Genomic DNA, 72,089 nt, shown 5'->3' on the forward strand with positions numbered 1-72,089 from the left:
ACATTCCTTAAGTCTCACACAATTTGTCACATTAACAATCTCTCTCACATGTAATGTTTATACAATATTGGAAATATTTTTTGTTAGTTAATATTATGATTATTTGCTAGGTTTTTTTTTTTTAAGAAACAATTAGAACGTATTAGGTAAATTTTTGTTCTTTTGTTTGTTAGTGGAAATATTGTGATTATTTGTTAGTATACTGTGATTAGTTTATTTGTTAGTATATTGTGATTAATTGCTAGTTTTTAAAAAAAAATTAATATTATGATTAATTATTGGGAATATTTTTTTTTGTTAGTGTAAATACTATGATTAAATTATTTGCTAAGTTAAAAAAAAAATTAATATTGTGATTAATTATTGGGAATATTTATTTATTTTTTGTTAGTGTAAATATCGTGATTAAATTATTTGCTAAGTTTTTTTAAAAAATTAATATTGTGGTTAATTATTGAGAATATTTGTTTATTTTTTGTTAGTGTAAATATTGTGATTAAATTATTTGCTAGGTTTAAAAAAAAATTAATATTGTGAATAATTATTGAGAATATTTAGTATTGGGGGAATATTTAGTACCAAATATTGTTATTAATTATGTTATTACAACATATTGGGAATTTGTTTTTGTTAGTGTAAATATAGTGATTAATAATATGCTAGGTTTTAAAAAAAAAATCATATTGTGATTAAATATTGGGAATATTTAGTACTAAATATTGTGATCAATTGTTAGGAATATTTAGTACTTTTAGGTTTTTGTCATTGGTATGAAATGGATTATGAGTTTGGTACCTAAGACACCTATTTGTAGTCTTTTTAGCATATATTGTTTCAAGATATATTTGTTTAAGATTTGTAACAGAGATTTCAATGGGTAACTGGTTGGTATAATATTTTTGTTCATCATAGCTTATTTGAATGGGTTTTCAAAGTCATGCTCCTAAAATGATTTGGATGTAAGTATATGCAAATTTGGTTGAGGTTAGTATTGTTGGCATGTCATACGCAAAGTTTTGTGATTGATGTTGATTGTGAGTTATAAATTTGTCACTAACACAATTACACTTGATGATTTATAGGTTGATAATGATCCATATAAATATATACGGCGGTGGACCCCTTAGCAATGCCAACCCTTATGACAGATTTCCATTTCAAGGTCCGGGTATCCAGTGATGTTATATGATGATACGCCATAAGTCAAAGACCCTGAGTGATTTGAAGATAAAAATTATGTAAGAGCTGCAACTGAATCATGCTTTGCATGACATACATATTACTTTCCATTCTCCACATGAAGTCCTCAATTAATGCATTAATTACAGATATATGGCGATAATAGAAGACAAACATGTGAAGATCATGTTTAACAAGATGCGTAAATGGGAACAAGTAGCAAATTTTGAGTTGTTCGTCACTTTGGAGCCTTGTGCGTAAGTCGGCGTAGAGGAAATTGTACAAACAACTACATCTTTACAGTTTGCAGTCCTAGATGATCAATGCACCACATTGGGAGGTTATACACCCTCTTTTCAAGAGACACCAACAATAGTTGAGAGCGAACCTGCCAATAGATATAAAGATCAATTTTGTACACATCGAGGTGAATCCTCTACACTTCCAGTAGTTAAAGATAAAGACGAGCACTGTGTTAGGAAAGATCTTGACGATAGAGATGAGTACGAAGAGAGGGCTGAGCGAGGCCACTTTGACAGGGGTGTTGATGACCATGAAATTACTCTCAATCCTCATGTTGATGATATGGATGAATGTGATGAAGATGATGTGGACACTATTGTTAGAGTTCAGCATGTTACAAATACGACCCCCGTTTATGAACCTCCCACCTCATCATTTTATGCAAATACTTGAGAAAATATGGTTGATCCTGAAATTGTTGAGCAAGCATTTGCTTTTTCTTGGAATGCGGACATGAATTTTTGTATAGGGTTGATTTTTGCGAATAAAGAAGCGGTGAAACGTGCATTAACAATTTATACTGTAAAGCATAACAGAAACTTTTTGACTAGTAAGTCGACCAAAAGTAGACTGTTTGTGAAGTGCATGGATGGGTCATGCAAGTGGTACGTTGGGGCAGTCATGAAGCCTATACATGGAATATGAATGGCCACATCTTATAGGGGTCCTCATAGTTGTATGACCCTTGGCATGGCCTTTGATGGTAGAATGATGAATTGTAATTTTCTTGCAGCAGAATTTGTTCCAATGTTGCAAAAAAATCACATGGAAACAATTGATCACCTTAGAGATTTCATCAAAGCGAAGTATTATGAACATAAGCTTTTTTACTATAAGATATAAGATGCGAAACAAAAGGCTATTGCAAAGATATTCGGGGATTGGGAAGAGTCTTATGAAAGGTTGAAAAAGTTGTTGTTGGCATACTTGGATTAAGAAACTGGCACCCGGTACTAGTATCACACTGAACCGAGGAAGGAGTGCGGTGATACAATATTGCGCTATGTATTTTGGGCTTTTGCTCCATGCAATGAAGGATTTAGACATTGTAATCGCTTATCAAGTTATGATCAATCTCTCTAGATGGGGTCCTATACAACCCCTCTAATCCAATTCTCTTGACAATGTCGAGGACGCGATCATCCACCATCGGGCTTCGTTTTCTGAACTCCTCATTACGACCATGACATTTCAATACCCCCGGATCCTGCACATGATAGAACCATGGTGATGAGATGCAATATGCCATAACCTTTGTATAAATGATTGTAGCTATTGTCTACAAAATATCCCATAAACTTTAATTGGAATTGAAGTGAGTTTATGACAACTTATTTAACGAAGCGTTTGTAGTCTCCTTCTTTTTTTTTATACAAAAACCAAAAATATAGAAGCTATATATCAAGATTAAGGTTCTGCTCAAGAAGAATTACATCAACAAAATCAAGAGTATAGCTTAAAAGGAAAATACTAGAGGTAGATAATTATTAAGAGACCATTTTGCAAGAACATAAGCAATCTAACTCAATCCAACTAATGGGAATGACTATGCATTCAAAGCTAGTAATACCATTGACAAACTTAGAATTTTAGAACTGAAAAAAAAAATCAACATAATGTAAAAGGATAAGAAGATAATATAGAAATTCAGTAGGTCGTCGGTTTTAATTTTACCTTGCCTTCCTAAACAGTGGACGATCGATGTTCTTTTAGAAACCTCAACACCGAACGATCCCTAGGACCAGGACCGAAATCATCAACCACCTCAGCAGCAACGACAACCATTCTACACGAAGGTTAGGGAGTCAAGAGTAATATAAGCACATATTCAAGATAAATTGGGAAAGATCTCAATCTATAGCCTAATTTCTTGCACAAACAATAAGTAAAGCAACTACAGGGAATAAAGATACATATAAAAATTCAATATACTATCAACAATTGTAAAAGCAAAGCTTTATGTTAAGGGGTTGGTGATCAAAACCAAGTATACAAAGTAATTCAAAGGAAACTGTAAAGTAATTCAAATGTGCCAATTTTACGGGTTTGAATTACTGTGATCGAAACCAACTAACAATCACTCCAAAATTATGGCAATTCATGAAGTAAGTCGTAAGTGCATTTGGCTTAGATTGGTAATTCAACATGTTTGATAAAATTGTGGATTATCCTTAATCAAAGATAGCCCCTATAATAGTATACAAATGCAATGTTGCTTGTATCACTCATATTAGAGGGAGCTATATAAAATGTAAACAAAACCAAACATATTTCTCCAAATACCACAATGCACAAAAGCTCCATAAGAGATAATATTTACGTCAATAAGATAGAATCAACTGAATAGAAAAACTATCTAAATAGAAGACATCAACTTATTACTACTAGGTAAGTTCGGGTGACATTGCAAGGAGAAAATTGGCATATAACACCCATCTTTAAACATATTCGTTAGTTAACATCGTTTTCAAACTAATTAGCAAACTAACATCTTGAGTTTCTTAGACACGATTTCACTGTAGCAACTCGAGTCTCACTTGAAACAATTGATCACTTGATTGTTGTACTGTTCATTAATAATTATTTTCAAATCTAACCCCTATGGAAAAGAGATACACAAAAGAATCAAGTAAATTGCCTCACCTACACAAAACCTTTTACCAAGTTTCTGTTATTCTCCTCTAATGTGATGCATAGAATTGAAAACGCTACCAAGTCATAGAAGCCATTCATAGGGTACATATTTTAGTAAGTAAATTGAAGGAGAGAAATGAGGTCCATCATTAGGGCTGTCCACGGGTCGGGCTGGGTTGGTTTTGGGCCCAAACCGAACTTGACTTGATTGGTTCGGGTTATTGAATTTCAAACCCGTATTTGACCGAATATTCGGGTCGGACCCAACATTTCGGGTAATCGGTGGTATGGGTTGGAGTTATCAGATTGACGAGTCTGGGCCTCAAATTGGGCCGAAATTTTTAACATTATTAAAATTTTGGTAATTTCATTTTTGGGGGCCTTTTTAGCCCAAACTACTCAGTTTGGCAATTGGAATTCGCTATATATATATTTCAAATTGAGCCTATTTTTACTAAATTTATTTTAAAATAGGGCTTCAAGCTTAACTACACTAGACCAATTGGCTTCAATTAGGACATATCTAAAAGGCCCAAAAAATGCCTATTCTTTTTATCACCTGTGATCAACACAACACACCAAATTTTTTTTTTTATTTTTTTTTATCACCTGTGATTTGAAACAAGAAGCACCTATCAATCCCATACATAATTTCCCACATTAACCACAAAAAATAAACACAACAAATAATATAAGTACCTAGGCAGTAAGCTAGTAGCTCAACACTTACAAAACCTGCCAACCACAACAAATAATATTTCTAGCAACAAATAAACCCCAATACTACTATAGAGGCAGTTACTGCTAGTTTTTGGGCAGTAACCCATAAAGCAGAAAGCTTGGTAGTTATACAATGTTCCAAGCAATATAATTAGTTACAACAATCAAATATCATAGGTATTTCCAAAAAATAGCTTTTCCAAAGCATTGAATGACTATTCTAAAGTTTATAAGTCTATACTAATAGAAAAGAAAACCTATGAAATAAGATTTCTTTTCTATATGCATTGACAGTTGAGTATCGTTACAAGTTAGAAAAGTGACATGTCCAAAAAAGCTTCCAAAATATTTCCAAAAAGCTGCATTTTTTACAAAATAAATTATCATCCTCCTACAATAGACAGAAAAATTATTTAAGAAACAATACATTAGTACCAAATACAAGACCAACTAGTAAGGAAACCAAGTTTATAATAGTAGGGGGCTAAAGGCAGAATCATACCAAGTCAGCGATTAATCATCAATGCTAATTAAGGGTCGTTTGCCTAAAGTGGAACCCTTGGTATTTGCTGTTGCACTTGCTGTTGGTTGTTCATTTAAAACTAAAAAAGAATAGGAAATAAACACAATAGATTAAATTTTGCTTGAATACATAAGACTTTCAATAAAATTAATAGACTAAATTTCAGAATTTAAACATATTACCTAAGTCAAGTAACTCCTCCTCCAATGCCTCTACATCATCCTTGACTTGCGATGAGAAATTGGAACTGTGGCTTGAAGCCAATTTTGTGAACATACAAGGTTTTGAACCATGAGAGGAGATAGTGAACTTCGAAATGGATTAATAATTCGACCTTCAGTGCTGAATGCAGACTTAAATACAACAGTAGAAACTGGTACAGCCAGCGCATCCTTAGCAACTTTAGACAACACTTGGTACCTACTACAATTGTCCCTCCACCACTCCAATATCTCAAAATTCACATCATTTCTCCCATCACAGTTTTCAGCCAAATACTTCTCAAGCTCATTACTACAACCTGCAGATTGCTCAACTTCCAAAAAACGTTCATATCGCGAGTGAACTATCACATATGGATCATTATCATCACTTTCCAATTCTGACCTCTCGCTTCCACTTTGTTCTTGCAAATTTGGTGAATGAATAGAAGAGTAAAAATTATACAACTTATACAAAAGATCTTTTACCTTATCAACCATCACTTTTGCAACTAAATTCCCATAAATTTCAGAAAAAGATAACTTCAAAAATCTCAATTTTTTTTCATGGATCAATAACCACAACCACATACAAAAGATCATTAATTTTCTCCCCTTCCCCCCAATACTTCTCAAATTTAGTCTGCCTGTTTGTGGCTGTGTTTTTTAAGAGAGTGTTTTGGGATTTAACTAAATTGGAAATACTCTCTTGAATAACAAAGATCTCATCATAGAAGGCATTTGAAGTAACGTACAAAGAACCAGAGAATTTCTTCGTTGCATTATAAAAAAGCCTTAAGAAAGTCACAAATGACCTACAATTTTAGAAATCAGTCATACATGGAGATCCCAAACCACCACTATCTTCCTTGGTCTTAAAGTACGACGAATAACCATCATCTTTAAAATTCATTTTAAGGAACACTGTCTCAAACTTTTCAGCATTTTCTAACATGATATAGGTCGAGTTCCACCTAGTAGGTACATCTAGACTAAGAAGACTCTTGGACTTCATACCTAACCTCTCCATAAAACTCCTAAAAATTTGACTTCTATTGGGTGAGGACTTCACATACCTCATAGCTTCACGCACCTTAGCAACAAAACATCAATATCTTTCAAACCCTCCCCCACAATGAGATTTAGGATATGAGCACAACACCTCATGTGCATGTACTCCTTTCCTAAAACTGTTCCATTCCAATCTTTAGTCACCCTTTGCAAAAATTTAATTTTTGTTAAATTTGAGCTAGCATTATCCACTGTCAAGGTGAATATCCCATCAATACCCCATTCACGCAATGACATTTCAATTTTTCTACCTATAGGCTCCCCCTTGTGGTCTTCAATTTGACAAAAATTTAAAATTCTCTTATGCAATTTCCAAGCATCATCAATAAAGTGACATGTGAGACACATATAATTTAAATTTTGAACAGAAGACCATGTGTCCGTAGTGAGACACACCGTACAACCCTTCAAGGATTTCCTTAGCTTCTCTCCATCACTATTATAAATGCCAATCACATCTCTAGCCACAGTTTAACGAGATGGGATATCCTTTAATCGTAGCTTAGGTTGTAAGGTAGTTACATACTTCTTAAACCCATATCCCTCGACATACCTAAAAGGAAACTCATCAATTACAATCATTTCGGCCAATGCCTTTCTAGAAGCCTCAACAGAAAAGGTTGTTGACACAAGGTGGAATCCGTCTTCTCCATCCTTTTTAGGTTCAAAAGCTAATGTTTTCTGCCCTTTAACTAGATAATCTCTATTAGGGTTCTTGGGACATATTGGCACATAAGCTAACAAATTACTAGTACCACAACTCTTACTATCAGCATTATACGATTTTTGGCAAAAATTACAAATAGCCTTAGTTTTACTAATATCACCCTCGCCTCAAAATAAGCCCAAGCAAGTGACTTTTTCCTACCACTACAAGTACCACTAACAGGAGCCGTCATACTCACTTGGCATGGTGGAATTAGGAGCAACTCAGCAGCAGCAGCTGCTTCAGCTTGGGTAGCAGCTGGTGTTTGGACATAGGGTTCATCAGCGAAGGTTTCCATGACCTAAAAAAACAAAGATACGCATTAGAAAACTAGAGTAACAAGTATAATTCATAGCTTTAATAGTAATAATAATAAATGATAACCACACAAACCAAAATTAGGAATAGTCACATTATAATAATCTTCTCATATAATCAACTTCTTGGTGTTAAATGTGTTAAAAACAAAGCAAGGTAAACTAAAACTTCCATAAGATGCTATAACTAAAATGTTAAATAAACCTTGTCTAATTTGGGCAATAGAGAACATACAAAGCTACAAACTAATAGAAAAGCAAAATCAAAAGCATCTGCAAGCCACATTAATGCATCAAAAAAATACTCTATCAGTTAGACTAGTTTACAAAAAAGCTAGCCAAAGTGAAAGTTCCCAAGGTTTTTTTTATAAGTAATGAATCTTTATTAAATGATTATCAAAAAAATAAAGGCTCTCAAGCAAGGTGCGAAGCATTACTGATTTCAATTGATCCAAGTTTTTCAGTGTCCATAAAGGTACAAGAGGTTCCTTCCACACTAAGCACAAAATAAAACCATTTCAAATCTTAACATGCATGTCAGTAGTAGCGTCTCACAATCAGCAAGAGCAACATATGCCCAAAAACTTCAGCAATAATAGATGCTCAAAATTTACTCAAAAAAAAAAAAATCATACACTCCCTCCATCTCAAATTTTTTGTCCACCTTAAAAATCTCAACTTTTTAAAGGTGACTTGCAATAGAAAGTTACCAGTTCACAACATTAAACTCCATGATTTGAACTCAAATAAACCAAATAAAAAAATGGGTATTAACTGCTCAAATAAAGAAAATGATAAGTTCGGAAAAAAAAAATGTCTAATGTTAACAATTCATTTAGGAAACTCGAAAAGGGAATAATAACCAAACAATATATTGTAACACTCATTGGATTTAAGCTAAGAGCACCAAAATTGGGTATCACTACAATTTACAAGCATCACATAATTAACAAACCATACCTTAAAGCCGTGGGTGTGTGGGTTCAAACTTGAGGGCAGAAAATAATACTTGGAGTCAGCTTTCAATCCTGAATAAATTAAAACAGGATCAAAATTGATTAAAGAAAAGAACAAAGAACAAATGTAAAATAGTTAGGGTTTCTAAGTTTTTTTTAGTTAGAGTTTCATAGTATGAATCTATGGGTTTATTTGATTTTAACATTTGATTTCCATAACAAACCAACGAGACTAACAAAAAAGAAACAGAGAACAATTACCTTACTGACTCAGTGAAGAGAGTGTGAGACGGTTTAGACTTTAGATTTGGAGAAACAATTTAGCCTTTAGAGTGTGTGAGATTGTGAGAGTTTGAGAGAGCTTGAGAGAGCCATGTAAAGAACTGAGAGTCTGAGACTAAAGAAGTGAAGACTGAAGAGGTGAGGAAGAGTGAAAAGGGGAGGAGGCGTGAATGGGAAGCTAAAGCCATGACCGATTTGTCTCTGAAGTCTGAAGTGAAAATTGATGAAGAGACTTGTGAGAGGAATAGAGAGATATCAGATCTTTCCCATTTAACTCCCACCATTAGATTGGCTCTTTATCTTTGATTTTAACCGTTGATTTAGAATGGGTTATTGTGCCACTGTGTAATGCCTTATCAATCATATCATGCTCAGTTGGTCTCTCATCAACAGCATTGATTTTAAATTTCAATTTGAGATGGATGGTTGATATGGATGTTGGGATGGTGTGTGAGAAAAAGGTACTTTGAGACTCGGGCTGGGCATTGCTGGGCTGCCTGAGTATGGGTTGTTCCTGGCAGGTGCTGTCAAATCTTATAAAGTTTTTTTTTATTATAAATAATTCGGTCGGTTTGGGTTTTACGGGTGAAATTTTTTGAAATCCGAATCCAATCAGAAATATTCAGTTTTTTCTTTTGGCAACTCGTGAGCGACCATTGGCTGATTCGGAGCCACCCGTGGACCTTCGGTTCTGGTGGGTTCAAGCGGGCAGGTCGGTTGCTCCAGGTCAGTGGACACCCCTATCCATCACTAAGAGAAATAGATGAGGTCCATCACTCCATTAAGCAAGCTTAGTGTCCGTTTGGCATTAGCTTTTTCCCTCAGTTTTTAGTTTTTAGCTTTTATGTAAAACTTTTTAAAACCTCAATCTTTCTAACGCAATTGCATAGTGCAAGTATATTTTAGCACATTTTCAGAAAAAAGCTAAAATAAGCTAATGCAAAACACATACTTAATATCAAACCCAACAAGAAACTCCCAAGATAGCTTTGATAGTTAATAAGCTATCATCTTTACTCCCTTCCAACAATGTGGGCCTTTGGCCATGGAATCTGAAAGTTTTCGTTTTTTGTTAAGCAATTTGGAGAAGAATGTATGAGACCCATCAAGCATAATACCAAGCTCACCTAAAAACTCTCAAGGTAATTTAGGTACTTATTAAACCGCCATCATTACTCTCTCCTTAGCTGTGTGGGGATATCCATAGGGTGATTGAATTTGAGTTTTCATCCCAAACCAAATAAGTTAAAAATAAGCCACAAGTATTTAACAGTTGATTTCTAAAAATCAGGGACAGTTTCACTTAGTAATATGTAGATCATTACAATGTCAAGGACCACAAAAAGGCAACTTCAAAATTTTAATATTCTCATGCAAAAGCAATAAAATTTCACAAATAAAAAAAACCAAAGTTTTGGTAAAATGGGTCACCAGGATAACTGTTGCTGAACAAAGTACCAACATCTTTTAACTAGTGAGCTAAAAAATTACAGGATCCATAGCTAGTGCCCACTAAAATGCTATCCTTTTTAGCCATAACTGGCCTCCTGGTTGGCCTAAAGAGGGTGATAAATCAGTTCTGCATTTTTCTTACATTTTCATTTTATTGATAACTCGTATTAATAACTCAATCAAAATAAGTACATTAATTTCAAGTTTCAAACTCATATTCGGGGATCAATTAAAATAAATTAAAAAACAACAAACAATCATATGGGTCATAATCACAAATAAAAAATAAATCAAACCATGGCATAACTGTTACAAAAGCAGAAACAATAATTATCAGAGGACTTTATCTCATAAAGAATAAAAATTATCACTTGGTCAGAGTGAGAGTGAGAGGGAAGAGTGAGATTGAGATTGAGAGTGAGATGGGGTGAGTGTTTGAATTTGAGTGATTTGTACAAAACCCTTTAAAAAAAAAACAAAAGCAAGGAACTTAGTGATAGAATCAATTACTTGAGAGTGAAAGAGAGACGGTGAATGACCCAACAAGGCTTGAAAAGATGCTGGGCTTGCAGAGATGGCGGGTCAGAGAGATGGTCAATATAAAGGGAGATTTCGATGAGGAGAGGAGCCAACGACGACAGAGACAGAGAGAGAGAGAGAGGACAGGTCTCGTGCTTGAGTGGGTTTGAGCGTGAGAGTGAGAGACCATGAGGGAGACAGTGTGAGACTGAGTGAGTGTTTAAATTTGAGTGATTTTGAGAGTGAGAGTGAGTGTGATCTGTGGTTTTGAGAGTGAGAGACTGAGTGTGAGAGGTGTTTGAGAGTGTTTTGGTGAGAGTGATCTGTGATTTTTAGTGATTTGGGACATGTGGACGGCCAAACAGAAATCGAGTCCAATAGACTCGAGTTCTTAAAATGACTCCAATGCACTCGAGTTTCATATCTACGTGGACACATTGTCCACCTTAGCTGGTGCCACGATGGGAAAATCGAGTACTCGATTTATAAGCCCAAAATCGAGTTTTTTAGACTCGATTTGTTAGAAACCAAATTAGTTTGAAACGTTGGCTAACTAATAATATTGTTTGGATTTTATAGATATTTAAAAAAAAAAAAAAAATTCCTAAGACCATCAAAGGGTTTAAAAGGGGGCAAAAAAGTAATTAATTCAATTAATACCCCCCATAAACCTCTCAGCCTCTGCTTCTTCTTCTTCAACAACAACAGCAACAGCACTTTCGGCTGCACTGCCCAAATGCAATAACAATGCAGTTCATCTTCCGCCCAAAACCACACTCTCAAATTCAAATTCAAATTCAGTACCAGCAGCAGCGCCGAACCTTGGTGGTGGAAACCACAGCCAAATGGGTCAGAGACCGAGGCCTCGACCACGCTGTGGAGAAGGAGAAGCACTTGAAACCCCTTCTCAACCTCAAGAACTTGCTCATGTCCGAGCCTTCAAAGTCTGCACCCATCTCCATCATCACCCAGCAACGTGACTCCCTCCAAATCCCATTCCGCCCCATTGATTTCATCCGCAAGTACCCTTCCGTTTTCGACGAATTCCTCCCCGGCGGCGTCGGAGTTTTGCCTCACGTCCGCCTCACCGGCGAGGCGTTAAACCTCGACGCCGAACAACACTTGGTTTACCAGAGCGATACTTATAAGAAGCAGACTGCCGACCGCCTTTTGAAGCTCTTGATGATATCAAAAACCAACAAAATCCCACTTAGCATCATTGATTGCTTGAAATGGGACTTGGGTCTTCCTCATAATTACGAAAAAACCATAGTTCCGGAGTTCCCGGACTGTTTTCGAGTCGTGGGTGGCGGAGACAGAGACGAAGAAGATGGTGTTTTGGAGCTGGTTTGTTGGAGTGATGAGCTTGCGGTTTCGGTTATGGAAAAGAAGGGTTCTATTGCATTCCCTATGCAATTCTCGAGAGGTTTTGAGATGGATAAGAAGTTGAAGAAGTGGGAAGATGAGTGGCAGAAGTTGCCTTACATTTCTCCATACGAGGATGCTTCGCATCTTCTGCCAAAGAGTGATGAATCAGATAAGTGGGCGGTGGCGGTTTTGCATGAGCTGCTTCATATTCTTGTGCCAAAGAAGACTGAGAGGGATAATTTGCTGTTGCTTGGAGAGTATTTGGGGCTTCGGTCGAGGTTTAAGAGAGCATTGCTTCAGCATCCGGGTATATTTTATATGTCCACTAAGATTGGAACCTACACTGTGGTTTTGAAGGAGGGTTACAAGAGGGGTTTGCTAGTTGAGGATCATCCATGGATGCAAATGAGGAATCGGTATATTCACCTCATGAACATGGTGAAGGAAGATGGTAAACCGGTTAGTGTGCCTGGTGGAAGTAATGAAAAGGAAAAGCAGACAGTTATTGATGAAAAGGAGAGAGCAGAGGAAGATGAAAGTGGGGAAGAATATGAAGGGGAATTGTCTGATTCATCTGATGCTGAGGTCGAGGATGCTAGTGACGATGAGTGTGATGATGATGAGGGTGAATACAAGAGTCACAGAGGTGTTCGAAAAAATGTTGCAGAGAACAGAGGAAGAAAAGTTAGGAAAATGAATTTAAATGTGAAGGGGCCTTCTAGAAAATCTGAGTATGATGATGATGAAGATGGAAGCAAGAGTCAGAGAGGTGTTCGAAGAAATGTTGCTGATAATAGAGGAAGAAAAGCTAGGCAAATGAATTTGGATGTGAGGGGGGCTTACAGAAAATCTGAGTTCAATGATGATGAAGATGGAAACAGGAGTCAGAGAGGTTTTCGAAAAAATGTTGCAGATAACAGAGGAAGAAAAGGTTGGAAAATGAATTTGGATGCGAGGGGGCCTTCTAGAAGATCTGAGTACAATGATGATGAAGATGGAAACAAGAGTCAGAGAGGTGTTCAAAAAAATTTTGCGGATAATAGAGAAAGAAAAGATTGGAAAATGAATTTGGATGTGAAGGGCCATTCTAGAAAATCTGAAATCGAAAGGGAAGCTGGAAAAAGACCTCGAAAGACGAAGGAAGAAGTCCCATCAAGAACAAAGATGCATGATGGGAATAATGCCTTGGCGAGTTTGCGTGAGAGATCAAGTGTACCTAAACGCAGAGGGAGGTCATTGCCAGACAAGAGGACTTCTACATAGTGATGATTCTGACTGCTTGCTGCAACAACATGTAAGTAGGTTTGCTTCATGTTAACATTCGTCTTTATTTTGATTTTGCAAATTTAGTTTACTTGCTTAGAATGTTTTGATATTGTGATTGAATTAGTTAATTGATTAAATCTATAGTAGAGCTTCTATAAAGATACATACCTACAAACATAGTGGAAATAAAATATGATACAGTCAAATCTAAATATCAAACATAAAGATAAGTAAAAAGCAAGAGCAAAGATCCTATGGAAACCATCAACTTGAAAACCTTTTCTCTTATCTGGTTCCCAACACATCTTATCATCCCCACTCCCCCTTGATTGTGGCACCATAAATAGTATCCATGAAGTTCGACAAAGGCTCTAATTCCCAATCTTGCTTAGCCCTTATAAAATTGACATCCCAATGGAGAAAACCATTGGTCAACTTTAATATATCAGCTACACTATTTTAATTACTTATCAAAAAATAAATAGTAAGCTACACTCTCCTCCTTCTCACGGCTAATTGTAAATAATTTTGGAAAACATCTTGCAATAGAATTCTCCCCACATTACTGATCATGCCAAAACTTCACCTTAGATCCATCCCTATCCTCAACTTGAATGTAACGTGTGAAAGTGGGCCAACCCTGTCTAACATTCTTCCACAAACTTACTCCATAAGGGCCAGGAGTTGGTTTGGAGCACCAAACCACCCCCCCCCCCCCCTCCAATTCATAACTATACTTCACTTCTATCACTTTCCTTCAAAGTGAATCCCTCTCGATTCCAAACCTCCTCAACCACTTTCCTAGCAAAACTTCATTGAAATGCCTCAAAATTCTGATAGCCAATCCACCTGCTGAAAGAGGAGCATAAACCTGATCCCAATTAACCAAATGAAATTTCGACTCATCCCCCAAACCACTCCATAAGAAATTTCATTGAAGCTGTTCAATCTGGTTAGCCACCTTATTAGTAGGAATGGGAAATAAAGAGAGGAAATAGGTCAGCAAATTAGATGGAATACTTTTAATTAAAGTGACTTTACCTCCCTTGGATAAGTAAACCCGTTTCCATCCCGCCGGTCTTCTTTTTACCTTCTCTAATATAGGGTTCCATATCGTCTTCTCTCTAAATTTCCCACCAAAGACTTCGACTACCGTTTACATGGTCCTGCAACACAGTCATTGATTGTCATGACTTGTAATTCACAATTTCCAACAATTTTTTATAATAAGAAAACTGCATATCATACAACAAACAGTCAAATTACATTAGAGGCATCCTCATTTAGTACAGAAAAAAGGAAGCACGGGTCTTCCTCTATCCAAGTTCTGAAATCAGACAGTCCCTTAGTGTGCTGTGCTAGCAAGTGGGCTGCCTTATTGCCTTTCCTTCTGGTGTGTGAGATTGCAGACCCGTGAAAAGTATGCCTCAACAACTCAACTCCTTGAAGGACATTGGAGATACTTGCTGGATAGCTCCCATTGCTAGATAAAGCATTGATAATGATTTGTGAATCACTTTCTAGAATAATATCACTTATGCCCATGTCTCTCGCGAAGATGACAGCTTCCTCCAAAGCTTTTGCCTCAATACCAAGAGCTCCCAACGGTGCTTCAATTTTCTTGCTGAGGGCAGCAACCACCCTTCCCAATTCATCCCTAATTATCATTCCCACATCAGCCTCTTTTTGAGCAGCAAACACAGCGCCATTGACATTTATCTTGTACCATCCTTGTGTTGGTGCCCTCCATTTCACTTCTGCATTGTTTGAGGGAGTAAGCTGCTTGGGATTTGCAGCCTTAAATTCCTCCAACAAATCAGTTTCCCCCTTTACTAAATCTGAGCCTTTTCTTCGAGGTCCTCCGTGCCTTACCTCATTCCTGTTTGACCAGATTTTCCATGCCACCATCATGATCAGCTCAATCCTTTCATCGTCTGAAGAAGAGTCTTGGCAGACCCTCCAAAACACATCAATGAAGTAAGCAGTAACTGTGCACATTAATTTTCCCAAATGGCAGTAGTTCCAAGCTTCCTTAGCTCTTTCACAAAGGCACAGTACACGCCCTGTCGATTCCTGAGCTGATCCACATTCCTGACAAATGTCATTAGGTGCAAGTTGTCTTCTAAATAGGCTGAGTTTTGTGGGGAGGATGTTTTTACAAGCTCTCTACATTAAGTTTTTCACTTTCCCTGGCACCTCAGCTTTCCAAATCCTATTCCACGAAGTTTTCATGTTTGAATTGTTTGAGCTTTCCCCCTTGCTGATGGCATTTCTTTCAAGAGCCAGCTTATACACACTCCTAACTGTGAATTTACTATCAATTGTGTTTGCCCAAATCATGCCATCTCAGGGAGCAAAGGGCTAAGGGGAATGCCCAAGATTGTTTCCGCTTCAAAGCTCAGAAAGGTTCTATTCACTAAGCTCCGGTTCCATGCGCCCCTTTCCTCGTTAATTAATTCACTAACCTTTGCATCCGGGTCAAGGACAGATTGGGGGGAGACCACTCTAAATGTGGCACAATTTCCGACAATTTAAACATTTAGAGTCAAAGTCATTTGAGATCAACATCACAACGTGTGAAGTCTTCTAATAAACCAAAATTCCCTTCGGGAAGAAAGGAGTAGAAAATCAACACCATTGGCTTTTCCCCCATTCCATCGTTTGTGTTAGAACCATTTCAAATGAAAATTTAGAAGTCTGGTCTAGCAAAAAGTCTTCTTGAAAGATTTTGTGTTCTCCATTTTAAAGATCAAAAAAAAAATCATTTTTTCTTTTGTGTGTGTTATTCAATTTAAAATTAGAGTAGTATTTGCAAAATTTTATGGGACCATTCAACTTTTTCTAAAGATAAGAAGTTAAATGTGTTCCACCAGCAAACCAATTATATAAAAGTTTTTAACAACTTAATAAGAACATACTTGCAACAAACTAACAATTACGACATAATTAACCAAGCAACTACCTGGTTCCAGCCAAGAGGGTTAAGGTTTGCATCCGAAAGATCATGAGGTAAGCATGGTATGACATCTGAATAGCGATTTTTGCTCAAATCAACACTGTCAAGAGCCACAGTACATCTTCTCCTTATCTGAGATGGTGTTATTCTATTGGCCTAGAATCACACATGACAAAACTTAGTACTGTAATTGAAAGAAACATTATTAAAAGTTAAAGCAAATAACTATTTGGACAATTACCCCCCATCTTTCTGTCTCTGTGAACAGACAGTCAGACACCCAATATCCAACCTAGTTGTGTAACTAAAGCCTTCACGCCCATCAATAGGAAGTCTGGTTTAATATTCTCTACTTTGTGCCTCTACCTTGCAAATGCAGAAGACAATTATACACAAATATGTTCTTTCCTAGATTACATTTTAAAAAATAAATAAAAGGACCCTCTTCCCAACTTCCAGACTTTCCTTAAACCAATTCTATCACAAGAACGCAGTAACCAGCTGGATATTAAGTCAGCAGCCAAATTTCAGTATGATTTGTGCAATGAATTAATAACATATGTTAAGAGAATTTGATTCAAACTTAACAATCTGTATTGCAGCTAACATGCAGATTTGCCCATGGTTCCTACTTCTTAGCCTCAACATTCATTAGCAATGAAGACATCATGTAAGATTTATCTACCCTCAAGAAATGCAATTTTATTATGTGAAAATCACCACAAGGGCTTTGAATGTACAAGCCAAGACATATTATCATTTAAATACTCCTCCCCAAGCAAATTGGCCTACATTTCTAATATTCATTACCTCCATTTTAAGGGATTAAAAGGATAATACAGCATAAAAACTTATTTCAAATTCACCCCAATCAAAATGTTCTGCACTATACTTGTTGCATCAGCTCCACAACCCTAACAACTAGAGGTAAGATGCAATCACCAATTGGGCCAGCCACCAACTGCTACCTTAGTGCCTTTCACCAGTTCTTCCTTCAAATCTGATCGTTTTACAATAAGTTGAGAAGTCCCTTGCCCATTATTTTCCCTTGGAAATGTGTTTGGAAGGTTAAGGTTCCTCGGTGTGTTTCCTTCTTTGTGTGGACTGCTGTATGGGATAGGATCCTTATAGGTGACAATTTGAGAGGTAGAGGGTTGGATTTTGTTGACTGGTGCATCATGTGCCGATGCAATGGGGAGACGGTGGATCATTTGTTTCTTCATTGTGGCAAGGCTTATCGGTTGTGGAGTTTGGTATTCAGATCTTTTGGGATCTCTTGGGTCTTGCCAAGATGGTTGCGAATACTCTTTTTGGGTGGTGGAATTGGCCTGGAAAGCATTTGTCTAGTATCTGGAATTTATCTCCATTGTGCTTAATGTAATGCCTTTGGAGGGAGCGAAATAGGAGGACTTTTGAGAACATGGATAGCTCGGATGACCAGCTATTGGCTTCTTTTAGTGGCTCTATGTTTGACTGGTCTAGGGCTTGGGGATTCACCTCTAGTGATTCTTTCCCTATGTTCCTTAGCTCGCTCCTGTATAATTAGTATCTTTTTCTTTCTTTTTTCCTTCTTCTCTCTCTTATCCCTTTGTAATTTTCTCTCTGCCCTATGTTTTTTTATGCATAAGGTAGTGTTCTTAAATATATACCATTATTACTTATAAAAAAAAAAAAAAAAGCAGTCTTTCACTGTTTCAAGTGGTTAACAATATAATAAAATTTAAAACCTTTGAAAAGTGGTCTAAATCCCACGAATTTATAAAAAAATAAAAAAATGCAAGCATGAAATCAGAAAAAGAAGTCTGATTTTTGTGTACATACATGGTGAGTGATAATTAGGGGTGGCAAATGGACTTTGACTCATCCCGCTAAAAGAGGAGCATAAACCTGATTCCAATTAACCCAATGAACTTTCGACTCATCCCCCAAACCACTCCATAAGAAATTTCATTGGAGCTGTTCAATCTGGTTAGCCACCTTATTAGTAGGAATGGGAAATAAAGAGAGGAAATAGGTCAGCAAATTAGATAGAATACTTTTAATTAAAGTGACTTTACCTCCCTTGGATAAGTAAATCCATTTCCATCCCGCCAATCTCCTTTTCACCTTCTCTAATATAGGGTTCATATCGTCTTCTCTCTAAATTTGGCAACTAGAAGTATATCTAAATATTTCATTGGGAGCGAACCCTACTTGCAACCTAAAACATCCACCAACATCTCAATATTAGAAGAAAATTATATTTGTCTAAAGGTGGGAGGGTTACCCTTCTATACGTTTTACATTCTTTTGGTCATAAAATACGGTGTAGTGGGAAGGGATAAAAGTCTGTAGGTAGGATATATATGATAAATTTAAGTAACATTTAGTAAATTGGAATATGGCATGTACAATTATTCAGTCTACAGGTATGGGCATAAGAAAGTTGAGCACTTTAATGAAGCTTAGTAGGTGAAATTGTTGTGGCTATGCTGAGAGTAGCAGAGCCATCTTTTGAGACATACTACTGGCGTGGAATATAGGGAAACCTGAGGAAGTGTTCATCTGTAATGGTGAGATGGCCACTTGGTTTATGTTTGTGGAAAGCCATTAGCTGTGGTTGGGAGTTGTTTTTAGGATTTGTTCAGTATGTAGTGGGGGAAAGTAGCTGGAATCATCTTTGGTATGACGTGCAATTCTGTTCTTGGTTTTATTTCTAGTATTATATACTTATGCTGAGGTTCAACTTTACAGACACTCTCCCTCCCTTGTCACCATTAATTTGCTTGACATGATCCTCAAAAAAAAAAAAAAAATTGCTTGACATGTATTTGGATACGAAGAAATCTTTGATGGAGGTACAGAATGCAATAATTCTTAATTTCTGGAGGCCTAATTCTGCATATTACAATTGTTCTGTGTCTTGATAGTGTATAGTGTATGTTCATTAGTCTCCATTTATAGATAATAGAGGCTGTTATAACCAAATTATTTATACTATCCTTTAGTGAGTGTAATCAAGCAGAGCACTGTCTTAAATATGGGGTTATGGAGTGTGGTCCATCTCAGTTCAAGTTAATGGACTTTACTATTTGCATTTTCTTTGGTTACTGGTTTAGTCTTTTGTTTTTGGTTGCTCTGGTTCTTGGTTTTTGGGTTTTAGTTTGACATTAATATAATAAAGAAAGGCCATTGGAGAGTGCCAGTGAAACTTAAATTTTTTTTTTGATAAGTAACAAAGAAATTTTATTTAAAACACACAGCCCAGTACATAGGAAATGTACAAAAAGGCAAAAACATCAAGAAACCAAATTACAAAGATCTAGCAACACAGGAAGGGAAATATAGGAAAAATATGATGAGGACATCAAGATGCGCCAAGATTTTTCTCAAAAAAAAAATAAAATGCACCAAGCTTAGTGGTAATTTATTATGTCAGTTATCTTGATTGAGGATTTGGTGGAGTATGTTTTAATTACTTTCCTTTTATGTACTCTTTGAAAGCCTATTTATTTTGGCCCCAATAAACTTGTAAAGGAACTTGGATGAATAAAATTTTGAATTGGAAAATTTCCAATTGTTGCTTAGGTGCTGACTCCTGAGTTTCTTTACTTGGTGCTGATGCCAGGCAGCCCTAGGTGCTGATTCTAAGGGTTTTATCTTCATTTGATATTGTTCGGCATCATCTTGGTATTAGAGCGTTAGATCCCCTCCACCCACAGTTACCCCCCCCCCCCCCCCCCCACAAAAAAAAAAAAAGATTTCCCAGCCAAACAGTTTCCCCAACAGCCCAAGACAGCCACCGCCATTGTACCACCTTGAATCCACCCATCTCAAGCTATCATTCACAGCCCAGCCACTGCAGGGCCAGCATTTGTTTGAGAAACATCAAGCCCATCAGGATCCAGTCACAAATCAATATAAGCATAAGCCCAGTCCAAACGCCGCAGGTACTGTCCAAATCTGTGATACTTCCAGTGTAGGTAAAACAAAAATATAGTCTGGTGGATTTAAATTTTCCATTTAAATATCATCAGTATAATTACTTGTTAGGCTAAAATTACTGGCAAAACCCTTATCATATAAGCACCTTTGTTTTGAGTTTGACTTTATTGTTGACATATTGACTGCTGGTTTGATAAGTTAGTCATAAGTTATTTCTTGCCCACCCATTGTTCAAAAAAAAAAAGAAAAAACCAATTTTTCTTTGACCACTTTGAACCAAACAAAAAAAAAAAATGAAGAAAAGAAAGAAAGTTCCAGTAAATCCTTCATAAGTAGTTAAGCCTTGTTATGAATTGTGCAGTTTGTCCTAATAACTGGAAATTGGTTTCTTGGTTTACCTTCAATACCTTGAGTATAAGTACTACTTAACTGCAGTTTAGCTTATTGAATTATTGACTGATTTTCCTATTCTAAAGGGTAGCCTTTGTTGAGCATCAAATTTTTGGAAGTTTTGTTTACTTATCTCAGTTGCCTTCACAACTAGAAGTCAGCATTACCTGTGCATGCATTTAATGAACATTAGTCAAGTTCTGTGTCTAGGTTGTCCATAACCCAGAGAACTCAATGAAATCTATGCAAGACATGTCCGCAGATATGAAACAAATGCATGCCCAACTTGATTCAATTGAGTCATCCCAAAGAGTAACCAATAACCATGAGGGAGAAGCATTCCATTCAGAAGGAAATAATGCACAACCCTTTAGGCATGACCATAGGACAGGGCCTGGCCACCATAATCATCGTGACGCTAGGGACCTTAGGGATTATGATGATAGGATGTCCAAAGTGAAAATAGAAGCACCCACCTTTGATGGTAGTCTAGACCCATGGGTTTTCACTGACTGGTTGCGTCAGATGGAACAATTTTTTGACTGGTACTATTGGGCTGAAAATAAGAAGGTTAGGTTTGCAAAAATGAAGCTTACAGGTTGGGCCAACCTTTTTTGGGAGGACCTTGAGTATACCCTCGTACTGAATCAACAACCCCTCATTACTGATTGGCCAGAGATGAAGGTTATTCTCTTAAAGAATTACCTTCCCCCAACTTATAAGAGTTCCCTTCTCAATGAATGGGATTGCCTAAAGCAAGGCACTAGTTCTGTGATGGACCACATAGAACGGTTTAAGGAATACAAGAGGCGTTGTCAAATAGTCGAAGAGGAAGTTATAACACTTAATAGGTTTAAGAAAGGCCTAAATCCTGACCTTATGAAAGAATTAATCATCAGAGGAGTCACCTCCTTAGACCATGCCTATGAACTCACTAGAAATTATGAATTAGCAACCAAATCCCTCTTTGTGCAACGTTCTGAGCCTTGTAGGGCCTATTCTAATCCTCACTAATCAAATAGCAAAGGACTAGCAGTTCCACCGAACTCTAGTATTGTGTCAACTAATGGAAAAGGAAAAGGGATAGCCGTGACCCCCTCACCTTGAATTCTTGGGTGAAATGCTTTGTCAAGGCTTTGGACATGTTGCTGCCAAATTCCCCACTAGGCCCTTGCCATGTTTGAACAAAAGAAGGAAGGTGATGAGGATGACTTAGAAGATGAAGTCTATGAACCCAACCTTACCCTTGATGACATTGATGATATAGAGTGTGAGGGAGACACTCGACTTGGTTGCATTCAAATGATACCACCTCGTAACAAATCCCTTGAGAGTAGTCTTGAGAAGGCAAAGAGTGAGAACTCCATTTCCCATGTCACCTAGCTTGCATATGATAGTCCCATCACTAGAGGCAAAAGTCCATTTGGGTCAAGCCTAGGCAGCCTTTAGGTACACTTCCTTTTTCATACCAAGATATAACACTTGAATCCATAGGATCACATAAGCATCCATAGGTTGGTAGACAATCTCAAGCAAGTAATAATCCAGATAAGACCCAGGCTAATTCAAATTATAAGAAATTTCAAGTTGGGGATTATGTCATGGTTCCAATAAGGCACTGCAAGCCTATAGTACTAGACCATTCAAAGTGTCAAAAGGGGTTGGACGAAACACATATCTTAATAATTTTCCAACTGATTACAAAGGTAGCTCCACCTCTAATACTGAGAATTTGGTTACTTATAAAGGTCCAGCAGTCGATCACTTTCCCCATGACCTTGATAAAGCTCCTTTGACTCATTTAACACCACAAAACATCTTGCCTGATGATGCTATTTTGGATGAGCAAATCATTCCTGATTTGTTGGAAGGGGAGACCAGAATTGGACTATACCTGGATAACTAGAGAAGAGTTGCAGCAACTAGACTTTGATCTCTTCAAGTATTATGCAAAGCTATACTCACCAGGGTCGAGTCTTTCCCACCCCAGGAGAGTTGATAAGGACATCAAGATGCACCAAGATTAGTGCTAATTTAAATTTCAAATTTTGAAATTTCATTTATTTTAGTTATCTTGATTGAGGATTTGGTGGAGTATGTTTTTATGTTTTAATTACTTCCTTTTATGTACTCTTTGAAAGCCTATTTATTTTGGCTCCAATAAACTTGTAAGGGAACTTGGATGAATAAAATTTTGAATTGGAAATTTTCCAATTGTTGCTTAGGTGCTGATTCCTAAGTGTCTTTGCTTGGTGCTGATGCCAAGCAATCCTAGGTGCTGATTCCTAGGGCTTTATCTCAATTTCCCCCCGTTTATTCTTCATTTGATATTGTATGGCATCAAAATATTTTTTCCATCTAAAAATGTCCCCTCAAGACTGTTTATGCATGCATTTTTGGTCTTATACTTTTGGATTAAAATGGTCTTTAAATGCCTCGTTTCTCACTCTAATTCCCAAGAAAAATAATGCTATTAATGTTAAGGATTATCGACCTATTAGTTTGGTTGGGAGTGTGTACAAGCTGTTGTCTAAGGTGTTGGCAAATAGATTGAGGGTTGTGCTTGATAGTCTCATCTCTGAGTCTCAAAATGCTTTTGTTGGCGGGAGACAAATTTTGGATTCAGTGCTTATTGCTAATGAGTGCCTAGACAGCAGAATGAAGAGTCATGTTCCCGGGGTGGTTTGCAAATTGGACATCGAGAAAGCCTATGACCGTGTGAATTGGGATGCTTTGTTTTATCTGTTGGATAGGATGGGTTTTGGGGTGAGATGGAGAGGGTGGATTAAGGCTTGTATAACTACTGTTCGCTTCTCTATTATTGTGAATGGATCTCCGGTGGGCTTTTTTGGAAGCTCTCATGGGTTGAGGCAAGGTGATCCGCTGTCCCCTCTTCTTTTCCTTCTTATCATGGAAATCCTAAGTAGGATGCTAAAGAAAACTGAGGATTGTGGTATGCTTCGTGGCTTTCTAGTGGGGCCTACTAACTCTTTAGGGGTGCGTATTTCACACTTGCTATTTGCGGATGATACCAATTTGTTTTGTGATGCGTCTAGAGATCAGTTGTTGTCCATTAAGTTGGCATTGACTTGCTTCCAAGCATTTACTAGTTTGAAAGTTAATGCAGGGAAGAGTGAGATCGTTTCGGTAGGGGAGGTTGGTAATATAGAGGCGTTGGCTATCATTCTTGGATGTAGGGTGGGTAGTCTGCCTATGAAATACCTGGGTATGCCGTTGGGCACCCCTTACAAAACAACTTCTATGTGGAATCCTATTTTGGAGAGGATGGAGAAGAAACTCTCAGGTTGGAAGTGTCTTTACTTATCAAAGGGGGGTAGACTTACCCTGGTGAAGAGTACTCTTTCTAGCCTTCCTACATACTATCTATCATTATTTGTCCTTCCTGTTGCTGTGGCTGATAGATTGGAGCGTATTCAGAGGAAGTTTTTATGGGGATCTTAAGAGGAGTGTTTTAAATATCCATTGGTGGCTTGGGAGAAGGTGTGTTTACCCATAGATTTGGTGGTTTGGGGATCAGGAAGTTAGTGCATTTTAATAAAGCCTTGTTAGGGAAATGGTTATGGAGGTTTGGGCGGGAAGGCACTCACCTTTGGAGGAGGGTTATTGCATCTAAATATGGTGAGGGTCAAGGGAGGTGGACTACTAAAATATGTAGAAGGGCCCACGGATGTGGTCCGTGGCGTGGTATTCATGATGGGTGTGAGAGTTTCTCCAACCATGTGGCCCTAGTGGTGGGGGATGGCACTCGTATTCTCTTTTGGCATGATAAGTGGGTTGGAGACAACTCGCTTAAAATGCTCTACCCTCAGTTGTATGTGTGTTCTAATGACAAGGAAGCTTGCATTTCTGATGTTTTATGCTATCAAGAGGGTGGTAACGATAGAATATGGAATTTGAGATTTCAGAGGGATTTTCATGAAAGGGAATTAGGGGCTGCCTTCTCTTTCCTTGAGCTCATTCAATCCCGAATCCCTAGGGGTGGCAGGAGTGACTCTTCTCATTGGGGTCTCAAAGGGAATGACAAGTTTGATATCCGGTCCTATTACAATATCATTAGGGGTGCAGCTGCCTTCAACTTTCCGTGGAAGGGTGTTTGGAAAGCTAAGATCCCTAGGAGGGTGGCATTTTTTGTGTGGACAGCGGTTCATGGGCAGATTTTTACATTGGATAATCTTAAGCTTAAGGGGTGCATTTTGGCGAATAGGTGTTGTATGTGCCATCGGAATGAGGAAACTGTGGATCATCTTCTCCTCCACTGTCCGGTTGCTCATTCTCTGTGGGTTTATATGTTTCAAATCTTTGGGACACAATGGGTCATGCCAGGCAATGTGGAAAGCTTAATGTATTGTTGTAGTTTTTGGCTGGGAAAATTTAATTCAAACTTATGGAAATTGGTTCCTGGTTGTTTGATGTGGATTTTCTGGAAGGAAAGAAATCGGCGCTCTTTTGAGGACACCGAGAAATCCTTGGTTTAATTACAAGCTCTATGCCAAAAGACTTTATTTGATTGGTCTAGGTGTTGGGGCTTCTCGGATTTCTCTTCTATCGTCGAGTTTATTTCTTCTCTTAGTTTTACACTTTAAGTTTTTTCTTGTTCTTTGTTATTATTTGTTTGTTTGTTGCTTCTCCTTATGTTCACCATCATGAACACCTTGTATTGGCTCTCTTTTGTTTTCAGTTTGTTTTAATAATATTCTTATTACCTATCAAAAAAAAAAAAAAAAAATTGTGTACCACTACTTAATCATAGGCTGCCCCCCAAAGATAGAAATCATTTCAATGTCCTTGATGCCAAGTAATTCGCTTTTTGTGCAAAATTTCAAGCTAGAAATATACAACAATAAAGCGTTAGTCCCAAATTTTTTGGACTAAATTTTTGTAGTCACTTGTGTTCCACTGTAGTTCACCCTTTTCTCTATCTAAAGAAGGAATGTTATTTTGATCCCTCAATTTGGAATACACGTCTAACAGCACATACCAAAAGAAAACCCAATGAAATATAAAATTATTCACACTCATTTAAAATAATTGGAACCTGGCTACTCCTGGTCTTGGGTGCTCCTTCTGTATTGCTTTTTAGTAATTTTGCTGATTGTAAATATCAGCTTCTAGTGGAGAACTTCATATCTTAGTGATAGGATACCTATATATCTTAAGCTAAGGCTCAAGGACCGAAGAGAAGAAACAGAAGTTTTATGGTTTGCTTTGAATTGTCATGATTACTCTTGAACATGCTATGACCAATTTTTAATTGGAAATGAACTTTAGACTTGTAAATTCTGTGGTGAGGTTGAAATTATGTTGGTTGATTGACTGATCTGCAGGTTTGATCTTTTCTTATTATTAAGATTTGGTTTGAAAAGTAATTTTGAAATTCATTGATTGTTTTTGTTGTGACAATATTGACATGTGCTGATATAAAACAGTTATAGACATTTCTAATTGAGTAAAAGTATTGGCTTGGGTTTTTTTACTATTATTAAGAAACCTTGGTATATCATGTGTAGGTGATTTTATTGCCCAATGTTGACATCTTATAGTATGTACTTGATTTTGTTATAACCAATGTGGTTTAAACATTAATTTACTTTTGAATAAGCGTTAAAAGTAATAATTTAGAAGTTAAACTACTTGCACATAATGGATTTTTATTTTTTATTTTTAGGTTATGGTTGGTGGTGATCACTTAGGTCATTGTTAGGTGTTGGCTTTCTTGGCAAATGTGGACTGATGCATGATGCAGCTTGAAATAGAGGGTGGTCAGATCAGGCAGTTACTGGTATGGTTATCTTGAAGAAGGGGAGCCAGTTCCCATATTTGAATTTCAATTTTGGTGACTTCACCGAAGCAAGCAGATCAGAGGATTATGCTATCTCAGAGAAGCCATCTTTTGGGAAAAGACTTGCTGAAATTCCACAAGTATTGATGGATGCTAGGGCTGTTTTGCATGATCTTAGTGATGAAAAGCATGGCAACTAGGAAGTCAATACAATTATGGAGGGCATCTTGCAGGTTTTGGATTTTTTAAGAAGTTATGAATTTTGTAAATTTTCCTAGAATGGTTGAGATTCTAGCTCGTGAGGCAGCTAGAGCTTCTTATGTTTTTCAGACAATACATTGTTGTAAGAAGTAGAGCTTTTAAATGTGGAGCTTTAGTAGTAGAGCTATTACGGTATAGAGTTTAAACTAAAAATCTATTTAGCATTTTCAGTGTTTAACAAATTACAGTGAATATTGATTTAAAATATTGGATTTTGTAGTGTTTCATAGTAAAAGGTCCAAATTTCATCTTTTGCCATAAGTGCTTGTTTGGTACTGTTGCGTGAAGTAGAGCTTGAACTCTAGAGGTTTAGTAGCATTTAGGATATAGAGTCTTAATTGATAAACTCTTTAATGTTCATAGTGTTTGGAAAATTATAGTGAATAGTGCTTTAAAGTTTTAGATTTATAAAGTATAAACGGTGAATTATGAAGCTTTTTCTATAAAACTCCAAATTTCAGCCTTAGCTGCTTGAAAACTGTTTTGTACTTTAAGGATCTCTTAAAGTATTTTTCAGCACCAAAAAAAAAAAAAAGTAAAGAAATTACCAAATGCTTGGCAGTTTATGCTTTAAAGAACTTTTAAAGTACTTTTCTAGTAATGCTTACACAGACCATCTAGAAATTGTTCTTGTAAAGCTTGTGTTATGCCAGGTGAGGGATGCAAGTATATAATTTAATGCGATGGGGGATGCTTCTCCATAATATTATATGTTGAAAAATGCGTGGAGCTTATTTGTTTTTCTCTTTGGTTTTATGTTGAAAAATTATACAATTATTTCATAAGAAAGAAATTAGTCAAATTACAAAAGTAGATATAAAAAGATGAAGAGAGAACCACATAGGTCGATGCTCTGGAACAACTAGCTTGCATCCAGTAATTTCCTGACCTATAAACAGTTCATATGGATATATGTTTCTGCCCAATCATTTTGCAAACTAACTGGTGGCAGTTTACCTTTGAAATGGTAGGAGTTTTAAAATGTGTTTCCAACACTTCAAAATAAAGAAACTTCTTTGCCTAATTGTTTTTGAAAACTCATCTTAAAAATCATGTCTTAAAAGTTATAAAAAAAAAAACTTCTCCCTGTCATCAACAATGAATACTTTTTCTTAGTGAATAAGTAATAGACTTCCTTTTCGCACCAAGAAAATCCAAACCAAATCAAATTAGGATTTTAAGGTAATATCTAACAAATCTCCACATTGACTCAAATTCCACAAAGAGTCATAAATTGAGATAAACTCTATAACAATTCTCCACCTTGGCTAGAGAGCACCATAGTTCATCAAATTTCTCTTGGCATGAATCGAGCCACCAAATACAAATCCCCAGCTTGATGAGACTTCTCTCAAGCCACAAATGTGTCAAGTGCTAAAACCATATAAGAGCCTAGAAAAAATACAAAGTGCAAATCACCCCAAACTACCTCTAAATGCACCAACAGACACCAAAGCACTTGAAGATGGTGCCAAATCCAAATTAGAGCCTAACAAAATGTATTTAACTTCAAGCAAACTCCAAATCTATTGGAAGATGGTGCCAAAAGTCTGTCTATTAATCCTCTCTCAATCTTTCTTTAACATATTTCTCCACAGTAATCAAATCCACAAACCAATAAGCAAAATCTCCAAAAAGAACAAATCTAAACATCTAGCTAGTGAACCTTGGCTTTGATACTGGTTTAGTAGAAGCTCATATAATAATATTGATTGTGAAAAATATTATTAATTTTAGAAATATCTTCAAAACAAATAATAGGAATAAAGGAAAAAAGAGAACACTGATGATTTATGTGGTTCAATAATAGTCTACATCTACAAGTAACAACGAAGAGAATATTTCACTTAACAAATTGGGAGAATACAAATATGATATAGAGGTAATCCCACATAACCCTCTACCCTTATACTCCCAAAAGGCACTCATTCACAAATATAAAGATTAGGGATTGCAACTAATGCTTCGTTTATTTCGAAGTAAAATATTTTACATGTAAAACATTTTCAGTAAAATATTTTCAAGTTTTTGGTGTGATATGTAAAATTTTTCAAACAAAAACTAGCAGCTCAACCATTAGATCCATCGGTGCTAGAGGAGACCAAATTGTTGTTTTGACTGTCGGACCAATGGGTCCAGCAATCAAACTGCTGGCACCCACCGTTGGAGCAGCGGCTTCAATGACTAGACTGCTGCCATCGACTGTCCAGCGTACTGGACCAATGACTTATTATGTGATTTTGTAAAATGTTTTATCAAGTTTTTAAAGGTAAAATGTTTTACAACTTTTTACAAAAGATTTTACGATTAACAAAAAAAATATTTTACAAATTTGATCACATTTTACATGCAAACAAATACTTGAAAATAGAAAAATATTTTATAGAAAATAGTTTATATAGCATAAAACAAAGAGAAATTCTCTACATTACACAACAGCCTCAAAGAGATTTCTCTCCAAAACCAATAAACTAAAGCCAAATACAAAATACCAAACTACAGTATCACACACAAACCAATATTCTACTGCCTAAACCAAATAACAAACTGTAGCACCAAATAACAAATTTCCCAACAAATACAAATTGCAAGTTTGCAACGCCACCTAGAGACAGCTTTTCAGTTTTCACAGACTAATCCAAAGTCTATCCATGAGGAAGGACCTTTATTCCAAAGCCACATAATCTAATATGTTCTTTTGTTTGTTTGTTTTTGTTTTTTCTTCTAATGTGGATTTTTCCATTAAGATGTTAATATGGCCTCTCTTTAAAAAAAAAAAAAAAAAAAAATTCAATTTTCAAATTATATTTTAGTGACAAATAAATATTCTATTGGCCACATCATCAAATTTTGTTAAAGTGACAATAACAAGAACTAAAGTGAAACATTATCCAAAAACTCAAGGATGAAAATAAAAGATATGAATACACAAAGGATCAAAATGAAACTTCCCCTTTAGGGTACAGTCCTTAGAGATAATCATAGGAGAGGATATTTACGAAAATTCCCAAAATGCATAATTTTTTTAATGAATGAAAGGAGTGTATAGTCCTATAGAGACATAAAAGAACCATATCCCTGTCTGCGGAGCCCATACTCGGACAACAACTTTCGAGATATGAATAAATTGAAAACATGGGATCTTTCTTTTAATTTACAAACATGTGAAAGTTTTTTTTACTGTTTTTTTTTTTTTTGTTCTGCTTGAAGATATATCATGAAAGTTACAACTTGAAGTTGAGGCTTTCAGGTTCATTGGTAAAACATAAAGTAGGGCACAATTTTATTATTGGAATTTGTTGCTTTAAAGTATAATTGGTTAATAAAACTTTGGTATCATTGAAGCCAAATCTGCCAATCATAGAAATAGAATCCCAAAAATTGCCTTTATGTTGGGCCTTTTATAGGCCTAACCCACGTGACCTAAGATCTCCTATCAAAGGTAAAATCCCCAACCCCCCAACCAAAATAAAAGCACCACGTAGAAGCAAAGGACGCATTATACATCAAATCAATGGCAACTCATAGGAACAAAAAATTGACCTCTCTTCTTGTCTTCTTATACTTGAAGCCCCTACATGTATGTGATGGGGACTTTTCTTTTTCGTCTTCTTTATTTATTTACATAATTATCACATCATCATTGACATTTACTTTTATTTTGATAATACGATTCATTAAATGGTAAATAAGTTACTCAAATCTTAAATATATAATGCAATTAAAAATATATTTGCATGGATATAATGATCATTTGCATGGTGAATTGAAATAATTTTCTTCTGAACCAAATACAAGAAAAAATTCTATCAATTAAATTTTACACAAATTAATGTAATTGTCCTAATCAAAATAAGGATTGAAGCGTACAAAAATTAGTAATTTTATAATATGTCTTCAATTTGTAAGTTCAAAGATTTTTGGGCTAGTCCACTTATGAGATGAGATGGAAATTGGTTCTTAATTCTTATATCATTTGGCAGAAAAATGAGGATGGAAATTTGGGATCTTTGCCACAATTTTTAGTTTTACTATTCAACAACCTATAGATCAAATCTTAGAGCTTTTAACTAGACCAATGATTGAAGCTTGTATCTTTCTTTATACGTTGGGAGCTATAGTTGGTGCTCAAATGTACTGTTGTTTAAAAGGAAAAATATATAAGTTTATAATTTTTTTTTTTTGGTCTTTTAAGAAATAAACACACACCGACATAAGCCTTAAGTACATGATCCAAACACATATATTAAAGATTAGGTGGAATTCCTAAAATAACCCCAAAACTTATCATTAGTGACAAATTAAACCTTAAATCTTTTAAGTTTGTCATTTTAATCACCAAACTTTTTTTTATTTATTTTTTATTTTAAAGAATCAACACCACCAAACTTTATAAGTCATGTGACAATCTAAACACTTTATCCATATCAAGGAAGTCAATACCGTACCGGAGGCTGTACCGGTTTAGCTAGTGGTACGATATATTTCGGGTACCGGTCAATACCGGTGTACCGTTTCGGATTTACCGCTATTTTTTACTATTTTATACAATATATAAAATTATAATGATTTTTTTTTTACAAACATTTAGTTATAAATATTATTTTATTGGTATGTTTAATGTTTTATAGATATCCTAATATAAATCACATTATTATATATTATTATTATTATTATTATTAATTGTGGTGTACTGTGTAAAGAATATTCAATCACCGGAACAAAAGTTGTAAAACTAATATACCTTATTATACTATACCTTATTATAATAATAATAAAATAAAGAAAGATAAAACTTAGTCTAGAAGTTTACAGCTGTACAACACTTTTTTTTAAAATTTTTTTTTTTATCTTATGGGTAAACCAAACAGCTGTACAACACTTCAGCTGTACAACGCTTCAACCCTTAGTCTAGAAGTTTACTAGTACCCATTTTGCATTCTCTGTGAAAAGAGCCGCCGCCATCTCCAGCTCTCTCAACTTTCAAAGAAGTTTACTAGTTCGGTCAAAGTGAACTACTTCACAGCAGTGTTGAGCAGTTCTTAAGTCTTAACCAGTGTAGAGCAAGAGAGAAAGAGGTGTATTGGCCATGGCAGAGTGGCAAGAGAGATAGAGGCGTACCAGTGTTGCCGCCGAGGAGTGGCGTTACAGACTCCTAGCAAGAACACTGGTAGCGTGGTTAACTAGCCATGGCAAGCGGCGCAATTGGGACGGTACCAATGTCGCTGCCGAGGAGTGTTTTTTTTTTTTGAGTTTATATATGTTGTAAATTTGGAATTTATATATGTTCACTGGTTACCTTTTGCATTTTTTTTTTCATTTTTCTCCTTCTTTCTGCTGGGTTTTCTTGGCTTACTCAGATTTGTATTTCGTGTTTCGGCCCGGTATCCATTTACCGGCCGAAACAGCCGGATTTCGCCGGTACGGCCGGTACGACCGGTATTTTTTTCGGTACGAAACAGGGGGTGTACTGTACTGGTTCATTGGCCGGTACGATATATACCGGCCGTACCGGCCGGTACGGTACGGTATCACCCACACTGATCCATATATATCTACTAATTAAAATTCATTAAATATAATTGTCACCCTTTCTTTCTTTATTCTTTTTATTGATAAGACTTTGTCACTCTTTCTTACATGTGTTTAAAAGTCTCTCTCTCTCTCTCTCTCTCTCTCTCTCTCTCTCTCTCAATAAAACAACACTGTTTTGATGTCCACTCTCTCTAATTTGGAGAAGAAGATAATCACCCACAGCAGGACATGACTTTTTTGGATGTGATAACTGCTAATTAGAATTTCCCTTCCGCTAAATTAAGGGTGGCAATTCATGTTTGCAAGTTGGGTTTGTGTCGTGTTGAGTCATGAGTATTTGACTATATGGATTAACTTGAACCCAACTTGTTTTGTAAACGTGTCAAGGAACCTCAACCTCAACTCAACCTATTTATTAAACAGGTTGACTCGACACAATACATTTAACCCATTAAATTAACAAATCATGTAAAAGTCAATACAAATAACTCGTATGATAAATAGGTTATATCTAACTTGAATAACCTATTATCAATTCCCATATATCTAAAATTAAAATACAATTTGTATTAAAAAAATTAATAATACAATTATTACCATAAATATAGTAATAAACATGTAATTAGAACAAAAAATAAAGCAATAATAACAAAAACTAATACTTTTATAATCTAAACGGGTCAGACAAGTTCACATGTTGAACACGAACATGACCCATTTATTAAACAGGTTAGCCATGTCGATCCAAATATGGCTCGAACCTGTTTAGCATCAACTTACAATTTGTATATAAACGGGTTAATCGTGTCAAGTTCGCAGGTCGTGTCAGATTTCACCACCCTTACACTAAATAAGGACTTTCGTTTGTGATTTTTAACAAATATGGACAAGGTATTTAAATTGTCATAATTTATAAAATTTAGGATTTAAGATGACAAAAATAAAAAGTCAACATTAAATTTGTCACCCCGGATATAAATTTAGGGTTTTTTTTTTTGGGGGGGACTTTACCCATAAAATTATTCAGTATTGATCCCACATAAAAATTAGGGATTTATTATGGGATGAAATTCTATAAAATGTTTAGATTCTTATATTATTTTGTTTAGCAGAACAATAAGAACCGAGGCACGGCTATGTTATAAGGCTGTCGCAAATTCTAATATTATTTTGTTACCATTCAACAACTTATAGATAAAATGATATACTGTTGAACTGACCAAAATTTGCATTTTTCGTAGAACTTTTGGAACTAATTTGGCAAATCAAAGAAAGTTGGCTGCTGTGCCTCGTTGATGAAAATATATTGTAAATGTAGTCTCAAACACTAGAGGGTGACTTGGATCGGTCTTAAAATTCATCATTTTGCATAAAAGTAGCTTTTCTAAAGACTCAACCCTCAAACTTATTCTTGACATCCCGAATATTTTACCATTGTAGCATGAATTGTCTCCCTGCTATAAACTGTAAAATTATGATTTGATATCGGGTCACTCTTACATAATTTGATAATTTCAGCTAGCAACCACTTCATTCATGCATCTGCACATCCTCAAGTAAGTGGAGGTGGTGACTTGAACTGTTCACCTCATAATAATAACATTGCGGCTATATGTTTTTCATTATCATTGGATATCTCACGTTTGTAATTGCATTGCTGGCACCAGAAGCCGTATGGCTTATCTAGATGTCAATGTAGCATCTCAGAATTAACATCAGTACTAGGTGTCTTGCTGTGTTATATATTACTAGATATTCCTTAATTACACTGTAACTTTTGATGCCACCAAACAATCTTCACACATGTTGAGAGCTGTATGAAAAATTCTAGCATTACTAACATTGCTGGATGTTCAATGATCTAACTAACCCTAAAAGAAAAGCTATTTCTCTTTGTATATATTGCCAATTTCCGTTTCTATACCGTCTTAATATTATCTCATTTCATTTACTAATTACGTTAAATTATTGCTAAAAGGAAAACATACATGTTCTAACAATAAAAAGACCCCAACGATTTTTTAAAATTTGTGTTTATTAATCAGCATGACCATGCAACAGGGAACTGAGGCTGCAAATATGCTCAAATTGGAGGCATGGATTCGAAAAAAAAAAAAAAGAAGCTATATTATTGAAATTATATTTAGTTTTATATTCTGAGATAAGATTAAAAAAAAATTTCACTTATTAAAAGAAAAATTACAACTCTTTTCTTCTTTTTGATGGTTTTGTTTAATTGAAAAAAAAAAAGGAACAAAACAAAACATATCACATTCAGTCGTTTCATTTTGAAAACCAGATGCTCAAAGATATTTCATTCTCCAAGATGGGACATTGAAAAGAAAATCATTTGGAATTGAAAATTCAAGGCAAAATGGTTTATCTAACTTGTGCTTTGAGAGCACTAACCAGCCAAGATGTCTTTCATCAACAAAAACAAAACAAAAACAAAAAAACAAAAAAAGCCACACAATCTGAGATGTCATAGTCCAGGTGCTGCATAAAGTGATTTATTTTTAATTTTTCCTGCTGGACAGTTCTTGCATAAAGTTACTTCAATGTGGATCATCCCCATCCATTGCTTTAATTTTTTTGGAGTGTAAAGAGCCCACTTCACCAATGATCAGTGCTAATAATGCCCAACATGAATATCTTTGCGATTGTTTAGCTGTTGAAACTTGAAACATCAAAAAGAACGTCAGTTCTAAGCTTTTGATTGATTGACGTATAAAAGTACCAATAGGACAATTGTTGACAGAGTAGCACCCTATCAATCTCCATAAATCGACATTCCATTGCACATACCGGACCTGCCGCGTGTGGTGGTGGTGGTGTGGCAGCGTTAGGTGGAGTAAGGTTGTTTTTTAAATTGGAAAAATTACATTTTATTATTCAAATCCATACTCTTTTGTACTTGATCCTTAAACTATGAACGTTGACACTTCTCCCCCTTAAACTACTACCATGTAACACTATAAGTTTGGAAAATAAATGTACATTCTCATAGTTTATATAGGATAAGTGTAAAAGATGTGTAGTTTAAGGAAGTAAAATGTATATTCTCATAGTTTAGAGGGTAGATATAAAATAATATAGTTTAAGTGAGATAAAATGTGCATTCTCATAATTTAAGGACTAAAAGTTTGTTTGGATATCGTTTATTTTGCTAAAACTGAAAACTTATTGTTGAAAGTACTGTAGATAAAGATAAAAGTTAGTTGAAATAGTATAATGGCGCTCATGAATAGTACTAAAAAGTGCAGTGGGCCCATGAATAGTAGCAAAAATAAGCTGAATAGTGAAATGATTTATTATTTTCATTGCTTCCCAATTGCATACTAAAGCTTGGTTTGGATAGCTGAATGCGTCTAGCGTTCAACGTTTCCAGCCTCCTTTTTTTTTTTTTCCTTCCTGCACAGGTTTCAACCAGCGACAAGAGCACTATTCATCACTGTGCTGTACTGTTCATGCACTGTTCATAAACAGTACCAGCACTTTTCAGTTTTTTTTTTTTTTATATTTAAAATGGGACTTGTTGTACTATTCACACATTTAAAAATTATTTTGCTACAGTGTTTTCAGTTTTCAGTTTTCAGCTGTATCCAAACAGACCCTAAGTGTCTATTTGGCTAGCTTATTTTTTGCCAACTTAATTTACTATTCAACTTATTTTTGCTACTATTCATGGGTCTCATTGTACTATTTCAACTAACATTTACCTTTATCTACTGTACTTTCAGTAAAAAAAAATTTCAATTTCAACAAAATAAACGGATCCCAAACAAACCCTAAGTGTAAAAGGGGTATAGTTTAGGATGAAAAGTGTAATTTTCCCTTATAATTTTAATAAAAATGATATATTATGTGTAAATTACTAAATTTTACTGATGATCCTATAATGAAAAAAAAAAACTCGACTTTATTATGTTTATATATGTATATATAAAAGAAATAAAAAAAACTCATTTAAAAATTTATGGTTTCATTTTTTCTTTTAAATATTTTCCTTTTTTCTGTATATAACTCATTAATTTTAGGAGTATTTAAAAAATTTTTTTCCAAAAAAATTTAAGTAAATCTTCTTGCTAAAAACTTTTTAAATTTTAAAACTTCAAACACATTCCATTTTGCATTTAGAAAAGTTAGGGATATTTGAATGCATGGATATATATATATATTCATTAGAAGAAAAAATGTTACGACTTTTATGGTTAAGAATTAATTTGGAACATGTTCTACTTTGTCCCATAAATAATTAAATAAAAAGTTTTTCGTTGAGTTTTGTCACTATTATATTTCTCTTATGTATATACTATATGTTCAAACATTTAAAGTGATATTTATTATTTAATTCATCTAAAGTTAATTGATTTATATACATGAGTTTTCTAAACTATTGCCATACTCCAATATGTCATATATAATTATTTAAAAAATATTGATTTAAAATGTTTAAAAATATCTAATTGTGATTAATATAATTTAAAGGATAATTGCACATGCACAGTGAAAGAAAATATTTGTTTTGAATTATATAAAATTGAGTTTATGAAATTTTGTTATGTACAAAAAATATATATTATAAATAATAAAAGGATTAAGTATGTACATATGTATATATGTATGTGTGATTTGGATTTAAAAATTATATATATATATATATATATACACAAACACTAGCTAGTTTAAGATATTCAGTTGGTTATGTATTTTTTAACAATTTGTGCCAACTTTTAAACCTCACAAGCATCAACACTCTTTTTTCCCCTTAAAGGAAAAAGAAAAGGCTAAATCATTCAATTTTTCTGTTAAGAAAAATGTTGAAAACTTGTTCAAATTTGTTTTTTTTTTTTTGAGTAAGACCTTCCTTTTGTTTTAACCAAGAGAAAAAGTTAATGGATGAATGCATAGGTTTAAGAAATATTCTTAGAAAATTTTTATGTTAAAAAAATTATTTATTTATTTTATAACTTTTTATATTTTTCATAAAAATTATATCAAAACTTTCAAAAATTTGTCTAATAACAAGTACTCTCAGATCACTTGTGAACTATACCCACTAACTAATATCCCAGGAGTCCTTTTATTTTTCTTACTTTCATTTCATTTTTACTCTGAATGCATATCTTTTAGTGGAGCAGATGCAATCGGAAAAGCCACGTTTAATAATAGTAGTCTTTATGTCATCAATTCGTTGAGGTATGGTTTGATACCCACACCACACTGTTCTGTAGGCCACTTGGTAGAGCCAAGTTTAGGCACAAATGAACCATCTTTTGTCATCAATGTACCAAAGTTTAAATTTCTGCTTTATTGTTTTTTATTTTATTTTATTTATCATTATCCCTTTTTTGGCTAGCCAAGAACATTATATTACCAAGGTAGTCCCCGATCAAATTATATATATATATATATATATATATATATATATATATATATATATAAAAGTAGAGATTTAAACATTGAAACACAGTCAAGTACTAACGAATAGAGTTACAGGACTCTTTAACAATTTTAATAACACTACATTTCAACATGGATTAAGAGCTATATTTCCCTCTTTGATGCAAAATGACCTTAAGATATTCATAAGCAAATGCATTTCTTAGACGGCTATTGTAAATAAATAATTTCCTTTTTACTCAGTTTGGTAGCATCTAAAGGGATTTTGTGGGCTATAAATCGTCATTCAATATTGTCAAAGTAGGCTTCTGTTAAGAGTGGTGTGAATACGGTTCACCTTGAGTTATTTTTGCATATGGAACGACCATTCTTAAAAGGAAAATTATTGATAGGTAACCATTTCTTTTTTTTTTTTAGAAGGTAACAACAAAATTGGTTTCAATCCAATTTTATTAATAATTTTTTTCTGGAAAGAAGTTGTAATCGATTTCAATCCATAATTTAAAAAAAAGTACTCAGTTCATGCATATGGTCATTGTCTCCCCCAGCCTCCGCCCCCCCCTAAACTCTAGTCTTGTATGGTGTGGGATCGCCTGAATAATACTAGGACTTAGTGACTTACCACTAATCAAATAGTCAAATTCACAATTCCCGAACTCATAGTTGTGATAAATTACAAGAATTTCCTACCACTAATCTTCACCTTCAGTGGTACCCATATTCAGCATGGCCTAAGTAAAATTTGCATCAATTTGAACCGAAATGTAAAGCCATTGGGTGTTTCAGCACAAATTGCATATCAATATCAACTATAAAAAGTTCACACAACTAGGAGTTTCATAATCTTAAGTTCTCATTGTCATCATCAACACTAATGGCATTCAACTCATCACCTTCTAGACACTCCCTGGGCATTGGACTTGCCATTGCTCCCACCAACTTTCATCTTCTTTGCTTGTCTTTGTCCTTAGAATTAAGATTAGGGCTTACATAATCACCAGATTGGCCAAACATGTAGTCCACCAATGCATTTCCAGCAGCCATGGCATTAGGTAAATCACGATGCATGCCCCTGCCTTCATAATTTCATTTGTGCCTAAAGTTGCAAACCCCACAACATAACTTGTGATTTGAATTTTTGTATGTGCTACCAAAATTTAATGAAACTGTTATTTAAGATGATGTCAGCATAAAGTTATCTTTACCAACTCTTTAATGTATAACTATATCTGTACCTAGGCAAATCAGTTTTTGTCATTAATAAGAATTAGTGTTTGTCATTCTAATTTAGGAATAATTATTGGATAATTATTTGATACTTCTGAAGTATTATAAATGCATACTCCTGCCTCTTACATAATTGTGGGTTTTATTAATTAAATTTATGATAAAATTCACAATTCAAATGAGAGGGAAGAGTAGGCATTTATGATACTCCTGGAGTATTCAATAATTTTTCCTAATATAGCAACTTGATAATTCCCTTTCTTGTCTCAGCTCAATTCTCTCTCTCTATTGAAACTTCTCAATTTCCATTGCATTAGTCACCACTTTTCTTTCTTTATTTCTTTTGGGAAACAAACACATGCGCACTTGCACACACAAAATGTATAAGGTAGATGAAATAAGTTCTAACACAAAAACACCACAAATTTCACTTGAAAATTATGGTAACTTTTAAAAAATGGTAAGACAAAACTAACAAATATACTACATGCAACATACTTACTTAAGTAATATGAGACAATTATCTATTTTTTTTCTCTTGTTAGAAAAAAAAAAAAAACAAATGCACATGAATTTTAATAATATGAATTATTGTTAGCTTTTATTTATTTTTATTACTTTTTGTTAGAGATATATTAGCTCATTAGCATAAGCCCAAGCCTAATTCTATTTTGTGTGCAAGCCAAATTTCCTACTTGTACTAGAAGTCTATTAGTTTAGGGTTTAGTCTACTATATATACACATGTTATGGTTCATTGTAACATATGGATTTGTTCTACACTCTAATATATTATTGATGTAGTCCTTTAGGGTTTCCTCCGTGGATGTAGGCCGTTAGGCTGAACCACGTAATCTTCTTGTGTTATTGTATTCTATACTTTATGCTTTCGCTTCCGCATCCATAATAGCATATTCAACATGGTGTATCAATGCTAATATTTAACATGGTATCAGAGCTGCCTTCCTATGGCCATGTTTTTCTGTCCTTACGGTGTAGTAAGAGCAATCTTTGTCTTCCTCGGTGTTTTTTCGCTGCGTTCATCTTCTTTGGTTTTCCACTACTACAGTCAAAATTCTTCAGTATAGTCATGTCACCGTTAGAAGTCACATCAACACTGCAAGACCATTGCCTTTCTCAAGCCACCGTCACAGAACCAAACTTCATTCAAGGATCTTTTCAACCTAATCAAATCTCAAGATTTCATCAAGTTTCCATCTTGAGTTTGAGAGGGGGTGTTAGAGATATATTAGCCCATTAGCATAAGCCCAAGCCTAATTCTATTTTGTGTGCAAGCCAAGTTTCCTACTTGTATTAGAAGTCTATTAGTTTAGGGTTTAGTCTACTATATATACACATGTTATGGTTCATTGTAACACAGAGATTTGTTCTACACTCTAATATATTATTGATATAGCCCTTTAGGGTTTCCTCCGTGGATGTAGGCCGTTAGGCTGAACTACGTAATCTTCTTGTGTTATTGTGTTCTATACTTTATGTTTTCGCTTCCGCATCCATAATAGCATATTCAACATGGTGTATCAATGCTAATATTTAACACTTTTAACATAAATCAAGGAATTGGTTAGCATTGGCGTACTAACAAGTGCACATTTGGAGGTGGCATAGACACCATACATCATGCATGTTTCCTCCCTCTATTTTCTCGCAAATTTGATGCAGCTATTGGCCTATTGCTTTCAAATATAGCTTCGAGCTCTCTGACAAATATACTCATATTAGTCATATACACCCATAACCACAACAACCGACTAGATTATAGTGCTTGCCCACACTCTTGAAAGTTGAAACGATCACAAAAAACAAAGTCACTATTTAAGGAGCAGCAAAATGTAGGCCATGCTTTCTTAAAATATGTAACAGTTGCATGGGGAGTGATACATTTTTTTCCCAAGAAAATTGGTTCCATGACAACCTCCCATCAAAGTTAAAAAGCACCCATAAAGCAACTAACCAACAAAAAACACATCCCAAATCCCAAAACTAAACCCCACACATTTTTCTTCATGGTTTCTCTAGCCAACATTATACATGTTACCATTTACCAACAACCTTTTACTTTCTTCATCATTGTCACATTCTTCACCATTAAATGGACACATCTCTAACCCAGTGAGATTCCTGGCCTTCAAAGCCTCAGCCTCCCAATTTGTACGTACCAGTACAACATAAAGGACTGAGAAAACACAAGCTATCTGGGCAGAAAGGAGGCCACACCACAGCCCACTAAACCCAAACTTGAGCCAGAAGGCTAGTCCCACAGCAACAGGTGTGCCCACGAAGTAAAATGACCAAAAATTGATATGTGCACCCACGGCAGGCCGAGCTGTGCCACGTATGATGCCACAGCCCGTGGTTTGTGGACAGTTACCAAGCTCACAAAGCCCCATGATAGGCATAACTGAGGCAACCAAGGCTTTGACTTGCACATCATTTGTGAACAACCCTGCCCATCTTTCCCTTAGGATCACTGTCCACGTCACATTGATTATGCCGATTACACCAGCAGACCCCAATGCTACCATTGCTGCTAGTTTGGCTTTGTATGGCCTACCAGCTCCAAGTTCATTCCCTACCTGTACACCAAGTACTGTAACAAATTAAGAATTGATCCGATGATAACACCAAAGATTTCACCATTTACTTAATCATGCATACAGTCCAAACATTTTGGGACCCATGAATGGAATATTTGTGGGAAAAGGCCAACTTCGGGTACACATTTGTTGGGTACATGCTTTTCGTATTGTCAAACATTGAAGGAGTTTGAGCTTTAGTTAGTAAAAATGTAAAATGCGTTACATCTCTCTAATACCTTTGTCCAATCACACCAATCACATTACTTGTGTGACTTATCCGTATATGTGATGCAATTACATAACGGCCAAAACTAGTCTAGTTCCTTTTCAAAAAAAAAAAAAACTACTAGTCTAGTTCAAGGGTTCAACCCACTTCCTTACCCCACACCCCCCCCCCCCCCCCTTTCCCACCAAAAATAAAAAAGGGGCAACGCTGGCTCCTATGATTAATAAACATTGAACATGTGTTTGCATCTTGTCAATTTCGTGCACTGGAGCACTAGAGGTAAGTTGTTTCCATAAAAGTGCGTAAGATAGATGCCATCTATTAAAACTCAATACACACGTAACTCTATTTTGATTAATAATCTAACTGTTAAGTATCAAATAAGTGTGAAATACTGCTACGATAATGTCAAGAATTACCTGATTAATAACATAAATCAAAACAAAATCAGACATGAAGTAACATAATAAAAATGAATTTTAAAACATAAAGTCAAAATAAAAACAACATGAAACTTTAAACCCTAAAATATGAAGTAGTCTTTTAAGTTTTACATATCATTTTAGATAGATGGCGCCATCGAACCAAAACCCAACCTCTACCTTAACTGGAAAAAATTTAAACGAAAACAAGGATACAATACAATAGTCAATAGAGGCGATTGAAGTACTTACTCTGGCAGAGACGCAGCCAGCAAGGGCCATGGGGACAGTGTACATCATGCTAGTGGTCTGAATAAGAATCCCAGTAGCAGCTACAGCCAGAGTTGGATTTGGCAAGTACCCAGCCATCACAGTCACAATCTCATACCACCACCACTCCAAGCATATCCCCAAACAGCTTGGTACCGCTAGTTTTAACAAAGGTCCCACTCCACACCACATTCCTTTCAAATCAACAACGCTATTAATATTATTCCCCACTTTCCACTTCATCTCCCCTCCTTTCCACCAAACATACCCTCCCATCAAAACCACCATATTCAAGTTTGTTAGCACAGAAGCCATAGCCACACCTGGCACCCCAAGATTCATCACCCTAACCAACACTATATTCAATGGTACATGAAAAGTCACGGCCAACAAGGAGCAGTACATCATGGGCTTTGTCACACGCTGTGATCTTAAGAAAACTCTTAGTGGCTGCAACAGTGTGTTTGTCAATAAGTCTGGGAGAGAGTAGATACAGTATGTTGCAGCCATTTTAGTGATTTCTTTATCTTGGCCCATGAACAACATGATGCTTCCTAGATTGACCCACAAAAAGCTGATGGGTATTATGGCCAACAAAAGTATGAGGATCATGCGCTGGAGGGAGAGGGAAAGTAGGTCCCAGTTTTTGCTACCAAAGGCTTGGCTACACACTGGTTCAAGTCCTGAAGTGAGACCCACTAGAACTGAGTAGCCTGTGATGTTGGTGAAGCCGATGGAGAGAGCTCCTCCTGCTAGCTCTAGACGGCCCAAGCGGCCTAAGAACAAGACTGACACTGCTGTTCGAAAAAAAGCCATGAAGTTTGAGGTTGTGGTGGGCAAAGCCATAGACCATAGCTCTTTCAGCTCTTCTACAACCTGTTTGCATTATTAAACATCGAAATGAAACACACAGAGAGAGAGAGAGAGAGAGAGAGAGAGAGAGAGAGAACTGAAAGATTTGAAGAAAAAAAAACTTTTTTTTTTCTTTGAGGGTTTCTTTTACCTGTGAAGCAGAGGGGGTTTTGCAGGAAGAGAAATCAGGGTCTTTCTCTGCCATTTTTTTTTTTTTAATTTTAAGGAAATGGTATCAGCAGGACCTCCTAAAATGGCATACAATCTGCAAGGAAGATTCAATCAAACAGTAAACCGAAATGAAAACCCAAGTTTTGATTGCTTTCTGAAATGGCATGTAGTAGTCTACTTCAGTATAAAAATAAACAAATAACATAAACCCAGAAGTGCTTTCCTTATAATGTCATTCTAGATTAAAATTTATCAATATCATAGGAACCAAGGTTTGTAGTGTTTATAAGAGCAAGAAATCCATAAGAAATTAAAGATTGAACAAAAAAGTTCCGACCTTTACTTCCTAGTTCCTTCTTGGTCACTCTTTGGCTGTGGGAGGAGGTAACGGATATAAGTAGTTAATAAGGAATATATAATGAATTAAAGGAAAGGCTGACAAGGGTTGGTGGGTTTGAGTAAATTCAAGTGCCAAAGGAGGAAAGGAAGTAAACTTGCTTCAAACAGGCTCTGTTTTTCCTTATATGCAATCTTTATGCAGTAAGTAGTAACATAGGAAAAGAGGCTAGGAGAAAGGAAATTAAGCAAAAAAGTAAGACAGTACTTTGACAATGGCTGCGACTGAGACCTATATTCCTATAGTATAGGTTGGGCCGAGGAGGTGGAAGAAAAGTTTGAGAGAGAAAGGGACAGTGAGAATGGAGAGCAGAGTGCGTTTAAAGAAGTTTCGCTTATAAGAGAGAGAGACAGAGGAGAGGTCAGTGGAAACTGGACATAGTTGCTTTCCTTTTACCTTTGTTTTTAGTTTTCACTTCGTTTTCTTTTTTTCTTTTTCAATAAAGTTTTTACTTTTTATTTTCATTGGTAAATATACTCATACACTTCTTTCTCAAAAAATAATAAATAAATAAATAAACTCATACACTTCATGGTATAAAAAAGAATCGCCACATCTCGGTTATCACCCACTGCCACTATCCATACTTACAAGGAAAGTGGAAGTTCCATTTAGGTTGTAGACAATTGGCAAGAATCCAAGTTTTTTTTTTTTTTTTTTTTTAAATAAAATAAAAAATAGAAAGAGAAAAATTCAAAACTAACTTGAGGTAACGTGAAAGTTCCAGTTAGCTTAACTGGTAAAATTTTTACCGAGTCAAAATTGGTAAAGTTTTTTATAGTTGAATAAGAGATTAGAGATTCAGTTTTTATCTCAATTTTTACACCAAAAACCGATTGGTGTCTTGATTTAATGACAAAAAACTATTATTGGGAACAAATGCCATAAATTGAAACTCCCTAAAAAAGAATTAAAAGAAAAACTTGAGATAATGCTTGCTATCATTTTTTTTTTCCAAAAGTATTTAATTTAATCTCTAAGTAAATGTCACTTCACTACGTTTCGTATCGAAATAAAATTTTTTTCAAAAAATGTTTACTCATTTTCAAGTTTTTATTTGTAAGTAAAATGTAGTCAAACTTGTAAAATATTTTCGGTTGATCGTAAAATTATATATAAGAAGTTGTAAAACGTTTTACCTTTAAAAATTTAGTAAAACATTTTATAAAAACACATAGCAGCTTCCCTCACCCCCATCGGAGCCATTGTTTCGACGATTGGTGTTACCATTTTAGCAATTCAATCACCAGATACATTGTTCTATTAACTAGTGCTAGTGGCTCGGTAATCGAAGCCGTCGTTCCAATGGCCAGAGGCATCATTCTAGCCACCAGTGATGGTGGTTTGGTCACCGAACACACCATTCCTATGGTGATTGCCAATATTTTGATTGCCAGAGCCATCGTTATTTGGGTTGCCAGTTCCAACAATTTGATCACCGACCTCTGGCATTAGCAGCTCCAATGGTTGAGCCACCAGTTTTGGTAATTTACTTGAAAAAATTTACTTTTCATACCAAACACCTTAAAATATTTTACTAAAAATGTTTTACATATAAAATATTTTTCTTTAAAGCAAATAGAGCGTTAAACTCATGTATATAATTACCATAATGCAATCATTGTGACCTGTGCAGTCAAGATAAGTTGTTCAAAAGAAGCATAAAACAGAAAACTTAAGTGAGTAGAGAACTTTCAAATGGTATTAAGTATCGCTTGTACTTAGGAAGTAAATTGGATGTTTTTTTAAAAGTCTTGGTTGTATATGGTATTTGTCCAAAGTTCAGAGGTGACTTTTGTATTTTACCTTTGATTAAATATTTGGCCTTCATCTTTTACCCTATATTTCAAAATAATCTCTAACCTTTTAAACGATTTGAGCTCTTAATCTTTTAAACATGCGTCATAAAATCCTTGACATTAACTAGGGGTGGCCGAGTATGACTTGGCAAAAGAAAACACTATACTATAATCAAGCACTACTACTTAGGGGAAATTGAGCTTTTGCTCTTATTTTGCAAAAAATCTAGCAATATGTCCCTGTTTTGAAACTCGATTTTCTCAAAATTGAGTTTCAATGTAAAACTAAATTTTTAGAAAATCGAATTATGCCAAATCAAACTTTAAAAAAAAAAAAAAAAAAAATTGTGGAACTCGAGTTCCATAAATTTTTTTTTTTTTTTTTTGAAGTTTGATTGCCTATAACTCGAATTGTAGAAAATCGAGTTTCAAAACAAGGACACAGACCTAAATAATTTCAAAACATGGACATATTGCTAGATATTTTAAAAAATAAGGGCAAAAGCCCAATTTCTCCCTACTACTTGTATGGAGCCCTAATCACAGTTAAAAAAAAAACATATATATCAGACTTATCAGTTGTTGTAAAAGAACACATGTTACATTTGTGGACCAAAGTGGGCATTTGCGCCTTTCGTCAAAACTTTCCAGCAAAATACTCCTATTCTGAAACTATCTAACAAAATGCCCCTGTTTTGAACTCAATTTTCTAAAAATCGAGTTTTAAAGAAAAACTCAATTTTTAGAAAATCGAGTTATGTGAAATCAAACTTTAAATATATATATATATATATATATATATATATATATATATATATATATATATATATATGTGTGTGTGTGTGTGTGTGTGGAACTCGAGTTCCATTTAAAATTTCTCACATTACGCGATTTTCATCAAATCGAGTTTCAAAACATAAATATTTTGCTACATCTTTTGGGCGAAAGGAGCAAATGCTCATGAGGAACAAAATTTGGGAATCTCACAAATGAAATATATATATATATATATATATATATATATATATATATATATATATATATATATATATATATACACACACTTGTAAGTTGTAGCTATAATTTCTTGATGTATTCCATTGGTATAATTTGTCAGTGTTACATATTCGAGCTTTGATTATCGCACCATGTTTATATTTCAAATTTGACTTGGATAGATGACTTGAATGAGTCTCTTTACAGTTCTAAGTTATTAGATTTTATGGTTTTTTTTTTTTTGTGAGAGAAGATTTTATGGTTATTATGTTATATTTGTCAATTATAAATAAATAAATAAAACTCATAAAACTACTATTGTACCCGGGTAGCTTCTTGGACCAAAAATCGGCATATAGTCTTGAAGGAGTAGATTTTACTCGAAGCTGGTATAGAGGGATTCCCACATCAATGATAGTATAAAGTGATTTGGTTCAACCCTCAATGGAAAAAATGAGGAAGCAAATAGCTAGACAAGCATAGTTATTAAACTTGGATAGGATGTTGACCAGGGTCTATAAGCTAGGTCACTGGTTCAACTAGTAGGCTAATGATCGAACTACAAGATCAAAAAAAAAAAAATATATATATATATATATATATATATATATATATATATATATATAAAGTAAGTTTGAGAAATCATAACATGAATATATAAATTAAAAAAGAAATAAGGAATGGTATATGTCTAAATTAAACTCGCTATTATAATTCAAATTCAAGGTTTCACAAGCAATAGCATTAGAAATTCTATAAAACTCAAAAATATAATAAATGAATGTCAATGATTGGAACAAAATTTTCGCTAAATAAAATCTTGTTATAGGTTTTTAAATTTTGTATATTAAAAGAAATGCAAATATCAAATTGCATGAACAATAGAAGAGAAAAAGGGTTAAAGACTTAAAGTAATAAACAAATAAAGCACAAAAAAAACGTAAACAAAAGAAGAAAAAAGAAGGTCAAAGCAATAAACTATATAACTTATATTGATATATTTATACCTACAAGCTAACTGACTACGTGAAACTAAAAATTGCATTTAAAATAAAAAAAAAATCTTTAGGTTTTCTCTTATTTGAATTATCATATTATCACACATTAAACATTCAAAAACTTAATGGCATGGACCTATTAATGTAATTTTACACAATTCATAAACCCAACTGGGTTATTAAAAGTTAGCTAGATCACATGGTTTGCTCAAAACTCACTAGGTTTTACCAGTTTTGACTAGGTTTTGTGCACATCTAATCCAATTGATGACTTAGATTGGTTTATGTGCTAGGTCACCAGGTTACCGGTCCGACTGGCCAAGCGGAACAGGGTTTAATAACACTGTAGGCAAGGAACACCATCAAAATTATTGTTATAATCACTTCAAGAGATAGGTTGGGCTTTAAGTGGATCTCTTCTATTAAAGAGATGAATTTCATGCTTAAGTGGACCCATCATTTAAAGACAAGATTCAAGAGGATCAATTTTTTCACGGGTCCGATTAATGTATTGTCCTAATCATTTATTTTAGGAAACTTTTTATGAAAATTGAAAAAGCTGTCAAAAAAGATAGTCACTCTTTCATTTTTTCATAAAAAGTTTCCTAAAACGGTTTACATGTGTGCCCTAAGGCTAAGGGCATACATTAGTAAAAACTTTATTTACATAATGGCCTCCTTAGTTTTAGCTAGAGTAACACACGCTTAGCTCTTATGTGGGATGAGGGAATGGAATGGAATGAAAAGGAATGAAAAGAATAATTTTAGAATATTCTTCTCTTCCCTTGTTTGGGAGTTTTAATGGAGAGAATGGAAAGTTTATTCCCTCGTTTGAGAGTTTAAATGGGAGGGAATGGAATGAGTATGAGTATTAGAGAACACTCATTTTTCTCTATTGCCTTAAAATCTCAAATTTTTATTTTCTCCCCCCCCCCCCAAAAAAAAAATTGGGAGGAATGAAAGTGAATGAAATTAGATTTAATGAATTTTTACTAAAATTCTCAAAATACTCTTATATATTCAACACTTACTTTTTAAATAGGGGTCTAATAATAATATTTTCATGAAATGAATCCATTTCATTCCCTCATTCCTCTCTATTCCCTTAAAATCTCAAATTTTCATTCCCCTCCCCCCCCCCCGGAAATTGGGAGAAATGAGAGGGAATGTAATTAGATTTAATTAATTTTTTACTAAAACTCCCAAAATATTCCTATATATTCAACACTTTATTTTAAAATAGGAGTCTAACAGTAATATAGTCATGAAATGAATCCACTCAATTCCCTCTTATATTACTCTCAAACAAGATTACTTACATTCCATTCATTTTCATTTTTTTTTTAACATTCAATCAAGGTTAGTTAATTCCATTATTTTCTATTCTTTTTCTTTGCTTAAATACATTCCATTTTTTTTCCATTTCCTTATGAGCTCCCAAACAAAGCCTTAAGAAACTTATAGTAACTTATCTCTTTAAGAGACAAGTTCCAAGCTATGACATGCTTCTTAAGAGAGGAGGTCCAAAATATGCTATTTACCCAAATAAATTCTAAATAGTTCTATTTCGACAAATAACTGAAGTAATGAATTGAGCATAATTTTATTTTTAACTATACATAGCATAATGATGAATATGATTAGTGCATAACATGATAAGGCCATTCCTTCTTTTTTTTTTTTTTTTTTTGAGGACCAATCTTCAAATTGGGTGAAATGGGTGCCTAAAAACTTTTTATTCCATTGTAGAGAGGGAAAATTCCCAACCTATCACAAACTGACACATCATACTACTAAGTCCACAAAATACAACCAATTACAAAGCGCCACGTACTGCTGCTAGGTTTTGCCATCACTATTCAGAAACCAATAGAAATTTGTCAAGTGTCATTGAAATAAAGGCATGAAACTGCATCAGCACGTATAAGCGATGACACAAACAGCCCAGCACGTGTAAGCGATGATACAAGCAATCTAGCACGTGTAAGCGATGATACAAGCAATCTAGCACGTGTAAGCGATGACATAAGCGGACCAATCAGGCTATGACATGTGTCACCAATCAGACTCTGCCAATCAGGCTATGACATGTGTCACCAATCAGACTCTGCCACGTGTCGCTTACCCACCCCTAAACTCCTATAAATAGAAGCCTTTCTAAGACATTTAGGAGGAAGGACGGACAAAAGAGAGGACAGAAGAAAGAAGATATCTTGAGTTCAGAAATCCAGAAGCTCTGCCGGAATCAAACCCCGAAACCTCCAGGAATTTCAAAAACTTCAACCTCAAATACAGACAACATTCGAAGCAAAGTCATCCAAACTACTTGCCTAAATCTCAAAGTTCACTGGAATCAAGCTCAAAAGCCTCCAGGAACCTCAACACACCTTAAATCAACGAAGCTCTATGGAATCAAGCCTCTAAAGTACCGAAGAACTTCCACCACAAACCTTCAAACACGAAGAACACACGAAGAACACGAAGAACAAAAAATTCTAACAAGCTCATAGCCAGAGATTCATTGTAATTCCGTTTCAAAGATCTTTGATCCATTCCTCAGCTAAATTGAAGGATATCTTGTGTTCAAATCAAAATCACATTACCACAATTCCAATCAACAAATCTTTCAAGGAGATCGAATCAGAGGATCATTCTTTTGTAATTACAGAGAATTGTACCACATATTCATCAATACAAATTCGCATTTGTGAAACTATTTTACTTGTTTGATTTATTTCGAACTAAGAAATTTAGTCATCTACATCCATAACTTAACCTCCGAACTTAGATTTTGGATTAATATTCCTTATCAATGTAATTTTTCTTTTCAATATTGTAAATAGAAAAGAATGCAATGTAATTTTCTCTAGATTGTAACTAGAAAGAATAATTGTTCAAGGATATTCCAACGGGGCACCATTGAATCAAGCTTGACGCTACTATAGGGATGAGAATTTTGCCCCGCCCCTCCCCGCTTTGCCCCACACAAGTTTTCCCCACCCCGCAAAAGTGGTGAGGCTGGGATGGGTTTAGATTTTTTAAACCCAACCCGCCCTGCCCCACCCCGCATTGATAAAAGTTAAATTGTAAATTTTTCATATCCTAAAACTCTATTATTTAAACAAACATATCATCAACTTATTTTATTCTATCCAACAAGGCTTTCTACCTCTTTTTTTTTTTTCTCTAACAAGGTTGGAAATAAGGTACAAATTTTAACATTTTCTTTTGTCTTTATTATAAACAAATTTATATACTATTGAATAAGTGATTTTGTATTATGAGATTTTTGCTTTTGTTGTGATATTGTCTTGTTAAATACTTTAATAATATTATTCAAATTTTGCTAAAAAATATTTTGATTTGATGGGATAAATTTATTTGTAATTTCAAGTATATTTTTATTCACGAAATAGGTTTTGTTAAAAACAATTGTAATAGTTGTGGGAAAATTAACAAGAAGTAGAGTTTTACGGGGTAGGGTGGAGTTTCGTGGGGCCCCAATGGGCGGGGATGGGGCAAGAAAATTTTCTCCGTCATGTGAGCGGAGTGGGATTGGGGTAAGACAAAACCATGCGGGGTGGGAACGAAGACCCCATCCTTCAAACCCGCCCCGCCCCATTGCCATCCTTAGGCCACTAGTGCCGACAAAAGATTCACCTGCAACGAAGGATTAAGACCCAACACTTGAATCGGGCTTAATTAATGTAAGAAATAATTATTTAGGAACAGTTATATCCTCTTTGAACTGTTATTTAAAATTTATTCCTAAAGAGTATTAATTAATGAAAGAAATAATTTTGTCATTACATCAGCCCCATACATGTCATCCTTTTTTATTGTTCTCAATATAATTAATCATTTTTTTTCACAAAAATAGAATGCAAAAACAACCAAATAAAAAAGTTATTTTTCACATATAGGATTAGATTTTATTTGACATTTTGCTCTATGGAACCAAATTATATTTGAAAATAATGGTTATTTCAATTCATTTTAGTTATTACTCATAAAAAAAATGACAACATTTAATATATTACAAAAAAATGTATTTGTTTTTTAAAGAGAAGCTAATTATCTAATCATGTATGATACAAGTTGTTTTTTTTATTGCCTTCAATGTCAATTAATTATTTGTTCCCAAAAAGAGAATATAAAACAAAACCAAAAAAGGAAGTTATTTCAAACATATAATTAGATTAGATTTTAATTTATGATTTTTTTTTAGACATTTTCCTTCTATAACTTCACATCTTATGACCCAATAACATCTTATGCTATCTTCATATTTTATGAAAAATTATTATATTAATTAGAGATTAAATTCCAAAAGGACTTGGTGTGAAACTCATGTTTTGCCCCCACCAATCCTAACATGCTACATCATCTTATCACATATTTAAGAATAAGCACAATTACGCTTAATCAATTCTAATACTGGTATATAAATCTGACAAAATTAGGAGTATATTGAGATGTTATTAGATGTGGTATGATGTATTGAATTCTAAGTAAAATGTTGACGTGACAATTTTTTTTTTAGATGGTGTAAAATATGGGTTTTACACCCCATCCTTACCGAATTTGAACTCAATTAGAGAATTCTTGCTACTTATCTCATAAATAAAATCCTACACTTTATTTTCCATGGACATTTGCTATTATGAGCCAATGATTTAATCACAACTTAATTATACATGTAATTCTTCTCTTTTGGTAGTTATATTATCTTTGGATATGGAAAATTTTAAATACCATCATTTGATATTTATTTATAAAATATTTAAAGCTCGTCTATGATTTCTTATAAAATTAAGGAATAATATTTGGTGCACTACCGTTAGGTTTTTATACACTTACAAAATATTAGCCTCACAAAATATTAGCCTCATCACACACGCACTATGGGTGCTTTGAGACTTTTTTTTTTTTTTTTTTGGTGTAGTGTCATATGTCATAATGTTCCATTCATTAAGGTTTACACATTTGTCTACTAATATTACACATTTGCAAACTACTTATACAACTAGGAGTGTCATGAGACTAACTCAAAAAAATGAATACTGAAGTAGCATTAAAATCATATATTTGTATGTTTTGTTCAATTTTTGAAACTTGTCACATGACACTTTTGGTTATATTAGCAGTTCACAAATGCATAATTTTAGTAGACAAATACGTAAATCTCAAACTAGCCTCTCAGCACGCGCATCAGAGGCTCTTCTATTTTTTGAGTAAGGGTTAATTTTAAGCATTTATTATAATTTGAGATTACATTATTTTCCAATCACAAAAAAAATCTAGGAGTGTGATGAAAAAAATTATTTCACCTGTTAACGCATAATACTCAGATGCTAGATTTTGTGATGAGTATTATGCGTTAGCAGGTAAAATAATTTTTTCATTGCACTTCTAGATTTGATGAGTATTATGCGTTAGTAGGTAAAATAATTTTTTCATTGCACTTCTAGATTTTTTTTTGTGATTGGAAAATAGAATAATCCCAAATTATAATAAATGCTAAAAATTAACCCTTACCCAAAAGATAAGACAAGATAATGATATGGAAAGGATAATGTTAACAAAGTATAGTCATTTTAGAATCTAAATCATGATAAAATAATATATTTTTGTTGGAGACAAAACAACCCTTTTTTACAAATTAAACGATAATCCAAGACTTTAAAAAAAATCGTTACTTATTAGCCACTTTGAAGTTTGAACAACAAACTTCATGCATACATATCCTTCATGTTTGAGATACATATCCTTCATGTCATAGAACTTGTTTGAGCTTTTCCCTAACCTGAGGGAAATAGAACCCATTCGACGTGGCCAAAAAAAAAAAATCAAACTTAAAAAACAAACTTGTTCAATGTGGCCCTGAGGGAAATAGAACCTGTTTGAACTTTTCCTAACCTGAGGGAAATAAAACCTGTTCGATGTGGCCAAAATTGAAAGACAAAAAAGGAAAAAAAATCACACTTAAAAAACGAACCTGTTCGATGTGGCCCTCAGGGAAATAGAACTTGTTTGAGCTTTTTCCTAACCTGAGGGAAATAGAACCTGTTCGATGTGTGTTCGCGTAAAATAATCTGCAAGCGCACAGAATCGTAACAAGTAGTAAAGTGTTTTTAGAAAACGAATGTCAAACCCACATGGATTAACTATGTTATTGAATACAGAAATTCACTAAATTAATTACTATTTGGAAAATCGAAAATAAATGGAACGTTCTACTATCTTAATTAAATTAAACTATTTAATAAAAATAAATCTACGAATAAAAGATTAACAAAATGCAAAAATCTAAAAGTGTAAAAATATGATAAGAATGGATCTAGAGCAGTTGATTTCACCTAACAAATCCCACACAATTTATTCTTCCTAATTATTAAATTCTAATAATCTCCCGTTGATGATTAAAAATTCCTTAAGTATTCAATATCTTCTCTCGAATAATATCAAAAATATCTTCAACTAACAATTCCATATCTCTATGTGAATTTAATTAATTGGAGACTCATTACGTACTTTGAATTTTCTAAAAAATCACACTAATCTCGGTAAAGCATCTCTACTTTCGCTCAACTAATGATGTTTAATTCTAGAACTAAAATAACAAATCACCTCTCGGTCTCATTGTAATTCAATTGATCAAACAATAATTCGTAAAAAAAGAAGAAGTAAGCATTAAGAATAAGAATTAAACACTCAATCATGGAAATATTAAAAATAAAATAACTCAGAATATAAATTGTGTGTTCATTGCTAGACTACATCAACGCTATAGAAAATAAATTTAGTTCATAATAATAATGAAAAGAAAACAAATAAAACTTATGTTTTTCATTTGAATTAGTTGAACAACATGAAGCTCTCACATTTGTCCTCAGATCCTCCTCTTCATAATGACTCCCAAAAACAAGTTCTTCTATGCGGCACCCCCTTTTCCTCTCTGGTTCTTTTCTTTTTTCCCTAAAGAGCCTTTAAATAGGTCAAGAAATCCTATTCCCGTTTGGAGAAAATTCCAGATTTTTAGGCTTCACTTAACCGACGATTTTGGCCCATTTAACGTCATAATTTGGACTTTTGGTAAACTAAAAAGTTGTAGCCCTTTAAGTTAAATTTCTAGCCCAACTTGAATCATCTCGATTGGATATCTGAGCCGAAAGTTATGCCAAAAATACTAATGATGTGCAGGCTGGAATCCTAATCCGAATTGGACTTGGATTTGGTGCAAATTTCCTTTGATTCTTTGCTCCACTTGGACTTGAATTTAATTGGGTTGGTCTTCTCTTGAATTCATGCTTGGCTGGATGAAAGTTGGCTTGATTCAATTGGCTTAGCCCCACTTTGCATGTAAAGCTCTTGTTACCTACAAAACAAAGATATTATATAATCAGTAACAAATTAACATAAAAGGAAGGCTAAATATGTAGATATGTGAGTACTTTATTGTATATATTTCATGCACATCAATGTGACCCAAAATCAGTAGAGAGAAATTGAAGTGAGAAATGTAGAAATAAAAAAGTGAGATCAGAGAGAGAGAGAGAGAGGGCTGAGATTTGATCTAAGAAATAGCTTACCTCAAATCTATCTGCTGTTGTTGTTGTTGTTTGTAGTGAAATCTTAAGCAAAGAGGTGGGTGAAAAGAGTTTGAAAACATAGAATTGAGAGAATTGGAGAACTGAGGAAGAAGCAATTTGAGTTTGAAAATCAACGTAAGTGTACTGGAAGTGCATGTGGACCTTTTTTGCAAATGTTGGGTTGGGCCGCCTGCCGTACACTAGGCCCAAAGATTTCTAGATTAGGGAGTTGAGACCGGTCTAAGAGCAACCCTCCTTAGTCCGGCTTGTGCGCAAATAATGCCTCTATAAATTAGGCTTTGATCACATGCCCATAGTAGGCAGAACTATTACATTAACTACGGCAGACAGATACAATAAAGACAATAATGAAAAATTTCTTTAAGATTCGAATAAAGATAAATAGTGGGTTTTGATAAGGAGTGCCCGTTTTACAAAATAGCAACAAAAGAGTAAGTATTGAATGAAAGCAAGTTTATTAAAAGAAATAAGTGCCAGCCTACCACATTAAGTTACGCTACCAAGTCTAAGTCAAGAAAGGGAATCACCTCTTCAATGTGACTAATCTCTATGAAAGGAGAAATTAGCTGTTTTGAAGGGGCAGGCCTAAATGACTTGTATTTTAACGAGATCCTTCTCTGTTACCAGAGAGCATGGGTTGGACAGGGAGAGGGAGATTGACCCATTCGATGCATGCCTACTGCTCTGTTCTCTCTATTTTTTTTTTACTCTTCTCTTTGTTTCTTAGTTCCTTCCTTTCTATTCTCTCTTACTTTTCTTTCTTTTTCTTTCGTTTTATTACTCTTGCTATCTTTTTTAATTTTGGCGATCATCCTCCCCCCAAGGTTCCTCCTCCCTACCGTGCACAACAAAAGCACTTTATATAGTGCCAGCCGTGCTTGACTTTTACCATTTTAGCCCTTAACCATTTTTGTTTGGAGTGGGTGTCCTTGCCAACCATCACTAACTGGTCAATCAGCCAGCCAGAGCCACTTACCTGAACTGGCCGCGCCACTTCACCTCACCAGACAAAGAAGACTCTTTTGTTTGCTTGCTTGCTGTGACACTCTCACCTGCCACGATGTAAGTACTCTCCTCTCCGTCCCTCATGGCATGCACCTAGTGGTTCCAACTCAGTTTTGCCTCTTTTGGGTAGTATGTCAACCCAGCAAGACATTGCCACCAAAAGAGCTTGAGCAGGAAACACAAAAATGGGTTTTTCCCTCTCCCCACCGCCAAACCATACCCTCTTACCTCTGACCCATGACCTCATCACTTCCTGTATTGGCTGGGTACAGGCTGGTGGTGTCTGGACCTTGCGCGTGCCTTACCTCCATGCCCATCCCAAATTTTGCCCACTGCTCATGTGTCTGTCGCGGTCTAAAGGTCAATCTGCTCAGTTTGTCGTTCATCTTTGACTTCTTATGGCGTGGGTTGTTTTCACTGACTTCTTATTTATGGCTTGCTTCTTTTAGGGGCCGGGCCTTGCCCGATTGTGGGTTGTTCCATGCTTTTATTCTCAGCCTTTGTTATTTGTTTCCTACCACACCACTCTGTTATGCATGCCGTGAGGTTTGCTTGACCCAAGGCCGTTGGGCCCCTTTGGGCTTCACTGTTCATTCCTTCTCTGATGGCCCAATAAACTCATTAGGCCTTTTACTACTTGCGAGCTCCCTCGTCCCGCCTACTTTCCTTTGGGCATCCTCGACCCGTTTACTTTCTTGGGGCATCCTTGACCCTTTCTAATTCTATGTTTCCCATGGGCTTTCACTAACTCCTTGGACTTCCCTGACCCAAGTGCTTCTTACTTTATCCTTGGGGCTCATGGATTCTCCATTGCCCCTTACTTTCTTTACTTACATTGCCTTGGACCTGCTGTGACAGTCGTGACCCATTCTCACTTTTCTACATCCATCTAGCCCATGGGTTTGTTATTTCTTTCTTTTGAGTCGTCTTAGGCCCATTTACTTCTTCAAGGTCCATTTGCTTGCTTTACGGACCCATGATTCATTATTTCTACCACTTGGGCTTTAATGGTATTTCTATCCCACTCTATTCTGCCCATGTCTTCTGGGACTTTCCTCCTTCTGGGCTTCTAACAAAATGAGCATCTACAAAGTGTAGTCTTATTTTGTAGATAGTGTTTTACGTAGAAGTTAAAGAAGCATTTTTATCAAGTTTTGCCCCTACTTAAACATAGGCTGTAGGGATATTTTGGAACAAAAAAAAAATCCAGTCCAAATAGAGGCAACCGCTTAAATAGTAACTAGCCTCATCACACGCGCTTCGCGCGTGAATGAGGCTTTTTTTTTTTGTGTGGGTACTAGCAAAAAAAAATCTATGTTTTTTATTATATATAATTTTTATTTTGAGAATCTAATTTATAAGTGGATAAATAAATTTGAAAATAAATAGGAAAGTGACCCTATTTTTTAGGCAATGTTTTAGTGGAAGTTAGTGTTGTATTTTTACCGGATTGTCCTTTAGTTTTATCTCTACTTAAACATAGGAATGTAAGGGTATTTTAGAAAAAAAATCCGGATTTTTCTTTAGTTTTTTTTTATTATATATATATTTAAATTTGTTTTTGGATAAGCGTGGGGTGTTTAACTTATTTTTCTATTTAAAAAAAAAATAAACGTATAGTTGCTTTGAAGAAGTGAGTTTAGTGGGAGAATGTTCTTATTTTGTAGGCAATATTTTAGTGCAAGTTAAACATGTATTTTTACCAAACTATCCTTTAGTTCTGTCTCTACTTAAACTTAGGGACATAGGGGTATTTTGGAATAAAAAAAATATGGTCCAAACAGGAGCAACTGCTTAAATAGTAGTATAGATATAAATAAAGACTAGCCTCTGAGCATGTGCTCAGAGGCTCTTCTATTTTTCTGGGAAAAAGTTAATAATTTGCATCCATTATAATTTGGGATTATTACATTTTTCAATCACAAAAAAGCAACCCTACTCACCTTAGATTCTATATGACAATGGTTGCAACCCAGGGCATTAAAAATTGGATAACAATGAATGGAAGTCAAAAGAAGACACGTTTAGAGCAAAAACAAATACAATATTTTAAAGCAGCAATTGAATGTAAGAAATAGAAAACTAAAAAAAAGGATAAGTAGAAGAAGAATATTTGCTTATATACTTATCCGGATAATCTTGGAAGTCAAGTAATCAAGTCTTTTGTTATTTCGGTGCAGTAATATTGTATTCGGGTTTTTTTTTTTTAATTTATTTCCAGAAGAAGAAGAAGATGAAAAGGAAGGAGGATATAACATGAAACTTAAATAAAATAAAATGAAAACTGGATAAGCAAAAGAAGTTAAAGAGGAGTTAAATTTTTTAAATCTGATAGTAAAGCAGTTTCTTAGGAGTAAAACATGGGAGAGTGGAATTCAAGAAATTTGTTAGGAGTAAAATGTGAGAGTGTAATTCAAACGTGTTAAGGTTTTCTTTTTTTTTTGAATTTGAAAAAAAAAGGGTCGGTTGGGGTATTTTTTTTACAAAACGTAGGATTTTTTTTTTTCAAAATAGAAACGTGGTAGATAATTTTTTTGATACAATGTGGCTTTTTTCATTAGGTTTTTTTTTTTTTTCAATTTTTATCAATTTAAGATTTTAAACCATTTCTTATGATTTAGAGATAAAGATAAGTTTATTAAATTAAGGGCATTTCATTCGTTTTCAAAAAAAAAAATTTAAGGGTATTTCATTAGTTTTTTTTTTTTACTAAACGTGAGGCTTTTTCTAAGAGTAAAATATTAGAAATTTTACTATTTAGTTTTTTTTTTTTTACTCAACGTGAAGTTTTTTTAAGAATATAATATTAGAAACGTGTGTTAGAATAAGTGGGTTAGTAGGAGTGTTCCTATTTTGTAGGTAATGTTTTTTCAAATTTATCTAAAATTTAGGACTTTTTAAATTGACAATTTTACATATCTAACCCTACTATTTAAGCTTTACAAACTGGTAAATTTGAAGATATTTTGGACATCAAAATTGAGGAATCCAAACAGGAGAAGCTCCTTAAATAATAATATAGATAGATATTTAAACAGCCATCAAACCGTCCAAATAAAAGAAAAGAAAAATAAAATCCATCAACCTTGATTTCTTATAAAATCCATCAACGTTTTTCCTATTTTTTTGCAACTTCAAGCAAAAAAAAAAAAAACCATCAACGTTGGTTTAATTTTTTTTGTTTGCAACTTCAAGCCAAAAAAAAAAGAAAAAAAGGAACATAAGGTAAGATAATGATATAATAAAAGAAAAGAAAAATAAAAATATATATAAGAAAAGATAAGATAATGATATGAAAATGATAATGTTAACAAAGTGGATTCCTTTGAGTATCTAAATCACGATAAAATAATATATTTTTGTTGGAGATAAAAAAACCCTTTTTTTTTACAAATTAAACCATAATCCAAGACTTTCAAAAAAATAAAAATAAAAACGTTACTTACCTGAGAGAAACAACCTTCAACCCTGAGCGTTATGATGGCAAGGCATTAAGCTTGGTGTCAAAAAAATTAAAAAAAAAACCTGTACAAAAAAAAAAATCAGACTTAAAAAATGAACATGAGGGAAACAAACTTCATGCATACAGAAATAAAACCTGTTTTCAGTTCGTATAGTCATCATTAAAGACAAAAAAGTGAGATCAGGGAGAGAGAGGGCTGAGATTTGATATAAAAAAATGCTTACCTCAAATCTATGCTGTTGTTGTTGTCATTTGTATTGAAATCTGAAGCAAAGAGGTGGGTGAAAGGAGTTTGAAAACACAAAACTGAGAGAATTGCATAACTGAAGAAGAAGCAATTTGAGTTTGAAAACTAACGTAAGTGTATTGGAAGTGTGCTCCTATTTTGTAGATAGTGTTTTACATGGAAGTTAAAGAACCATTTTTACCAAGTTTTGCCCCTACTTAAACATAGGCTGTAGGGGTATTTAGACCAAAAAAAATATTTTACCAAACTATCATTTAGTTTTGTCTCTACTTAAACATAAGAGTATAGGGATATTTTGGAACAAAAAAAAAATCTACTCCAAATAGGTGCAGCCACTTAAATAGTAGTATAGATAAATAGAAAATTATGAAGAAGAAAAATCTCATGCTTTTGAAAATTATCATTATTAAATTTGAATTTTCTCTTAAGAATTGATTGCCGCCTTTTGTTTTTGGAAATTGATTGATTACCATTTATGTATTCCTTCACTATTATTTCCTATTTTGTCGCTTTATGTTTTAACTTGAAAACGGTTTTAATTAGTACCAATACTTCACAATTTTCTCAATTAAACGGTTTGATTCTTTTTTTTCAACTAAACTGCTACTCCTAAAACTCTTAAACTCACATTTTCTTTTCCTATTAAGGCTCAACTCTCTCTCCCCTAACCGTTTCTTTAAATTTTTCTACCTTCTCACTTATTTTTTCTTCCTTTTGTATATTTTTTTATTATCACGCCAGGTGTGAGCAGTGATAACTCCCTTTTTTTTTTTTTTTTCAATTGAAAATGTAATTGGTAGTCTTTTAAAGAGATTGATGGCAACCAAGGGATCAATAGATGTAGCCTATGACCTATGATTTTTTTTTTTTTTTTACCGTAAAGATGACCTATGAATTCTAAACACTCTTATTGATGATTCAATTGGAAAAATTATCGATAGCTATCATTGCCAAGAGTGCGCGGTGATAACTCCCTTTTTTTTTATTATTGAAAATGTAATAGGTCGTCTTTGAAAGAGATTGATAGAAACCAACGGATCAATAGATGTAGTCTATGACCTATAGATTCCAAACACTCTTATTGACGATTCAATTGGAAAAATTATAGAGAGGTACAACAACTTCTCCTTGGACCTCTACTTTGTACTTTTTTATTTTTAAATTGATTGACAATTTTTATTATGGTTTTGATTTATATTTTTAGGTGACTAAATCATTCATGTTTCACCAATGGTGTCTATATTTCTTTTTTTCTTTTTTTGAGATAGTTTGAATTCTACTTTAACTTAATTTAAGTATATATGTGTGTGAAGCTTCTTCCTAGAGACTTGAATTCCAATCCTTACCCCTCACATCCTATAAGTCCTTATATTTATAGATTAATCATCACGCCAAGGCGCGCAGTGGTGGTGTCTTTGTATCAAAATAGAACTTGTATAAACATATTTTATAAATGGTAAAAGCAAATTTTTTGTAATTAATATTGAACAACTCATGAAACGGTGATAAAAATATGGGAGCCTTTCGTGTTGTTTGGGATATTCATAGTCTGTTAGTTTGGAAATATGTAGTATAAAATCTAATCATATATATCAACAATGAACGTAACTCCAATGAGTTGGTTTAGTGGTCCCTAGGGTTTTATAATATTTATGAGATCCTGGGTTCAAAACATCTTGCTAACATTTTGGGGTCGCCATATGGGATTTCTTTTTGTAATAACCATGTAAATGTGGGATAGGGGGATAGTCGAATACTCGAAGAGGTCTGGTCCCTAAATACCCTTGTTTGTCAAAAAAAAAAAAAACAATGAACATGAAAATATATAACATAATATCTAATTATATTCCCAAATAAATGCACAGAATGTATCCTCAACTCAAGTCCCTCCTAAATCAAATGTACATTAAAATCATTTATTTGCTCCTATATATATATATATATATATATATATATATATATATATATATATATATATAAATTACGTATTTTGCACCATATTTCAATTTGACCTCTAACATTTTAATTGTGTCAATTTAGCCTCTAACCTTTCAGTAATGTGTTAATTTAGTCTGTTATGTTATCTTTTAAATGGAAATTGATGACGTGACAAACAGTCAAGCCAATTTTTTTTTTCTTCACTTATTGATTGACTATGCCATTATTATTTAATTAAATACAAAAGTTTCTCCTCAAATACCTACTACATTGAATGTGCATTGCTTTAAAAAGAATTCCTAAAAATTATTGCAAAAGAGTTTTCAAAATAGAAAAAACTGAGGAAGAAAAACATATAATATGAGAAAGAAGCATGCAGTAATATGAAAATATAAATTGATGATGCGAAGAAAATCAGTAGGCTGGATGCTTCGGACTTGAAAGGACTACTGGTTCTTTCTACGGCCTGAAAAGGAAAGAAAAGCGTATCAAAGGCGACCGGGACTGCCGGCCAAAAATCCTCCGATGGCAAAGTTAGTTTTTCCCTCTATGTAATCTGAGTTCCAACTTTTTTGGAGTAAAAAATGAACGTACCTTGGCCTTGTCTGAAGCAGCCTTTATATAGTGTTCTTATAGGCAGTTATCAAAATTGGAACTTCTCATGGATTCAAGGAGAGGTAGAAATCAGACGTAACTTGCATAACCGTTTGGAAGTTATGCTCTCATTTCGCAACGGATACATGACGGTTATGCGTGGGATAAGGGATTGTCACATTATGTTCGGAGATTCTTCTAAGTATGATCTCCTCGTCCTGGAGTTCCTTCGTTGAGTGTCCCTAAATTCCAAGTGTAGCATACTCGTCCACGAAGTTTTATGTGGACGAGTCCTCTCGGAGCAGGTCGCGCGCATCCCCTGGACGAAGGATGTAGCTTCACTATCATTCTCTGGACGTCCTTGTACGTTACCCTCGTCTTGAGGATAACTCCTGGACGGCTGCCGAGGTGATGACCGTCCAGGGACAGTCAGCGTTTTCGTCCCACATCATAAATAATACTTACAAATTTATAAATAAAGATATAAAAACCCGTAGAGGTCAAAAACTAGTGGCGGCACATACATACATACATACATACATACATACATACATACATACATACATACATACATACATACATACATACATACATACATACATATATATATATATATATATATATATATATATATATATGTCTGAAGGACGTTTGTAGCTAACGATACCCTTCATCAAGCTTGAAGGATGATTATTCCTCATTTTGTTTTCTTGATGCCCTAAAAGTGTCAAAACCTAATGGGACTCAGAGAAGAGTGGTTTCAGTTCTACAATTCCATGTTGGTTTTTCACTCCTAGGCATCATGGATTTCAATCGCAATTTTGATGTTCACTCAAAGAAGGAGGTCGTGATTTGGTGGTTCACTTAGAGAAGGAGAATCTTTGCGTTTACACGTTTATCTTCATTAAGGCTTAAAAATAGTGTCAAGGGCTTTACTAGTGTAGTGGCATGAGACTTTGTCTTAGCTAAGTAAACAATGGCGTAATTGGGGGCTGACGCGTCCTTATTTGCCACATCACCCACTCAAAACATGCAGGTCACCACGACTCATAAATATAAGGACTAAAATTCCAACAATATCTATAAATTTATAGGGGAGTAGATCAAAAGTTTGAAACTTTAAAAGACAAAATCAAAATTGACCGAAATTTGGAGGATGCAATTTTACAAATTAGTTTTTTTTTTTTTTTTTTAAACCAAAATTTCACTTGGGCTTCTTCTCAATATCAATGCTTGATTTTAGTTTTCTTTTTCTTTTTTTCCTATTTGGCACGTCATACTTTTCTATTAACTGGTTGATCATATGGACCCTTTGGCACACATTTAAATGATTAAAGACTAAACTGAAACATTTGAAAAATTATAACAATTTTGAAACATTGGAAAATGTTGAGGATCTAATGTGAATTTAAAGTTTTTTTAATTAAATTTTAATTATATTTAATATTGGATAAAACTATTATATACATTACCTTCTTCTTCTTTTTATGCTATAAGTTTACAGTATCTTTTGGTATAATAACATAAGTCTCTTATTCAATACTAATCGACATTTATCATCTCATAAGTCTATCAACATCATCATAGGTCTTTTTTTTTTTAATTTATCATTTAATTTAAATCTTTCTATTAATATTCTAAATAATTTTATATTCGTTAAATTTAAGAGTATATATATAGTTACACATAAATTAAGAAGAAGAAGAAGATAGACATATAAACTCTTAAATTCATAAAGGTTTTTGAATTAATAATTAAGAACTTTGTAATTGAAATCTTTGTTTTACGAACTACAAGTCTATTAATTTAAACACTTAAATTAATAAATTTGCCACTTCTTGATATTTTCGATAAAAAAGGTCTGAGATTCAAATTCACCTCCCCTCTATTAACGAATTTAAAATTTAAAAAAAAAACTTTAGAAAACTTATTTTCCACAAAAATATTTATAAACATATCCTGATATCCCAATATTAGGGATATTCATTATTCACTGACCAATTGCGGTCGCCAGCGTTGACCACAACGGTTGGTGTTGAAGTTAGAATAACCGAAAAGTCGGATTGGCTAGCGGTTAAAAATCTAACTCTGAACTGACTAACCTTTATTAAATATATATTTTTATAATAAAATTTTCTACGTAGAAACTAGAAAGACGTCGTTTTGAGGGGTACAGATAGATATTTAAGATGTGTAGTTTTTTTTAGGGGTTTTTAATATGTTTTTTCAGATTTGTGTAATTAGGGTTTTCAATTAATTGGCTCAAGTCCTATTGACCGAAGGACAGGTGCTTTTCATGCATGTTGTTTATTTATTTTATTTATTTTGATAAGTCCATGTTGCTTATTTTGATTTACTGCCACTCAATGTTGTGAGGTTTTTGTGTATAAATTTTGTGTGTAGTGTAGTGTGAGACTGACTTTGAGGGATCACTTGACATGTACATAGTATATAGTGATTGAGTTACCTTTGTTTTCTTTTTTGAGAATTTGAAAGTACTATTCAAAAGGTCAAACCAAAAGCCATACGATCGAGAAGGAGACAATGCTCAAACAGAAGCTAGCTGCTTCTCTGTAAAATGATCTTTACAAGATTTGCGGCTGCAAATCCAAAACAAAACACCCCCACATGAATAGAAGAATTTAAGGACCACCTAGCCAGACCTAGCTGGATCGAGTTGTTATTTGTTCTCATTTAAACTCACTATTGGCCGCCACTTTTTTTACTTAGCATTAACAGTTTGATTCTCATTTAAATTTACTATTAATGTCACTTTTTTATTAAATATTAACAGTTTAAAATGACTTTATTGTTAAGTTGTTGTAAAAATATTGCATTTGCACCTAATTTTATTCCCTAGCTAATTCGTGAGAGTCTATTAGGATTCCAACTAAAGTACAGAGGCTATACTTGAGTTACGTTTGTTCTTGATACCAGCACATTGAATTGGAAGAGAAGAAAGGAACCTCAATTACACAAGAACCAACTATCTATAACCTAAATAAGTATGATGTATATGTTGGATAAATGATTTATTGATCTTTCATAAGGCATCAAAAATAAACTTGTTGAATTTCCATCTTCTTTTTTTTATTACATTACATGAATGTGTGACAGGATATTTTAGCATTTAGCAATAGTCATGGTTGCTACTTTATGTAAAAAAATATAAATTAATTACCAAATTTCCCCACCTTTTGACTTTGATTTTCGTTTTAATTCTAAATTCACAAGTTCAAAATGGAATTTCCTAAGACTTGTATATATAGGTGGTTTTGTATTTTTGTTCTACTTCTATGACTATCCCAATTTACTAGTTTGTGTCAAACTTCCTAATTGTTAATGTAATTTTACTATACCACATTTGGGATATATATTCAATGGATTTTGACAATCTAGTGGATTTGGTATGGGCATCAGAACTAATAATTTTGCTTTCATGTTGGATGGCTTTTTGCGATTGTGAGTGTTTGTGTTTGCAAAATTTGTTGCTTAATTATATTTGTTTTGACGTGCATTATAAGTTGTATGTATGTTTAATTGGCTTATTAGATATGTGTGGTCACATGTGGATGCCATATTTGTTTGAAAATGGATTATATTCATTTCAACCTAAAGTGGACATTGATTTTGGATGTGTGCTTTTCACATTGGCGTGCTTATTCTCAAGGACAACAATTATGAATTGTTACCCACACTTTAGTACTCTAGCACCACAATCTACTTTAGTTTCTTCAATCAGTTACACTTATATTGAGCCATCTATAATATCTTCATAGTGAGCAGAAATATATACGTAAGCCTTCCCATTTCATTGTACATAATTCACTTATTAAATTATGTTGAAGCTATGAGTAAGTCAGCAAGTGTAGCTATGAAAATCCACACTTTGCATGATTGCTAATCAGATGAATCAGACTTGAACCGAACATAACTATTTACCTAATTTATTTATTTTTTATATAAAAAAAAATAGTCCAATTAATAAGTACCTTTAAAATATTTTTATAATATAAAATCATTTAAATACAAATAAAATTTGTCACTTCTCAAACTCACATATCTCTAACTATATGATAAAATATTTTTGAGATAATAACATAATAAAGAGAATGGCAGTACATATTCATGATGAGCACAAGAAAGTGGAGTCATTCTTATGACCTAGTGGTTCCAAACCAAACCATATTGATTATCAGGCTGAATAGGCAAGCGCCAAGCGCCATGAATATGATACAGAGTAGTACTGGTATAATAGTATATGCCAAAGAATTAGTAGTACATGTCTTAAAAGATATACAGATAAACAGCAAGAAAACGAAATAGTAAGTACGTGTAGGATATAGGTTGAGGCACACATCACACCTGACATTGAGCCGCCTGTGTTTATTGGATTCTGTGGTCCTCAATTTGTGAACTCAAAAGATTGTCAGTACTTATTATGGGCGTCTTTAACTCTTGATAGCAACGGGAGGCTTGTCGAGTACAGTCCTCAGTGCGGTTTTTTTTTTTTTTTTTTTTAAAGAGAAAAACTTATTTTGACAGATCTAAAAATCCTCCAATTTTATATTATTTTCAGCCCTTAAGTAATAAAAAAAAAATGATCTAAACACACACACAAAATTAGTGAGACTTTTTGTCAAACACTTTTATTTAATTTAATTTTCACGATTTATTTCCAACTAAATAACAATTAATAGATTCTTTTAAGTTAAATTACATATTTGATTTTTCATTTTATATTTGTTTCAAAATCATCCTAACATTTTAAAATATGTTCGTTTACTTTCAAAAATATCATTATCATCATCTAATAGATAGAAAGTGGTTAACGGCAAATGGAAGTCATTATCATGTATTGATCATAAGCTTCACATCAAGAAAGTGACTTCTTTTTCATATATTTTAGTTACTATGTCAAATATTTTCATTTCTCAATAATAGTAAGGACTTTTTCTAAAATATATTTTTAAAATATAAAGACCATTTTGAAGTAAATGTCAAAGGTTGGGGACCAAATAAAAAAATTTTAAAACTCTTTTATTTATTTAGACCATGTGTGTGTATATATATATATATATATATATATATATATATATATATAGAGAGAGAGAGAGAGAGAGAGAGAGAGAGAGAGAGAGAGAGAGAGAGAGAGTTAGGACTTGATTAAATCATCATTAATATTTTGAAAATTGGATAGTCTAAAGAACTTAAGAATATAAAAACTTCAGGTTTGAAGGTTAAATTGGATTTGCCTAGAGATTGAACTGTGATCACTGGCAGCTCTACATGCAAGCCAGGTGGTTATAGGAACATCCAAAGTTGTTAAAATCAGAATCCTACGTAAGATCGTAGATCGTAGGATTGGATCGTGAATCGTAAGATTGGATCGTGAATTGTAAGATTTTACATTATTTGAGAAAAAAACAAAAAATACACATTGGTATGTTAAATAATCATATAAATTATACATTCATTGATATAATTATCATACATCACTATATCCATTTGTAAGTATCATTTAAAGAGTCCAAAAACCTCAAAATGTGACACTCTATTGGGATATTTTTTATTTGGGTCCAATTGACACACTCTCTACATTAGAGTGGAAAAACTTAGTCTTTTGGGATTTTATTTTTCATTTAGGTCCAACTGAGCTTTCTGTCAAGTTAAAAAAGATTACAAGAAACTAAGGTCGTTTGGGATCATCAGTATCATTAGATCCTACCGATCCTGAACAATCGCAAAGATCCTTGAAAGAACTGGATCGTTTTGGGTAGGTAGGATCGTAAAATCGTTGGATCGTAGGATCCAGATCGAGATTTTGACAACCATGGGAACACCTTAACTTGCAAAAAATGGCATATATACACTTGGCAAAAAAATAAAATTATATGTTAAACTAACTTATTGTGACCACCCAAAAATAAGAATAATGTTACATTCACAACATTTTCACAATAATTTTAGTATTTTACAACAAATCCAATGTGGTAAGCTGTTACTGATTTGAATTTGGGCTCAATACTGATATTATTTTTTTACCAATTACAGCTCTTTGCATAAGATTTATTGTAAAAATATTGTGAACATAGTATTACTCCAAAATTCATTCTGCCCCCCAAATATAATCCTTAATCCCTTTTATAAATTTTTTTTAAAAAAAAAATCTTAAATAATAACAATAAATATTAGCCCAAATAACAACAATCATAAATCAAACAAAAAACAAGATAAGACCATACAACAACAAGTGATCTAATCATTCAACAAAAAGACTACGATAAAACAAAAAGATAAGAATTGCTAAACATTTAAATTTGTAGTTCGTTCAACCTATTCAATAAAAATAATCTCTAATTTCATTTTTCCCTAAAAATGGTACCAAGAAAAATATTGTGGTTGTCAATTATCCTTGATGGTAATGACAATTAAATTATTTTTGGCTTTGAAGTCACAACAATTTTACTCTCCTTAGTGACTCGATTTACAACTATAGCAAATATTCAAGTTATCGCTTTTTTAGATCTTGTATAATTTAAATTTCTTAGTAACTACCCTAACAAAATTCCTAAAGCTACGACTAAACTATAATGATATCATAATTTAATAAAATGTAAATAAGTAGAATAATATAGTAATTATTATAAATTTTCACTAAAAAAATCTTAAGCATAATTTTACAGATTTTTTTGCCACCATGAAAATTAAAAAATGGCGTAAATGCACTTTTGGTCCCTACATTTTGGGGTCATTTCTATTTTGGTCCCTACATTTTATTTTTACCACTTTTAGTCCCTAATCCAATTAACGCGTGACATTTAAGTCCTTACCGTCACCCAACTAACAGAAAATGCTGACGTGGCTAACGGCACAGTAAAATAATAATTAAAAAAATCTATTTTGGTATTAAAAAATTGCCACGTCAGCGTATAAATTAATTTTAAATTAAATAAAAAAAATTAAAAACAAAATTAAAAACAAAAAATTGAATATGAACATCATCAACAATAAATCAACAACAAACCAGAATCAAGAACATGAACATCAAACCCAGAATCAAGAACATGAACACCAAAGAACAACACCACAACAAATAAAAACAAACCTCTAAAATTTCACACCTAAAACGCACAACATCACAAACAAAAATTCACAAACCCAAACTTCAGGAAAAAAATTTAGTAATGAAAACAAACCCAGAATCAAAGAAATATCCAACTAAAAACTTCATCAACAAAAAACCCATATCCAAAACTCAAACAAACACAGTAACAAAACAAAAATTCACTCACCTGAAATCAATCTCATTCACTCACCTGAAATTCACAAAACAAAAATTCACTCACAGTAACCCATATTCAATCTCATACAGAGTCCCAAACCCGAAATCAGTCTCATCCACCTCCAATTTCAAACCTTTCCACTCATACACCTCCCTCACATTCCGAAACCCTCCTAACCCCACAAACCCTAGCGCCCCAAACTCCTCCTTCACCCTCCTCAAAACCGTAGACTCCGCCGTGCTCGAAAGAATCTTCTCTGGCTCGGCCACGTAGTCTCTTCCGATCGACGGGTCCAACGGTTCCTAGTCCTCCTCGACGCGGCTAATGCCATCGACGATGATGGCTTTGGCCTTGAGAGTGACGATGCAGAGAGGGTCGTTGTCTTCTTCCTCGTGACTTGTGTCGAGCTCTACGACGCCGCCACCATCGTCAACGTTTACCTTCTCATCCAGTACGACATCTCCAGCGCCCCCTTCGGATTTCGCCTCACCAAGCTCAACCACCACGCCGGCTCTCTCCACTTCCCTCTCGGCTCCGATCTCTCTCGCACCGTCCTCATGATCCCAGTCCGCGACCTCAACATCACTTTTCTTCAAGGTACTCATTTCTTGATTTTGGGTTTGTTTTCATTGCTAAATTTTGTTCTTGAAGTTTGGGTTTGTGAATTGTTGTTTATAGTGTTGGGCGTTTTGGGTGTGGAGTTTTAGAGGTTTGTTTTTATTTGTTGTGATGTTGTTCTTTGGGGTTCATATTCTTGATTCTAGGTTTGATGTTCATGTTCTTATTCTGGGTTTGTTGTTGTTGAGGTTCATATTCAATTTTTTGTTTTTAATTTTGCTTTTAATTTTTTTTATTTAATTTAAAATTAATTTATACGCTGACGTGGCAATTTTTTTTTACCAAAATAGATTTTTTTTTAATTATTATTTTACTGTGCCGTTAGCCACGTCAGCATTTTCTGTTAGTTGGATGACGGTAAGGACTTAAATGTCACGCATTAATTGGTTTAGGGACTAAAAGTGGTAAAAATAAAATGTAGGGACCAAAATAGAAATGACCCCAAAATGTAGGGACCAAAAGTGCATTTACGCCTTAAAAAAATACACTTGTCAAAGCCCCATGAACGAGGATGTACAGTGACAAACATGGCCCAAGCCCAAAGGTGGACTCATGCACATTAAAACAGTTTGAGCATTTGCATTGTTATGACTTATGATTGGAGAAGGTAAAGTAAGTGTATGAGCATGATGCAGCCATTGTTATGACTTATGATTGAATCCTAGATGGCATGACAATTAAAGATCACTTATTATTGCTCCTCACATATTCTTCTCCTTTTGAACTACTATGCTCTACTTGCCTAATTAGATCAATAAATGACCTATTTATAGTAGGCAACTATTAAAGAGATGTGAATTATTTTATTGATGATATGACATGTCCTCCATTGTAATTATTAAATTGTTAAAATAAATTTAACATTTGATTTAAGTTTTTAAGATTAAATTTTATAAGGATGGGGTGTAAAACTCATGTTTTACACGTCCAATAAGTGATTGTCATATTAACATTTTACTTAAAATTTAATATATCCTACCACATCTAATAACATCTCAATAAATTTCTAATTTTGTTAGATTTATATATGGGTATTAAAATTGATGGAGTGTGATTGTATTTATTCTTAAATATGTGATAAAATGATGTGACATGTTGGGATTGGAGGAGTAAAACATGGGTTTTACACCACGTTCTTATAGAATTTAATCTCTAAGTTTTTAACACCATGATAATTTTATATCAAAAGTACCATGCAAAGATTTTATTTATTTATTTATATAAATACAATATGATTCAAATCTAGAATGTTTATTTTATGATGATTATTTTTAATCATTAAATCAGTACAAAAATTATTATTATTATTATTATTATTATTATTATTATTATATAAGTAGGGAATTAGAATCAGCCATATTAAAAAATAACCAAACAAAATGGGAGACAATCAGCTCCTATGGCGAAAGGGGGCATGATTTTTAAATTCATATTTGCTTTATATTTTAACCTTTCAATGTCCACTTTTGAGGGAGAATCAACCAAATTTTTTTTTTTTAATAGATAGAAATGATATAGTAATATATTGTTAAAAATTAATGCCACAAATTGCCGTTAAACGAGGGCCGAATCGAATCCTTATTCGGTTTAATAATTTAATCCT

General features: G+C 34.0%; 3 protein-coding genes and 1 pseudogene across 4 annotated transcripts; 2 read left to right on the forward strand and 2 right to left on the reverse strand.

Moving 5' to 3' along the window:
- Positions 1-5,349: 5,349 nt before the first annotated feature.
- Positions 5,350-7,634, reverse strand: LOC142625423 (zinc finger BED domain-containing protein RICESLEEPER 1-like; annotated as a pseudogene).
- A 3,927-nt stretch (positions 7,635-11,561) lies between these two features.
- LOC142622769 (protein WHAT'S THIS FACTOR 9, mitochondrial) lies at positions 11,562-27,062 on the forward strand. Of its 2 annotated transcripts, XR_012841961.1 has the most exons (3): positions 11,562-13,524; positions 17,055-17,122; positions 26,453-27,062. XR_012841961.1 is itself a non-coding variant. In XM_075796298.1 (2 exons), the coding sequence occupies exon 1, from the start codon at positions 11,610-11,612 to the stop codon at positions 13,491-13,493; it is 1,884 nt and encodes a 627-aa protein (XP_075652413.1). In that variant the 5' UTR covers positions 11,562-11,609; the 3' UTR covers positions 13,494-13,524; positions 26,453-27,062. The 2 variants fall into 2 exon arrangements, 1 of the variants encoding a protein (XP_075652413.1); XM_075796298.1 differs by lacking the exon at positions 17,055-17,122.
- Positions 21,031-21,780, forward strand: LOC142625431 (uncharacterized). Its single transcript, XM_075799091.1, has one exon. The coding sequence runs from the start codon at positions 21,031-21,033 to the stop codon at positions 21,778-21,780; it is 750 nt and encodes a 249-aa protein (XP_075655206.1).
- Positions 27,063-40,826: 13,764 nt separating the features above from the next.
- On the reverse strand, positions 40,827-44,215 carry LOC142622003 (protein DETOXIFICATION 54). Its single transcript, XM_075795404.1, has 4 exons — positions 43,870-44,215; positions 43,513-43,626; positions 42,492-43,385; positions 40,827-41,588 (listed from the first exon to the last, which is right to left on the reverse strand). The coding sequence occupies exons 2-4, from the start codon at positions 43,564-43,566 to the stop codon at positions 41,028-41,030; spliced, it is 1,509 nt and encodes a 502-aa protein (XP_075651519.1). The 5' UTR covers positions 43,567-43,626; positions 43,870-44,215; the 3' UTR covers positions 40,827-41,027.
- Positions 44,216-72,089: the final 27,874 nt, after the last annotated feature.

This window comes from Castanea sativa, chromosome 1 (genome assembly GCF_040712315.1).
Source record: "Castanea sativa cultivar Marrone di Chiusa Pesio chromosome 1, ASM4071231v1".
In the NCBI taxonomy this organism is placed as follows: Eukaryota; Viridiplantae; Streptophyta; class Magnoliopsida; order Fagales; family Fagaceae; genus Castanea; species Castanea sativa.

Coding starts and splice junctions, on each gene's coding strand:
- LOC142622769 (XM_075796298.1), top strand. CDS start 11,610: ATGCAGTTCATCTTCCGCCCAAAACCACACTCTCAAATTCAAATTCAA.
- LOC142625431 (XM_075799091.1), top strand. CDS start 21,031: ATGAAACAAATGCATGCCCAACTTGATTCAATTGAGTCATCCCAAAGA.
- LOC142622003 (XM_075795404.1), bottom strand. CDS start 43,566: ATGGCAGAGAAAGACCCTGATTTCTCTTCCTGCAAAACCCCCTCTGCT. Junction 43,386..43,512: donor AAACCCCCTCTGCTTCACAG/GTAAAAGAAACC, acceptor TAATGCAAACAG/GTTGTAGAAGAGCTGAAAGA. Junction 41,589..42,491: donor CTGGCTGCGTCTCTGCCAGA/GTAAGTACTTCA, acceptor CTTGGTGTACAG/GTAGGGAATGAACTTGGAGC.